This window comes from Lotus japonicus, chromosome 2, assembly GCF_012489685.1.
Source record: "Lotus japonicus ecotype B-129 chromosome 2, LjGifu_v1.2".
Classification (NCBI taxonomy): Eukaryota; Viridiplantae; Streptophyta; class Magnoliopsida; order Fabales; family Fabaceae; genus Lotus; species Lotus japonicus.
In genome coordinates this window covers 54,535,141-54,607,229 of record NC_080042.1, presented here as the reverse complement: position 1 = coordinate 54,607,229, position 72,089 = coordinate 54,535,141, and the positions used below count along the sequence as shown (strand labels likewise).

The 72,089-nt window shown below is 38.6% G+C and overlaps 3 protein-coding genes across 3 annotated transcripts; all 3 read right to left on the bottom strand.

The window, feature by feature from the left end:
• Window positions 1-15,454: 15,454 nt before the first annotated feature.
• Window positions 15,455-17,596, bottom strand: LOC130736655 (protein FAR1-RELATED SEQUENCE 5-like). The gene is made up of 4 exons (XM_057588457.1): window positions 17,198-17,596; window positions 16,449-17,095; window positions 15,709-15,931; window positions 15,455-15,532 (listed from the first exon to the last, which is right to left on the bottom strand). Exons 1-4 carry the CDS (start codon window positions 17,594-17,596, stop codon window positions 15,455-15,457), a joined length of 1,347 nt encoding a protein of 448 aa, XP_057444440.1.
• A 24,684-nt stretch (window positions 17,597-42,280) lies between these two features.
• Window positions 42,281-46,800, bottom strand: LOC130738366 (uncharacterized). Its single transcript, XM_057590337.1, has 4 exons — window positions 46,217-46,800; window positions 46,046-46,128; window positions 44,777-45,892; window positions 42,281-43,469 (listed from the first exon to the last, which is right to left on the bottom strand). The coding sequence occupies exons 1-4, from the start codon at window positions 46,437-46,439 to the stop codon at window positions 42,771-42,773; spliced, it is 2,121 nt and encodes a 706-aa protein (XP_057446320.1). The 5' UTR covers window positions 46,440-46,800; the 3' UTR covers window positions 42,281-42,770.
• A 7,707-nt stretch (window positions 46,801-54,507) lies between these two features.
• On the bottom strand, window positions 54,508-54,822 carry LOC130736654 (secreted RxLR effector protein 161-like). Its single transcript, XM_057588455.1, has one exon. It carries the CDS (start codon window positions 54,820-54,822, stop codon window positions 54,508-54,510), a length of 315 nt encoding a protein of 104 aa, XP_057444438.1.
• Between the last annotated feature and the right edge of the window lie 17,267 nt (window positions 54,823-72,089).

Here is a 72,089-nt window from a genome sequence, read left to right as displayed (position 1 = left end):
TCTTCAGAGAGATTGACAATAAACTCCTTCACAAGCTTGTCATAGCATTTTCCTATGTTCATCACAGTCTTCCTCAACCCTGCTTTTGCAATCAAGGCAATGATCTCTTTGCAGGCTAACACATCAGAATCAATCTCCCTCTCTTTGGCAACACGTCTTTGATAGACATATTTCCATTTGAAGGCATTTTCTGGAGCATGAATAGACACATTATCTAGAGGAACATTAGGAACATCTGAGGGAATACGCTTACCAGAGAACATTTTCTTCTCAGAGGCAGTGATGTCCCGGACATCGCCTTCAACATCTGATTCAGTCTCCAAATCAATTCTGGAAACTTTCTGCTTTTTCCCAGTAGTCTTCTTGGCTTTCTTCCCAGACGATTCCACAGCTTTCTGCTTGCCTTTCCTTGACACCTCGGTTGCCCTTGATTTTGAAGACCCAGTAGCGATCTTGGTTTTCTTCTTCTGAACAACAGGGGTTTCTTCAACAGATGCTCTTCTTCGTTTAAGCATTCTGGCAGCAACACTCGCCAGAGGCACATCCTCTGAATCTTCATCATCAGAGTCATCCTGAACAATGGGAGGGGTCTACATCGACTCCACTGACAAAACATCCGTTGAGTTTGCAGCCTTGGAATCATAACTCTTGGATGAAGAGGAAGAATCCTTTGAGAGTGAAACTTCCTTGGCAGGCTTATCAGACAATGTCGCGACATCGTCTTCATCATTTGCAGAGACAGAAGTGTTGGAAACATCCTCAGGCACAGGGGCTTCAGGGTTTTGCATTGGGGTTGCACGAGACTTGTAGTGCTTCTTGGAAGGAGTTCTTGAGTTCTTCTTGGATTGAGTGGAAGAACTTGTGTGCAAACCCATAACCCTAGCACCACCAGCAGTTCTCTCTATCTTTCCTTTCACAGACTCTTTCTTGCTTGAAGACATGATGAACTGGTAAAGCAGAAGGACAAATACAAGAAATTGAGAAAAATGTAAGTGATGAGAAACAGAGATTGTTAGAGCAAGATTGGCAACGTGTTGTGAGATTGTGATGAAGCCATTGGTGATGATTATATAGCAGTTGAGTGAGAAGGAAGCAATGATGTCACAACGGCAGTTAATGGTAGTTACGAGGAAACTAGTCGTTAGACAAAAAAAGGGCTTTAATTGCTATGCTCCTTCGAAGAGGCAAATCCCAAGATTTCCTCTTAATTTATCAAATGTAGCAGCATCTAAGGGCTTGGTAAAAATGTCAGCCAATTGTCTCTCTGTGGGGACATGTTCCAAAGTAACAATTTTATCCTCCACTAATTCCCTGATGAAGTGATGTCTGATATCTATGTGTTTGGTTCTGCTATATTGAATAGGGTTCTTGGCAATATTGATAGCACTCAAATTGTCACAATACAATGTCATGACATCTTGCTCAACTTCATATTCCTTGAGCATCTGCTTCATCCAAATAAGTTGAGTACAACTGCTTCCAGCAGCTATATATTCAGCTTCAGCTGTGGATAAAGACACGCAGTTTTGCTTCTTGCTAAACCAAGAGATTAAGTTGTTTCCAAAGAAGAAACATCCTCCAGATGTACTCTTTCTATCATCAGCACTTCCTGCCCAATCTGCATCACAATACCCTACAAGAGAAGAGTTAGTATCATTGGTATAAAGAATCCCATAGTCACAAGTACCATTTATGTACTTAATGATTCTTTTCACTTGTAAGAGATGACTGGTCTTTGGAGCAGCTTGATATCTTGCACAAGCACCAACAGCAAAGGAAATGTCAGGTCTGCTAGCAGTGAGGTACAACAGACTTCCAATCATGCTTCTATATAAGCTTTGTTCAACATCCTCTCCCTGATTGTCTTTAGACAGTTTGATATGTGTAGCAGCAGGAGTCCTTTTATGTCCAGATTTTTCAAGTCCAAATTTCTTGACAATGCCCCTAGCATACTTACTCTGGGAAATAAACATGGAATCTTCCATTTGCTTGATCTGAAGTCCCAGAAAGTAGTTCAATTCACCAACTAAGCTCATCTCAAACTCTGACTTCATTTGTTGGACAAAATGTTCCACCATCGCGTTCGACATCCCACCAAATACAATATCATCAACATATATCTGTGCAATCATGAGTTTTCCTTTTTCATTTTTCACAAATAATGTCTTGTCTATTCCTCCCTTGCAATAGCCATTGCTCACCAGAAACTCTGTAAGACGTTCATACCAAGCTCTAGGAGTCTGTTTTAATCCATACAAGGCTTTCTTGAGTTTGTAGACATGATTAGAATGATGTGGATCTGTGAATCCCTTTGGCTATTCAACATAAACTTCCTCATTCAGATAGCCATTTAGAAAGGCACTTTTGACATCCATTTGGAATAATCTGAACTTCAACAAACAGGCAACACCAAGCAAAAGTCTTATGGATTCCAACCTAGCCACTGGAGCAAAGGTTTCATCAAAGTCTACTCCTTCAATCTGAGTGTATCCTTGAGCCACCAGTCTTGCTTTGTTTCTAGTTACTACACCATTCTCATCTGACCTGTTCTTGAAAATCCACTTGGTTCCTATGATGTTCACTCCCTCAGGCCTAGGAATGAGATCCCATACTTCATTTCTTCTGAATTGATCAAGTTCTTCTTGCATAGCATTTATCCAGTATTCATCTGTCAGAGCCTCCTTGACATTCTTGGGTTCTAACTTGGATATAAAACATTCATGAGCAATATAGCTTCTAGCCCTGGTAGTCACTCCTTCTTTGAGGTCACCAATAATATTCTCTTGAGGATGATTCTTTTGAATTCTGATCGATGGAGCTTTATTTGCACAGGTCATCTTGTGATCTTGCTCATCAGAACTGGTTTCTGATTCAATGTCGAGGTCAATAGTTGGGACATCGGCTGTGACATGTGGACCATCATCATCTTCAGTCGCATCAGTGTCTTCCCTTTCTTTTGGTTGATCATCAATAGAGACATTTACAGATTCCATCATAACCTTTGTTCGAGAATTGTACACTCTGTAAGCTTTGCTGTTTGTAGAGTATCCCATGAAAATTTCTTCATCACTCTTAGGATCTAGCTTTCTTCTTTGTTCACGATCAGCCAGAATATAACATTTGCTCCCAAAGATATGAAAATGTTTCACAGTTGGCTTCCTTCCTTTCCAGAGTTCATATAGAGTGACTGTGGTTCCAGCTCTAATGGTTACTCTATTGTGAATGTAACAGGCTGTGTTCATGGCTTCTGCCCAGAACTTGTTGGAAATTTTTCTTGCATGAAGCATAACCCTGGTGGATTCTTGGAGAGTCCTATTTTTCCTTTCAACAATTCCATTTTGCTGAGGTGTAATTGGAGCTGAGAATTCATGGCTTATTCCTTCTGAATCACAGAAGTCAGAGAATTTGGAGTTCTCAAACTCTCTTCCATGATCACTTCTGATTCTTACTATAGAGCAATTCTTCTCAGTTTGAAGTTTCAGGCATAGCTTTTTGAATATGTCAAAGGTTTCTGATTTTTCCTTCATGAAGTCAATCCAAGTGAACTTGGAATAATCATCAACACAAACATAAACATATTTCTTACCTCCTATACTTTCTACCTGCATGGGTCCCATCAAGTCCATGTGAAGAAGTTCAAGGACTTTTGTTGTAGTTGGATGCTGAAGCTTTGCATGAGATGTTTTGGTCAGTTTTCCAATCTTGCATTCTCCACATATCTTTTCTTCATCTATTTTCAGTTTTGGTAGCCCTCGAACAGCATCTTTAGAGATAACTTTCTGCATACTCTTGAGATTGATGTGACCTAGACGTTGGTGCCATAGATTCAACTCATCCACCTTTGATATCAAACATCTAGACACTTGGGCTTTCTCTTGTGGAATCCACATGTAGCAATTGTCTTTGGACCTGACACCTCTCATCACAATCTCTTGATCACTAGTGGTAACCATGCATTCAGTCTTGCTAAACATCACATTCAGCTCTTGATCACACAACTGACTTATACTGATTAGATTTGCTGCCACTCCCTTGACAAGAAGAACATTGTTCAGATTAGGAGATCCAGAGTTTACCAATTTCCCAATGCCTTTGATTTTTCCTTTAGCACCATCTCCAAAGGTGACTGATTTACTGGAGTATTCCTTGAGATTTTCCAGATACTCCTTATTCCCAGTCATGTGTTTTGAGCAGCCACTATCAAAATACCAGTCTTCACTTGATGAGACTCTAAAAGATGTGTGTGCAATAAGGCATGAAACTTCTCCTTTGGGTACCCAAGCTTTCTTAGATGTTTTGAGAATCTACTGTATCTGAGGATATCCGTATAGCTTGAAGCAGTAGGGCTTAATGTGACCAAACCTACCACAATAATGACATCTTCATGGAGTTTGAGCAGCAGCCTTCTGAGTAGTAAGATGTTGAGGCATATGTTGTGACATCGGGCTTGACATCCGATAGTTCTCTGGTTTTTCAAACTCAGAGTTTTCCTTAGCTCTTACAAACTTCCTTGATGCTTTCTGATTTCCTCTATTCTCAGACTTGTACCTGAAACCAATCCCTTTAACACTCTTTCCTTGCTTGCTTGTTTCTTCCAGAATCTCTTCAAGCATATTAGATCCACTGTTCAGCATACGCACTGACTTGTAGGTATTTTCCAGTTTGGCTGTCAGTGTAGCTACTTTCTCTTGAAGATCAGCTATAGTTAACAGAAGCTTGGCTTTTTCAACAGTTTCAAGATCCTTTAATTTTGAGTTCCATTTATCCAAGTCATTTTGCAGTTTATCAATGGTCTCCCTCAGGTTTTCATTTTCAGTCTTAACTTGTTCCATCTCATCTTCTTGCTCCTTCAGATGTTTGCAAGTTTCCTTCCATTTAACATGTAAGAGTTTGTAAGTCTCTTCCAAATCCTCAAATGTCATTTCATCACCACTGGAATCTGAGTCATTGACAGCCCCTGAGAAGGCATTAACCTTGTTGGCAGATAACTCTTCCTCATCCTCAGTATCTTCATCTGACCATGTCACTACCATGCCTTTCTTTTGTTTCTTCAAGTAGGTTGCACACTCAGATCTAATGTGACCATAACCCTCCCATTCATGACACTGAACACCCTTGTTTTGGCCTGATTTGTCCTCTTCTTTGACCTTTCGCTGGAAATTGTAGGATTTAAAGTTGTCTGACTTAATGTCCTGGACATTTGGCCTAGTCCTTCTGTCTATCTTCCTTAGAGCTCTGTTGAATTTTCTAGCAAGAAGTGCCAGAGCTTCAGATAGATTCTCACTTTCATTATCAGCATCATCTCCTTCAGTGGTGTTGGATACAAAAGCAATGCTTTTGGTCTTCTTTTCAGGTTTTTCACCCAACTTTAACTCATAAGTCTGCAGAGAACCAATCAGCTCATCCACTTTCAAACTGCTGATATCTTGAGCTTCTTCAATAGCAGTGACCTTCATTGCAAACTTGCTGGTTACAGACCTCAAGATTTTCCTCACAAGCTTTTCATCTGACATAGGTTCTCCCAGAGCAAATGAAGCATTTGATAGATCACGCACACGCATGTGATATTCAGAAATTGTCTCATCTTCTGTCATTGTCAAGTTCTCAAAACGAGTAGTAAGCATCTGGAGTCTAGACATCCTCACCCTGGTTGTACCTTCATGTGCTGTTTTCAAAATCTCCCAAGCATCTTTGGCTACAGTGTAGGTATTAATCAATCTAAACATGTTTTTGTCCACAGCATTGAAGATAACATTCATTGCTTTTGAGTTTGCCAGAGAAGCTTCTTCTTCAGCACTTGTCCATTCATCTTCAGGTTTTTCTTCAGGAGTAGATGTACTTCCTTCTGCTTGAGCTTTGACAGGATGCTTCCAGCCTTTGACAACAGCCTTCCAAGTTTTGATATCAATAGACTTGAGAAAGGCTATCATTCGAACCTTCCAGTAGTCATAATTGGAGCCATCCAGGATTGCTGGCCTGTTGATCGATCCTCCCTCCTTATTGTCCATGAGATCAAGAAAATATCTCCCTGGAGCTCACCCACACAGAACAGGGGTGCCTGCTCTGATGCCAATTGGAATTCTAGATCCCTTAGAACAAATGTCCTGCACGATGCTGGGACAATCGATTAGAACATCATGTGACAGAAAAGCATGAACACAAAAACAACTGAAAGAAACAAGACACAGAAAGTTGTTAACTCAGTTCGGTGAAACTACACCTACGTCTGGTTAGCTTTCGCCCAATGAAAAGGAATTTCACTATCTCAAGATCTAGGTATTACAGACACACATGAACACATCAAGTTCATTGTTCTTAACCTAATCTACCCAGTGGTCTTCTACTTAGAACCACAGCCTAAGTATGAGAGCCCCTCTCACTTTTCCTCAATCACTGCCACAGTGATTGGTAATAACAATAACACAAGGTTTGTTTGACACTCAAACACAACACAGAACTCAGTCTCACCTTATAGAATCAGTGAGCAAGACTAGTTCACAACTAACAAAGACAAAGAACAACTTACACTCTTAAGAATACTTGATCTTCAAGGTAATTCTCTCGATCACGTCAAGCTTCAGGTCTTCGTCTATATATACTTCAGCAGAGACGACTAGGGTTTGTTTGGGCTGAAGAACACTTTGATCCAACTCATATCAGTAAAGAATCTTCCAAAATCTGATATGAGTTCTCAACAAATAAAATAGAAACAAATCTTTTAATCACAGATTTGTTCCAACAATAAACAACCCGCAATTGGCTCCCAACAATCAGTTACTTGACCTTCAAGTAAGCACAAACCGTACCATAAAACATAACCATAAGGGACCCACTTGCATGCCAGCAGGGGCGGATGTCCTGGCCTTCACCAAGGCAGATGTCACGACATCGGCTAGGACATCAGGTTGTTTTTAACAAAATTGATGACAACAAAGGAACAACACATCTGCTGCTGGCATTAAGTCTAAACGCACTGCAACTGCTGCTGTTAAAAACAAAAGGATGAAGACAAGGGCTGCAACTGAGATCCTGGAAAATGACATATTGAACATTGATTTTGATGGTGCTCATTTGGAGACCGATGAAGGTGCATCTGCTGCTGTCCAAACCCAAGAGAGTGATGTTGCCACTACTGCTGAAAATCTTTGCACTCCAGAAACTTCGAAGAACCCACCTTTTCTTACACCTTGGTTGCAAAAAAGCTTTAGAAGTGCTACATCCGTGGAGGTAATTTAAATTGTTTGTCAAGTTTAAATTTTTTCTTTCTAATTGACTTTCTAAGTTTTTGTGTTTGATCCTGATTTTGCACTGTGGTAGGGACTTATTGGGGCCTTTGTGAGGAAAGATGTTGAAGAAACAAAGCAGAAGTTTTTTCGTTCCCCACGTTCCGCCAAAAAGGCTCCTAGCAGTTTTCTAACTACTCTCCCTGCCTCTAAAGCCATTAACCCAGTGACGAAAGCAAGACTATACATTCGTCCCTTACCTGCTCCTATTTTCCCAAGGTAATTGCAACAAGATTAATTTATTTTTCTGGAAATAATGTGCTGAAATAACTGCATTCTTTGACATTAAATTCTGTGAAATATTAATAACTGACTTCATTTTTTATGATGGCAGAATGTCAATTTAAAGTTTAACCTCCATTCGGAGTTTGACTGGGTCATTTTGATGCTCAAGTTGTTGTTTACCTATTCCAAAAGGACCAAGACCCAGAGTAAGTTGATGTGTATCATTTCTAACCTGTTACAACCCTGTTTATATACTTAATGTTTTGTGTTGCTGTGTAACAGGGAGGTTGTACTAACAATGGATTCTTATGAAGCAAAGAGAAAGGATTTTGATTGCCTTGTGACTGGTCAACAAATTACTGATAAGGTGGTTTACTGTTTAAAATGACCATGCTTGCATTTAAGGTTGTTATTATAGAAGAATGTTCTTTCATTTGTCTTTTGGTTGGTTTCTTTCAGATTTTCAATTTGATTGCTGTCAAGATAGCGCGTGAACAGAGCTATCTTCTGGATGATACTATATGGTGCATTCCTCCATCATTTGTGGTAGGTGTTCAACAATTTCATATCCACCATTTTAAATTGTATGAAAAAGTGCAATGGAAATATTGTATTGAAGTCGTTGCTGTTTTTGCTTCTAATAGGAGGATGTTTACAAGGGTCTTTCCATTGAAAAGTTGGTTAGAGCTTACTTCAACCCCTTCATGACTCCATGGAACACATTAAGCTTTGTAAGTATACATAGTTATTTAATTCTAATTTGTTCATTTATATTTGGTTGCAAAATGTCTGTGGTCACCATTTAATATACTTGATTGTTGTGTAGATTTATGTTCCTATGAAGAGTGAGTCTGGGCACTGGTATTTGATGGTCATATCTATTGTGGATTATGCCATCTATTACTTTGATTCTCATCTCAATGTGGAGGACATACCCATTGAAGGTATGAAAAACGATAGAAAGGGGAGGGGGGTTGAATAGCGTTTTCAACTAAAAACTTTTCCCTCTTGAGATTTAGACAAATCTCTCGAACAATCAACACAAGGTGCAAAGATAAGAGATGAAGAGAAGCACACAAGTATTTTATCCTGGTTCACTTGATAATTGCTCAAGCTAGTCCAGTCCACCCGTTAAGGTGATTTCTTCGTTCTTAGAATGAAGGCAATCCACTATTCCATGTTTGTTACAACTGCACTAGCAACCTGCTCAGTGACTAACAATACAATGAACTGACAAACACTAAGATTCACTCTCTTAGTCTTCTCAAGGAGCTGACCAAACTTGGTCCCTTAAGAAAATCAAACTAACTGTTTGAGGGTTTTGGGTTTACAATGAATGCTTCTAAGAAAGCTAAGGTAAACACAATAAGAACTATTGAAGAAAGATTGCTAAGAGAATATTGAATGGTTGCTTGAGCTTGCACAAAGTTTTTTAGCGTCTTCTTCCAACTCCAGCCTCTATTTATACTCCAATGATTAGGGTTGTATTCGTTGTTTGAAATGCTACCGTTGGAGGGAAAATCCGGAACTTCCAGATTCTGCTGTGGCTGAACATCTTAGGTAAGGTCGTCAGAATAGTACAATTGCTTTTGTACTTGGATAGCGACGTGAGCCTTATCCTAGTTGACTTCTGATCAGACGACGCTTCATGTTGGAACTTGTGAAGCTTGGTGATCAGAGTCAGAGGGAAGCTTGGATCCTCTGACCTTCGTATCTTCTGCTTCTGAACATCAGAGTTGGAAGTACTTGGTCTTCAGAGCCAGCTTACTCTTGGACTTCAGAGTCTTCACTTAGCTTCTGGACCTTCAGAGCTTCTGGACCTTCAGAGCCTATGTACCTTCAGAGCTTCTAGTCTTCAGAACTTTAAATGATCTGAATCCACATCAGAGCTTATCATCTTCAGAACTTCTGAAGCATATACTACTGTTCAATCAGAACATAGTGAGTGCGAAAGCGTTGCGTTGGTTACTCTTTGGGATAAATGCTTCTGATAATTGTGAGTATTGACCAGAGTCAGAGCCTGTCATTTAAACTCTCAGAAAACAATGTTAGAGTACCATAATTGTTCATACACAATAGTTAACATGTAATCATCAAAACCTAGAGTTGTACTACATGACCAAATCTTGGTCTTACACCAATAAGATGTGCAAGCATGCGAACAATGGTAACTTGCTGCGCCTCTCACTTGAATGTGTTAATTACATTATTTATTGTTTAGCATCTAATGTTTCTCTCGCGTGGCAGTGTGATACACTTATGCAAATGATGAGTTCATCAGAGACATATGTTGAAAGAGATTTCTTCAGAAAAATGGCATAGTTCCATTCATGGAAGCTGAAGGAAGCAAGAGGAATCCCCAACAAAGGAAGCAGGTTTGTGTTTGATTTCTCAATGGATTATATAATGTAGCAACTTTTTTTTTTTTTACTTTTTACTAATTATTTCCTCCAATGTTGACTGCAGTCATGATTCAGCGGTTTGGGTGCTGAGTTTGCTTGAGATGGGGGTTGGGTTTAGCCCCAATCATAGTGGATATGTAAGTTTTCTCAAGTGGATAAGTATAGTAGATACATGTCTTCATTGCAATTTGTTTTCATTTTCATGTCTTTTGAACTTTAATTCATTGTGTGATGCTGTCTTTATTTCTATTTACTAACTTACTAACTTACATTATGTTATTTATGTTGTAGCCGAATGATAGTGTTGTGCGTACCAAAACAGCCACTAGTCTGCTATCTGGGGAGCATAACGACACGAGGAGAATGTTTGAAGAGAAGGCTTGCTTGCTCTGGACCGACCTTCATGTCGCTGGTATAGAATGAAGCTGGACCGTGAAGCATGTTTTTTGTTCGCTGATAGATCAGCGGGATGTGGCTGTGGATGAGGCTTGCGGGAGTTGGAAAATGCCCTTCAATTCATTTTTTGTTCATATATATGTTTTTCCTCCTTTGATCATTTGATCTATCTGATTGATCTGTAATTATGCCTCTTCTTTTGTTGACTGTTGACAAAATTACTTGACAATTATGCCACATGGTTTATTTGTGGTAATACAATGCATTGAAATTCCTATGATTGGCAATGCATAGTATTACCACTTGGTAGTATTATTTCAACTTTAATCAATCCACCATGGTCCTGGTTTCTTGTATCCGTGGTGTATTTTGGTGGAGGTCCACTTAAGTAGTATCCATTATCCCTTAGTGCTTGTGACCCAATAGGTTGACTTTTTGTTTAGAAAACATGCATTTTAAATATGAGATGTAACCAAATGGGTCCACTTAATGGTGTATTTACGGTTTTTCAACAGGTCAAATGGGGGCATTAATAGCTTTGATTTCTGTTTTAATTTCTGCAACCATCAAATGCATAGGAAATGTAACCTTCTTTCTCTTTATTAATTCTCTTTAATACCTTTCATTTCTGATCTGACTACATTTAATCCTCTTCTCCTACTCACCCTAATTACCCACCAATCCCATTAAATACTCTCCCTCACATCCCTTTCATGCCCACATACAAACTCTCCTATAAATACCCTCCCTCACCCTCACGTCCCTTTCATGCTCAAACACCCTTAAGTTCTGCCTTCCTTCCTTCCTTCCATTCCTCACTTTGTTTTTTACCAAGTTAGATCAAATGGCCAGCACTAGCTTCAAGGTCAAGGAGGAGCCGATTGAGATATCATCAGGTGATTCAGAACCTGAGGATCACGAAGAGGTGGAGGCAGAGGTTGAGCTTCCTCTTGGACGTGAAGTGAGGCCTGGGCGTTTTCCTTTCAATCCGGGTTTCAACATTGATATCACATCTTCCCAATCTTCAGCTAGGCAAACCTTGGTAATTAGTCTGAATTTGTTCACAATAGCTCAGGTTCAATGCATGCATGCGCATATGCTCACCCCATGACTTTTTTTTAATGACATGTTATATTATATTCACCCCATGACTTTGTTTTTAATTGTTTTTAATTTTAACATGAAGAACGTACCCGCTTGGTTTGTAAGGAAATGGATGTCAAGGAAGTATTCGAACGCTGATTTACAAACCGAGGATGGGAAACGTTACAACGTGAAGCTATGTTGGAATGTTACACGCCGCTTCACTTGTGCATATGGCGGGGAGTGGTATGATTTGGTGGAGGACCAAAATTTGGATGAGGGAAACAACATATGTGTGCATGCAACTAAGTACTGTGACACTTATAAGGTCACTGTTAGCTGCCGTCGCCGTCATTAGATTTATTTCACTTTTGTCATCATGTATCACTTTGAACATTGTGTGTTCATCACCAATCCCGTTTGTGATGTATGGTTTGATTGTTTGTCATTAACGAACCTTTGAAGTTTAGTGTTCTGGTTTATTCGGTTTATTTTCAATTAATGGAATGAAGTGTTTTGTTCCTTTGTATTATTTTCAATTATCACGAAGTGGAAGCTTTGGGCCACAAATTTTTTAAAGAAAAAACTGATTGTGTGAAAGCATTGAAGTGGCCATTGAAGTCTACAATTTCTGAACGCATTTTCACTAGTGGGCCGAATACATTGGCCCTCTTTTTTTTTTGGTATCAGAAATGGGCTACAGAATTTTGGGGCCCAATAAATGTTTGAAGCTAAACTGGCAATTCCATGGCTCCACAAAAACCAAAAACACGCCCATGTTCATAAAATAAATTAAACCTTTGTAAACAGAATAAAAATTAAACCCATTCAAGCTAAACTGGTAATACTGCATTCAACACTCTTCAATTAGATAGTTTGCCATTTCTCATTCCGTAAACAACAGTTCAGCTAAAACATACATCACATATCAAACTAGCACTAAACAAACACACAGCCCATATCCATATTCAAACTAAACAAACAGATCCCAACTCATGACATGAATATATATTAGTCTACACATGTTCAGTTCATCAAACACAATTGAAATCAAATACATGAAAAGGTACAAACACACACACACAACAGCCCTTATCAAACCAGCCACTTCTGTAACGCCCCGATTTTTCGAGTGTCACACAGTAACCAATCACATGTATTTTTGTAAAGAGTTTTCGTCGATTCACATATTAGTCTTGCATTAATGACAAAGGTTCAATTATTGTGAAACTCTTGAAAACTTTACGATATAAATTTTGCGAAATAAATAAAACATAAGTTTCTGAATAAAACAACTCTGTAAATGAAGGCAACCATAATTCAAAGTACATAAACTGTAACCTTGGGCTAAAGCCCTACATCAAAAGTACATCAAAAATCCCTGAAAATAAAACTTATAAATAATAGTTCAGAACTACGAGTCACTCGACCCCCAATAAGAGAAACATCAATCACTCCTCGAGCCACCCACAAAGTCTCTGACGCTTCTTCACTGGAGCAGTGGCATCCGGATCTGGAAGTGACTCTAGAGGCGGGACTGGAAAGTCACCAATACGCCCCCACCAGGTTGGGGCCTCATGCGCTCGTGAAGTATCCTCCTCTACATCAGCCAACTATGGAGAGTTCGAGCTAGAACCCTCATCACCTGGGTGAAGGAAGCGGCATGGTGCAAAGGACATCTTGACCTTGCCCCATTCCATCTTCTGAGTCTCAATGATGTTCCCATGTCGGTCTCGTCCGGTGATCGTAGCACTGCCGACGTACAAGCGACGTACCTGGCTAGAGTCGGTCTGCCAGGCGTTGTCCTTTCCCTAATCAGGGAGATCGATTGTCCAGGAGGTCACAACACTCTTGGTCTTCACCATCTGGGCCCCCCCCCCAGAATAACACATAACAAACATTGCAAGGGTCAGATCTCATGTTCACATATAGGAAGATCATATATCACATAGATAATAAGATTTAAATGGAAAATCTTTAAGTCTCATCTCAGTTAGTCACCTAAGTTCAGTTAGACTAACATCCTCACCATTCACACAACCACCTCAACACCATGGCCAAATCACGATCATCCGCAGATGAACAATCACAAGGGGACACTCAGTACAACCCAAGTCACATGGGGACACACAGTACAACCCATAATCTCGAGGAGACCGCAGTCAACCTCATCACGTGAGGACACACAGTACAACCCACAAACACCCTCAGGTGCAAGTAACCGTTTGTCTCTAACGGTACCATCGTTCTCATGGTCCATAGTCATCACTAGACCTATGTTCCAATAACGTCACATTTTACTTGCAAGCGATTAAGTTCTCATTTCTCTTGTTCAAGGCTATACTATGTCAACCTAGAGTCTTAACAATTATAACTTCGAATAATGAAACATAAACGACAGAAATAATCACAGCACCAAAAGGAATTACAGCTGGATGAGCGACCTTTTGGCAATATCCAAATCAGGCAACGTATAAGCTATACCAAAACACATAGACATATTGTCATGCATACCAATACTTAAATCATGGCAACCTCATCAACCAAGCTATCACATAAACTTGTGCATGAATCGGAAGAAAGAAAACTCGCCGACAACCACAAAAGTGGCTCGGCCGAACCCTAAAGGGCTCAAGGGTTTTCAAAACTCTTCCTTTCTTCCACTCCAACTTCACAAGCCAATGTCCAGCCAACATTATCAAGCATATTCTCACAAAATTCCAGAACTGATCATACATCATCTTTCATGCTAAGTCATGTGAAAATCTAGTCAAAATCTAGTGAAAAATCATGGAATTCATACCTATGACATGGGGTCATTTGATAAGCATTAACATATTGATCATGTCATCATACAAGCATCACAAATTTGGTACAAATTCCAGTAGCAATCAGACATAATCAATAGCATCAAAAACTAAAGAAAAATCCACCAAAACCCTTGTTTTGGGTGTAGCCGAGAGCACCATATGCTCTAGGCTTCTCTCTTTTTCTTTTAAAACGTTTTGGCCATTCTATAGGACAACATAGAGCAGCAACCACATCATGCTAATCATCATCATATTCAGCCCTAGACATACAATACAATACAGAATGTGTTCTAGGCAAAAACATGATAAAATAGTCAAGTTTGGCAACTAAGGCAAGTAAGCATGGCATCAAACTTTGATCATGTTTGTGGCTGCACATACCAAACTCCTAAAGCATGTGTTCTACCCTCATCCATCATACATCATCAACCAAACCAAACTCATATCATAGGCATGCTAATCAAGAAAACCTTCATCATATAGAAACCTAGACTCTACCCACTAGATCCACCCTTACCTTAGTTGTTGGGTTTGAAAAGATGAAATATTGGTGATGGAAGAGCCGAATGGAAGAGCCTTCTCCTTGCTGCACCTTCATCCTTGACTTGATCTCCTCCTTTCTCTCTTGACCTCTCTTGCTCTTTCTTCTTCTTCTTCTTCTTCTTCTTCTTCTTCTTCTTCTTCTTCTTCTTTCTTTCTCTCTAGCCGCCACCTCTCTCTCACTCTTTCACTCTTGTTTTCTTTTTTTCTCTTCTGAATGTGTGTGGGAAAATGAAAGTATGGGATAAGGTTTCTAACTAAGCCTTATTTGGTCTCTCAAAAGCTGCATAATTCTCCCCCTTTTGCCCTCACACTCGCAGCCCAAGCAAGCCCAACTAGGGTTTTGCACACTTCACAAATTTGAATTGAGACATAGCATTAATGGCTCTTCATTTGCCTATAACTCCCTTGTCCCAAAACTGATCAGCACTTAACTAAGAGACATAGCTCCCAAATTTCCCCTTGATTCATGCAATCCTAGTCAAAAACAAATCTCCTCTCCCTTCCTATTCACCTACTCGAGTATGGCCCACATCCTTGGCCTCCAAGCAACCCAAAATCACTTATCTTGGAGTCCTTGACCTTATAAATAATTATTTCCTAGCCCTCGAGTATTATCACTTCAATATTAATAATACTACACACTCAAAGCATCAAGGAAAATTCACAATACATAAGCAAATCACATCTATCATTTATTCTATAATAAATAATTTTATTCATCAAAGTAGGGTCTTACAACTTCAGCCCGTATCCAAGTAGGCACTTCAACTTCATAAATGGTCCAACACAGCTGTTAGAACAATAGTAAAAAATGATTCAAATGTAAATTTTAAGTATTATTTATAGATTAAAGACAACACAAGTAAAATACTCACCTCATTGTGTTTGTCTTAGGCAAGTTTTGCGATTATGACCCGCATCACCGCAAAGACCGCAATGGGAAATACGTCTCCCCGCTCCACTCACTCCAGGTGCACCATCCATGTGTTTTTTAATGTGTTTGAGCGGGTCACGCAAGTATCTATCAGGATCATTAGCCATGATTGGTTCAGGTTGTTTCACTCCATCACCACCCTTTTTCATCTTTCTTGCTTGCTTCAAAACAATCTCATTTGTTTCCCGAAATGTCTTCGGTGCTCTACAAGCTGATTTACACATCCGCCTGCAATTTTCCTTCAAAACGTGATATCTGCAAACATCCATTGGGTCCCATGAAGCCAATTGTTCACCACGCAACTCAAGACCCTCTTTTGCTGCTTTGGTTCATCTCCCAAGAACTAAGGATGATAGAATTTCAGGAAGGTCTATAAATCTGCATCAGCTAGAATGTGATCGCATGGAATGCCATGCGATTCCATCCTCATACAAGAGCATTTAAAAACAACAATTGTTTGGCACAATGAAACAACCCATTTCCTACTAGACAATGAGAAATTTGAGACATAGTAAATGATGGAAGTTGAAGTCTCCTTGTATAGATTAACCTTGAGCATCATTGCCCGATGAAGAGCCTTAGAGACAAGCTTAAAAATGCTATCTGTGTAATGGTTGGAAGCTGACCTCTCAAGTCTCTTTAGTTGGGTTTGAGGAACATGTCTCCTTGCATAGATGCAAAATCAGCCTCACGCTCCCTTTGTCGCTGATAGCTCAGATATCAGTTGAAATTGTGCATGAAATCCGTTAAGTTGTTCCATGAATCCACAAACCTGCCAACTTGGGCATGTAATCCCTCAACCCGAGAGGTTGTACGAGAGCCCGCAAAGAATTCACCCCGCATATGTGCAGTAGCCCACATCTTCTTCTGCGCATACAAGTCTTGAACCCACACATTGTCTTGACATCCACATTCAATAACCATTTCAGCAAATTTTTTCTCAAACTTTGCAACTTCAAGATCACAAAGCATGCATCTAGTGAACATTTGAATGAATTTTGGTTCAACAACATTGCTTACTGCATTGCGGAGAAGATGCCAAGCACATAACCTGTGATGAGCATTTGGTAAAACCTTTCTTATCGCCTTTTTAATTGCTGGATCTCCATCTGTGATCACTGACACTGGAAACTTCTCGTGCATTGCATCTAACAAATTCTGAAGCAACCAAACATATGTATCCTCTTGCTCATTGGAAACTAGAGCAGCAGCGAATATAATTGTCTGGTTGTGAGGATAAACCCCGGAGAATATCATAAGAGGCCGCTTGTACTTGTTCTTCTTGTAAGTTGCATCAAATGCCAACACATCACCAAACAATGAATAGTTGTCACGGCTGCAACCATCGCTCCAAAATAACTTGTCTAGCCTTCGATCCTCATCATAAGTGTGTTTCCAAATCAGGTCAGCATCTTTCTCCTTCAACTTACGTAAAAAACCAATAACACCCCTTGAATCACATACCTTGTCCTCCTTCTTTTTAAATCATTCATTCCACATTTGTCTAGGACCAAAAGGAACATTTTGGTATCCACCCATCTGGTTGGCAAACACACCATAAGCTTTTGGAGTGCTGATTCCTGACATCCTATAGCAATTCAACTGAGTAATGTCAGCCTCGTCCATTCTCCGATGGGCAGGTGCCAATCCAATCAAATCATCTCCAACAAGTACATGATTTTGCTCATCACAAACAGATTTAACATGCCAACGGTTGTCCACCTTCAGAACATGAAGCATGCAATGAGCCTTACACTCACATCTTGTGTCTTTTTTCGGAAACTGCTTTCTCTTTTCACCAGCATGGCCAGCATAGTCTTTCCTTTTACCCTCTCTAAAGCAGACTAGTGTTTGTTGAATAACATCCCCAACTTTATTTTTAATTGTCCTGCTCTTTATCTTGCACTTGAACATCTCCATCACCTTCAACAACTACTCTAACCACATCTAGTGCATCCTGGCAGGCAATCAAATCAACCAACAAGAACTTAATTTGAGGCATAAATGGAATTTTCAGAAATTAATGGAGATGTTCAGAACTTCATTTTCCACACAACCCATAACACAATATGGAATTTTCAGAACTTCATTTTCCATACAAACCACAACACAGGTATGGAATTTCCACAATCCTTGGAAAACGCAACTTCCTATTCCTAACCCAGCTATGTAATTTTCAGAGCACCAGAAATAATGAAGAAACAGAGAGAACTAAGTACTTAAGAGTTACCTGAACTGGGGACTGGAGTGGGGGGTTCATCGTTGTGATAGTTGGACCGAGACTCCTGGGTATGAGAAGACATGATCAACGCCAGCAACCAAACCAAAAGCCCAGAAAGCAAACTCAGTTATGCCTGCGAGGTCGCGAGGTCAGCGATGAAACCAGAAACCCTGAAATCAGAATACACGATGTCAGCGATTTATGGGCCTAATCGAAGCAACGGCGGAGGAAATGGATGAGGTTTACCAAATCGTGTCTCAAAAGGAGAAGATGGACGCCGGGGTTCAGCAAATCGCGGCTCGTACAGATGAAATGGAGGCTGCTCGCACAGATGAGATGGAGGAGGCGATAGAGGAGAATCGGGTTATGGGATTTGCAAGGACGCGAATCTGGTTACGGGATTGCAAGGAGGAGAAACCCTAACTGGAGGAGTTCATCATGTTGAACAAGATAGAGAGATGAATGAGTGATGATGGAGTGATGGAGTGATCAGGTTTGAGATGAATTCATTAAGTGATTTGGGTTTGTTACTGAATGAGTGATGGGTTTGTTACTGAAGGTGAAAGGGATGAATTCATTATTTTGTTAATGATTAATGTTTTACTTAAAAAATTATTAAACTTTTTTTTACTGGACCAGTAACTCAAGAAGTTACCACACTCACTTAACTATAATCATTAATAACTATTTCCCTAATTATATCATAATATATTAAATTTAAAAAATAATATATAAATTACCTGTTAAACTTCCTATTGCAGGTCAAAAAGCAGACGTGCAACCATGCACAAGTTTTTAGAGGACCATAATAAATCGACCCCTGATAACTAGTGTTATGATATGCCAATCTTTTTCGTTTCCTCTATGTCAGTGTTATAAAACTCGGCTCGAACCGGCCAGTTTGACCGGTTGAACCGGGAACCGGACCCTAGACCGGTTTGAGCCGAGCATCGAACCGACCATGTAAGCCGCCCGGTGTGAACCGGTCAACTCGGCCGGTTTTTATGGTTAAACCGGAACTCGGCCGATCTCGGTTGAACCGGTCATTTTTTTTTCCAGCATTTTTTTTTGAACAAAGCACTTTTTTTTCCTTAGCATTTATTAGTTGTGAAAAAATTTAGAAAAGTGTCTAGCTTGGATTCAAACTCATTCCCTCAAGATGCAATGCTGTGAACCTTACCACTAGGCTAGACAAGTGTTTTGAGATAATGGTTACATTTAATTATATATATAAACAAAAATAATACTATAAAAATCTTTGACAAGTAAACATTAGTTTTTTTTGAACGAAAGTAAACATTAGTGTTATTACACAAAATAACTAAAACACAACCCAACCATTATAATAATTACTTTTATATATATATATATATATATATATATATATATTTAACAATAACTATTTTTTAACGTTATTTAACAATTGTTTCAAAAACGTTATTTAACAATAAGTTAAAATAATTATTTGTGTGTTTTTATTATGAAGTTATTAATTAATGTTAGTTAGTATTATTAATTCTTTTAATTTTTTAATATAGAATGAGTCAAGTTGTTCTGTATATAATTTCTTTGCAAAGTCTTCTTATCGTTTCTTTGAGGACAAATTAAAGAATATGAATACCAAGTTTTGGTGTTGTAAAAAATTGTAAAATTGATAATTTTTTAGTTAGCCTGAATCAGAAACTGGATTATATACAAGTTGTTTCATGTGTATATATCATTTGTTAGCTTATGATGTACAAAATCTTAGTTGTTGAATTCTGTTTTAAACTTGTTTATACGTTTTTTGTTGTGATTAAAGCGTAAAATCGATGTTGTTTGATGATATTTAAAACTTATTTCAGTTATTTGTGAGTTGTGACATTTTGTTGTGGTAAAAAATTCCTTATTGTTTTTGTGTGTATGGTATTTGGTGACATTTTATTATGGTATTATGAAATTTTTTAATTTTTTTTAGTATCGACCGAGTCAAACGGTTCAACAAGTGATCCAGTGGTTGAACTATTGACTCATTGACCCAGTGCCTCGACCGAGTCGATCACCGGTCCGAGTCTGATAACACTGCTCTATATGCCATTTCAATTTTGCTTTTAGAAACGGAAAGATACTTCCCTTTGGAAGGAGTGCTAAAGTTTTGAGTATTGACAAAGCGCTAAACAAAAAAGTTTGAACAATGCACTTCCTATTCTTTTACCCTTTTTACGTCAAAAGGGACGTCTCGCCTTCTCCAATGCATGTCTTTTCTCCCAATCAATGACTCATTATTGTTGAATGATTCAATCATCATAGGAAAACTTCAGTTCCTACTTCCTATTCTAAAAACAGCTGATAACACGGTACAGAAGAAATTACAAGCCCTATAATTAAAGAAACAAACACACCTACAATCGCATGCAACTAACACAGTAATTATTTTGATATACACCGATGCACATTTTTCATTACAAAAAATTTATGCTATATATGTTTTAATATGTTAAAATATGAACACCATTTATTTCAACAGATTCTCTTTTTCTACCAAAGAAAAACTCTCTTTTTCTATAAGTGAAATTTGAAAAGTTTTTTAAAAATTGCATATGAATTATGAGTTTATGATTATAATGTGCAAATATATAGATACAATTAGAAATTTAGAATCCGATCATATACACACATGATAACATCAAATGAAATATTTTCTCAATATTTCTCTATAAATATTTAAAAAGTCTCATCAGTTTAATACATTATCAAGTAAAATAAAAATGAAAAATTTCATTAAAACAATTGAGAATGTAAGGGAAGTTTCCACAAGATAAGATCATGTTGGCTTTTCTCTAGCGTGCACCACAAGTACACAGCTTGTATATTTAAGATTCTAATCATGTAAAATAACATTTGCAACTTGAAAAAAATGACAGAAAATAATTGCCTGAAAATTATCTAGCAATTTGCAACGAATTTACAATTCTAATATCTAATTCATAACAATGACTCCATCCGTTCCTATTTAACTGCTTAACTTTAAGTGGAGGCACACATATTAAAGGTGTGATTAATTTTGTTAATTTTTAGAAAAAAGTGAGGATTATTTTTTCTATTTTACGCTTTAAAGTATGTGTTATCTCTCCTCCTTTATTGTACTGATAGGGGCATTTGATGTAAAAACATCATTTAATGATCTTGAAATGCAAATTGACAGTTAAATAGGAACAAAAAAAATTCTTCAATATTAACAGTTAAATAGGAACGGAGGAAGGGAATAATTAGTAACAATGTTTACTTATAAGTCCCACATGAACAATGCATACCGCGCTAACAGCTAAACATCATTAAGATGGAGAGTGCCACAGAGATCTCCAGTCTCAATCTCTTTCCCTGATTACATCATTTATGAAGAGACATACTTAGTTAAACCCACATGCCACATATTAATTACTTAAGCTTTTATTGTAGTGTTTGAATCTCCCGCCCATTTCCTATGAAGTAGTAGTTGTAAAACTTTTTCTGCTTCAGCTGCCATATGATGTTATGATGTGAAATTAATGTCCATGATAATATTAAAAGAACCAGCGAAATTTATGAAGACAAAGCTCTGGATCTCTCTCTCAATTTCATTCATTTTCTTTCTCTATACTTTATCAACATGTCTATATAATATATTTAGCCAAAAGAAAGTATACATCACAGTACTAGAATTGGTTTGTATATAAAAGTAGGAATCTTTGTATATATATGACTCTAGCTTTTGGATCGAAGTAGTTTAACATTTGATACTTGGACGAGAGCATTCATGTGATTTTTCTTTTTCGTTAGTTGAGTTTCACGACAAAAAATAATAAAAAGTATATAAAAAGTCGTTGCCTTTAATTTGGTTTCCTTTCAACACTCACTTTTGTCGTACAAGAAGATAAAGCAAAAGGCTAGCTACATTTAATGTTCATGTCTCATGAAATACAACCACCTTTTAAATTGAATAACTAATGTAAGAACCTTACGATCTCAAACTTCTATGATGTAAGAACCAAAGAGGATATGATTCTCAACATATTACACCGTTTTTATCGTAGTTCAAAAAGCCAATTCTACATTTTCTAATAAAGAAATATTGATTATGTTCTTTCAGGTGTATAGAATACTTATGATCAAGTTACTCTTTCTTCCAATGCTAGTATTTGGGAAGAGAATAAACACAAAAATTAAGAATGCAATTAATTTTGTTAATTTACTGTTTTATTCGTTTAAATTTTATTCATTAAAACTATTGTACTACAATTAATTATGTAGTACTCCCTCCGTTCTAAAACTATTGTAGTTTAAGGTTTTTGCACTTAAGAGTTCATTAATTGATATTATGATTTGACTGAAACACCCTTATTTAATATGAGTTATATGAAAGAGAGAGAATTGAAATCATTGGTCAACTAATTTGTGTGAATTATGATTGGTAGAAATAAGAGATGGTACTTGGGAAATATATTAAATGAGGACAATAAAGGAAGAGAATGAGATAAAGTGTCTTGGATATGTAAAACAACAATGATTTTGAAACAAAATAAAAAAGTTAAAACTACAATAGTTTTGAAACGGAGGGAGTAGTATTTAATTTTTATGGGAAGTGAGAATATCACAAGTTATTATTATCTTGAAATTGTGAGAGGACAACTAAGTATGAACAACTTTTTCGTCAAAGTTACAGTTAAATAGGAATAAAGAGGGAGTATATATTGTTAGAATATGTGGTTCTCATTCCACATCTAATTCTCATGTAGCTTGTAGCCTGACACTGTCCAAGAATTTTACTCCTTGGATTTTCACACATTATAGCTCAAGCTTTCAACACTTTCACACTTGGTCATTGTTCACACTTGGCATTCACACTTGGTCATTGTTCACACTTGGTCATTGTTTTCACATTGGCCCTTTCACATTTATGGTGCTTTCCCATTGATCCATTCACACTATGAATTTTTTCTATAAATACATGGTAGCCAAGTGAATGGAACAACAACACAACATAGAGAGAAAAACATTGAGGCACTTCTCACAATTCCATTTGTTTCTTTGAGTGGTTTATTTTGGTGAGAATTCTTGTTCCATTTTGTGAGAGTAGTTTTAGTGCAAAATATTGCTTTGTCCTCATTTCTATAAGAGGACTTATTGTACTCTCCCTTTTTCATAGTGGAACTTTGCTCTTGATCGCCCGTGGTTTTTACCTCTCACATTGAGAGGGTTTTCCACGTAAATCTTGTGTGTTCATTTTCTTGCTATCCTATTTACTTCTCTTAAATTCTCAATTATCACGATCCTGTGCTTCCGCATTGCGCTGATACCCCAACAGTTTTTGCACTTAAGAGTTCATTAATTGATATTATGATTTGACTGAAACACCCTTATTTAATATGAGTTATATGAAAGAGAGAGAATTGAAATCATTGGTCAACTAATTTGTGTGAATTATGATTGGTAGAAATAAGAGATGGTACTTGGGAAATATATTAAATGAGGGCAATAAAGGAAGAGAATGAGATAAAGTGTCTTGGATATGTAAAACAACAATGATTTTGAAACAAAATAAAAAAGTTAAAACTACAATAGTTTTGAAACGGAGGGAGTAGTATTTAATTTTTATGGGAAGTGAGAATATCACAAGTTATTATTATCTTGAAATTGTGAGAGGACAACTAAGTATGAACAACTTTTTCGTCAAAGTTACAGTTAAATAGGAATAAAGAGGGAGTATATATTATTTTTTTTGTTGATAATTTGGAGGGTCTGACACCCAAAAAAACAAACCTAAGACAGTCTAAGGGAGTATATATTATAGTATTATACAATTGATATGATTTCATAACTATTTTCACGACACTATCTTTTAAATTTATAATAGGTAAATTCTGTGCTACCCTGAATTTCTTTAGGGTACGGTACCCCGACTATATGAAATTGTGAAATTGAAGGGTAGAGAAAGAGAGAAGATTAGACCTTTTAACTTTTGTTGGAATCTTAGATGTCATGTCGGTTGTTGCATCTTTTTTTAAGTCAAAATCTAGTGGTGGAAGTGGAAATGTATGCAATGTAAGAACAAGAGAGTCATTGACCACAATAAGGGTGAGATATGAAAATTGGTGTCTGGCGAACGACAAGATAATGAGATGATCTACTAAAATGCTCATGAATGATGGTGCTAGAGGCTTTTAGAAGTTAAAAAATTTGGAGATAAAGAGATTTTACATCATTTAAGGTACCGTACCCTCATTTAAATTAAGGTACCACAGCAAGCACCTTTATAATAATATCACTACAAGAAATTATTCGTTATCCAACCGATGACCAAAAGACCATAAGATAAGAATGGCAAAAACCTGTTTGTAATCACACGTGTTTTACAAGTTACTAATGGTCACATTACACTTGGTCACTACAAGAAATCACTTTATTATCGGCGGAGAATTATCAAGATTTAATTTGAATATCGTCGTAAAATCTCACTATTAACAACGATCTAGCCGTTTATAACAAAGATTTTCTTTAGAAAAATGTATTACAGATGATAAGTTCGCCGGTACATGTTTGCCCTTTTTGGTGGGAACACTTACCGACGTCTATGGCCATCAGTACAATCAAAGGCCTTTCATATTACCAGCGGACGTAATTATCAGTAACTCTAACAATTGTCTAATTGATAACACTGTCTAATCGTATCTATATAGATTCAAAGGTTCCTTTTGAGCCAATTACTGTCTTATGTCCTCAAAATCGTCCGAATTGGAACTTAATTGGTGAAATCTAAAGGTTGTCCTCTCTTAATTCGAGTGTTTCTTTCAACCACATTTATAGAGAAGCTAGCTCTTATGCCGATGCCATTGCTGAGTTTAGTCACAACACTCATAATTTAGTTTTTGATAGTGAATCTATTCCTTCTTTTTTAATTCCCTTGTTGAGGAATGATGTAACTGCGGTGGTTGTCCCTAGATTCTAAAACCAAACCAATTTTGGAGCAGTTTTTTGATAATGAAACCATCCAGCGAAAACCATTAAGGCTGCAAAGACCAACGCACCAATTGCAATACAATAGAGTTATGTTGTAATTCACTAGTTATTCCAGAGGCTCGTCAAATCTGAAAAAAACCTGAGGTTATTTGTACTCCTCGGAAATCCTTGCGCTCATCACCATTTAATATTTCTTGGCCCACTATTGGCCAAACCTCCTTAGCACAGGGTCTAATGTTAGTAGGATCGCTTAGCCATGCTTCATAATTGGAAAAACGAGCACCCGTGGAGACGAAGTGGGGTCTGTAGCTCAGAGGATTAGAGCACGGGGCTACGAACCACGGTGTCTGGGATTCGAACCCCTCCTCACCCACAACCGGCCAAAAAGAGAAGGACCTTTCCCTCTGGGGTGGTAAAATAATGATCGGACTAGTTTTAAGTAAAAAAAGATTTTTTTTTTCGTCGTAAATATCCATAATTTACAAATAAATATATATATTTACACTCTTTGAATGGACATATTTCTTCTGTTTTACTCCTCATAATTCTTCCTCAGCCAGGCTTGGGCAGAATAGCAGAGCAAGTAAAAAAATATTAAAGGAGTATATCGAACCTACACCGAGATATTGAGGACGACAGTCAAATATCGTAAAATAGAAAGAGATACGATGAGATAGAATGCAGTAGAAAATTAAAGATAGGGGGAACAGGTTACGTACTCTTAACGGTCAAAGAGAACCCTTTCATTTTGAATTCTTTTATTTGGAATGAATCAAATCTCTCCAAGTAGGATTCGAACCTAAGACCAATCAGTTAACAACTGACCGCTCTACCACTGAGCTACTAAGGAACAATGGAAAATTCTATCTCATAGAGTTTTTTTGAGAAACTTTTTGTTTTTTTTTGTTTTTTGATAAGCCAAATTTGTATTAAAACTTGGAGTACAATGGGTACTCCACCCCATAATACATAACAACCAGTTCAAATAAAAAACCAACAGAAAGATAAAAAGAGGGGAGATTACAAGCAAAAACATAAGAAAAATGGTCAGGGGCAATCGCTATAGCTTAGAGCAAGAATCATCAATAATTTAAACCATTATTAAATCTGGGCTCAAGCTATCTTCTAAAAATATAGTAAGCAGAAATGAATTGAGCACACAAGCTGCCAAGCTCACGCCTCCAAACAACAGTTCAATCTGATTTCAAAGACGGCATCAAGCTCTCTCCAAGCTTCCTTAGTTTTGTCTTAAAAGTTCCATTCGGAAAAGCACCAGAGTTGACCCCAAGATAGCTGCAACACAGTGTTCTCTTCTGTGAGTTTCACTTCCTTGAGCTGAACCTCAAAGAACATTGCAACTTTTTCCAAAAAAACATGCATAGCATTTTTTAATAACATGAAACATTGAGGTCTTGGCATGTATTGAAGTTCAATTTACATTCTTAACCCATGACCAATATGAGTTTGAAGTTTACTTCATAACTTGTCGAACTTCTTCGCAGTGGCTCCCTTCCATGCCTTATTTCATAGCGAACCCCAAAGTGGCGAAGGGTCGTTGTCGCTTTTGCCTAATCGAGCAGAATGCCACTCGGCGATCATCCAACAACAGGTCTCGCCTATAGTTATAGTGTCGAACACACACAAGTATAGGCTTTGTTGTCCTTACGACGGTTGTCAAAGACCGGATCTTTGCACTTCACGACCCTATCCGAGTATGGACTTAGTGCAACGCCTTATAGAACAATGAAGTAATGTAATTTCATTATATTTCATCCATATACTAATTCCATTCATTAAAAAATTTCTCAACCTTTGGTGTCATTGAGATAAAAGAGAAGATGTTTCTAGTAATCCAAAAATTGCAATAGAAAAGAAAAAACGTGGTTTGCGATGATTTTTCAATCTTTTACATTGGATAACCTGGAACAGAGAGCTTTTCCCCCTTCCGCCCGACTCTTTGGTCTTAAGAATGCTGGTTTTAAGAATGTGTGATTGCCCTTCTCCGACCCTTACTGTCAAACGTGAGAGCGGATAGCTAATGCGTTCAACTTTTTGAACACGGTTTTATGGTCGGTGGGTTTCTTTACCAGGTGTTCTACCTGTTTCTTCGGGAGGTATTCACGTTTGGCATATGCCTTCTATGACCGAAATATTTGTTGTTTCGGTATTCCTGATTAGTACACTAGGTCAGACTAGTTGGTTCTGTAACACCCCGATTTCGGTAGCGTCACTTTAGTAACCAAAAAGAAACTTAAAGCGGAAAAACGTGAATATTTTTTTTGATAATAAAATCAAAGATTGAAAGAAATAAACTCAACAACAAAAGATAACAGAACTAATATACAATAATATTTACCAGTGTTCTGAAAACCGGACCGGACAGGCCGGTCGGACCGGTTCGACCGGGAACCGGGCACAGTACCGGTCCGAAACACCTCTAAAATCGGCTGTAGAGAGAACCGTAATCAAACCGGGAAAACCGAACTTGAACCGGACGAACCGGTAAAAATCGCGGCTTGGCCGGTTTTTTCCGGTTTAGTTAAAGCAAGCCAAAACGCCGTCGTTTAGATTATGAGTTTTGAAAAAAAAACAAGAAATAGAAAATAGAAAGGCAGAAACACCGCAACGTGAAACCCTTCTCCAATCTCCAGTTCTCCTTGAGCGACTACAAGCTCCCTCCCTGCGACGACAGTTTCCGACGACGGTGGTGGTCTCTGCGGCGGCTGCAGGCGGTTCGAACAGTGGAAGAGAGCAAGCGTGAGGCGTGAGCAGCACGGCGCGGTGTCACTTCCGTTGGTCGCCGACGTAGAGGTGCAAGACCGCCGGCCAGACGCAATAAGGAAGTTGCAGAGAGTAAAACTAAAGAAAAGAAGCACTGAGAGCTAAGAGGAAGAACGTTGTGGTGTTTGAGGAGCCTTAGTGGTAAATAGGAGTGACCCATTTAAGAAACAAGTTGGTTTGATCAAAACATTTTCTAGTTCTTAGCCTTCAATGGAGTTTTGTGGTTGTGAGACTGAAAATATAATTGGCTGCCGCTGCTGGTAGATAAAAAATTAAAAGAAGAAGAAGATGGTGTGATGGGTTCTTGCTGTTTGAGTGTCCCTATGTGATATTATTTATTTTAACTTTATCTTACAGAAAGTGGAAAGTGAATTTTCTTCACCAAGACACATACCAACTACCAAGGTAGTACCTAGCTTACATTTCCAAGGACATTAGCTATCCTCGTCTAGTCTGACGCTACATCATGTGGTTCTTGATTTGAATTTTTTAGAGTACGTAAGAAATTATATATAGTGACAAAATATTCATTTTTTTTTAGTATAATACACACAATTATTAAAAAATTATTATTTAATTATTACCGGTTGAACCTTGGCTGAACCCCGGTTGAACCTTTAAACCTTAAACCAGTGACTTGACCGGTTTGATGACCGGTCCGGTTTTCTGAACATTGATATTTACAGCCCCCGCTGTAAGTAACAAACCACGTCACGAGTATCCTCCAGTGACGGGAAGTAGTAAAAAGTAGCGCCCGTAGGCAATATGTACAGTCCAAAGGAAAAGTTAAGTGTCCGCAACACCATCCCTAAAAAATGAGAATAAGTTAGCCCAAACGGCCTAAAACAAGACCCCCTAGTCCAACCAACTCTCTGTGATTTCCGTAGAGAAACCACACAAAAAGCTATCGGCAAGAAACTACCCTGTCCCCAACTAGAAACATGACGGTCAGAGCTAAGACTCTACTCCTACACTAATCCTATCTCGAGGAGCTCACACCAGCACTCAATCCTACATGCTAGCGTGATCGTCGTCCGAATCTGAATCCAGAACGACCAAGTCTATGTACACCATCCTACCTCCTCTCGCTACCCCGATGCGCTCCGGTGCTGGCCTCACAGGCTTAGGGCCCGAACCAAAATCATCGATGACAGCGATGGTGCGTGAGCTAGACTCCGCAGAAGTCCCTCCCACCGGCTCCTCCTCTGAGGGGTCCTCATCATCAGAAGATGACGGTGGTGGTGGTGCTCCCACTCCTGGTCCGCAGTGCACGCCAGGTAGCAAGTTGAAGCTCACAGTGTACCTCCTCAGCACTCCCTCCGTCAGGTGTCCCAGTCGGTCGACACGGTCCTCCATAATCCTCCCCGAAAAGGTCGCACGGTGGCCAGCGGGGTCGACCACCCATGAACCGGGGTCATCCTGGTCCAGAATCTCAAACCGGGTCCCCCCCGAAGGGTGGACCATCGTAAACCAGTCCGCCATAGACATCTGACAATGGGCGTAGTCCGCCAAAGCACACACAGAAGACGCGAGGGTCAACTCCAAAGAATTATGTAAGTAATAAATCCAATAGGTAAAGATAAGGAGTAGCCACTTAGGCTTATAAGTTAGAGATAGCATCCTAGGGTTGTACAGTTCACAATGAATATAAAAGACGATAATAACAATTAGCATGAATCAAATAGGTTTAACAAGTATCAATCACACTCAACGACTAAGTTAGTATGCGTGTTGCATGAAATGCAATGTTGGTTGACAAGATGCATTCCGGAAGGATGGGCATCAACGAGTCAGCCCTAACACCAGCCACGGTGGGACCATTTCTGCTCGCGTGTCTCTTATACCACACAAAGCGTAGTCAGATCAGTAGTGAACCCGAAGGTCTGCCATTTCCGTCTGCTACTAAGAATCACCGCATTGTTCTTATATGGAAATCCGGGTCTTATGACCATTTTGGAATCCACCGAGGTCCGGTATCCCGCCGTTTATTAACCTCAAAATGAGTGCATGAATGCAAAGTGATTAGCCAAACAACGTCTCCGACCTCACTCGACACGTCGCCACGTGTTCTAGCTAACTTATTGTCTCTAAAAAGAATACCCTAAGGTGAATGTCGATTCTGCGACAAAAATACAATTAATCATAAAAAGAGTGCAATCACTCACGATAACTCTTCGAGTCTTCAATGCTTTCACGAAGTCTCACGCTCCAGTGAAGTTTTATGCTTTCACGAGGTCTCACGCCTCAGTGAATTTACACACTTGCACGAAGTCTCACGCTTCAATGAAGTTTCATGCTGTTCACGAGGTCTCACGCCTTAGTGAAGATCCATGCTTTTCACGAGGTCTCACGCCTCAGTGAAGCTTCTCGGCTCATCCCTTGGATGGCTAAACAAACTGCTCAAAGAGCGAAGGAGTATCAACATACTCAGAACTTACAAATTCTCTAAAACTTGGATTCGACGACACTTCTCATTTTCCAAAACTAATATTTCAGTTTTAGGCTTGCATCCGAGATTGTTATCATTATTTAAAGGTTTAGAGGTTGTTTAATATCTTATGAATTTTCCTTGTAAAAATAGTTTCCTTTTAGTCTTATCGTATTTCCTATGAGTTTCAAAGATCCCATAATCCCAAGTAATTCCCAGAGAATGTCTCGATCCACTAAAAACATAACAAGGCCCGAACTCCGTTCGTCCCGTCAAACTTTCTTAAAATCTCATAAAAATTTGGCATGACCTGCCCGCTATCCTCACTCTCCAGTACCACAGACATATGTGTAATAGCATAGTTAAATTAGCACAATCCAACAATCATAACTCATGTATCAACACATCCTAAATTAACCACGTAACACTTAGCATATAGAGAAGATATCACACATCCTAGATTAACCATATAACACATAGCATGTGATTCAAACTCAAAAACAGTCAATAGATGAATAATCATCATTGTCAGCCGAAGCCTCAGAAAACATTTTTCCAGTCAAACACAAACAAGTGCATAAACAGTAAATTAAGTCGAATGCGTCGACACCTAAAGCATTAGCTAATAGTTGAGTGAGTAGCCCTCACCTGTAGCTCCTCCAGGGTTCTCCTCAAACGCTCCTTCACAATCCACGCCTTGTTCTTCGGGAATTTCCTCAAAAGAACCTTAAGGCAAAAACCACAGAATTCCATCATAATCAGTCAGAAACTCAGCAATCAATACTCACTAAGGTTAAACGAAGTAGCATATACTCCGAGGTACGATAATCTAACGAAATCGGACAAGGTTTCGAAAAAGAAATTTTCCTCCTCCCCTAAGGTAGCTCACGGCCACACACAACAATTGTGTGCGCCGACTTTTCTTCGATCAAACTTGGTTCCTAGGTTATTATTTGTCGTAACTAAGGTGAATCTAAAATCGGAAAAATTATCGGATCGAAAACTGTCGTAGGGGTATTTTGGTCAATATTTTTAGCTCAGAATTTCAAAATTGAAATTTCGAAAAACAAATTGGATGGGGACGTCAACAACGACGTTTATGACGACTAATCCTACTAGCACTAAGCTAAGTCGATAGTTTTCAGTCCAAAGGTTGAAACTTTGCCTAAAAATGGGTATTTGGAGCAGAATTGAAACTCGGCGGCAATTCGGCGAGAATCGGCGAAATGTAATCCGCTAAACATGCTCTTGGGCACGTAGGGAAGATGTTTAGATAGAAAGATGAAGTTATTTGGACAGTTTTGCAAAAACCTCAAAACTTAGAGCACAGAAAGACATAGAGAAAAACTACGGAATTGACGATCAGAGGCAAGGATTACCTCGATACCTTCAAGCAGCAATTGTCAGAGCAACGATCAAGCAAGAAATGGCGAAAATCTTCTCCTCCTTCCTCCTCCTTGAACTCGCGGGTTTTGGGTATGAAATGGGTAAGTTTTTGCAAATTTTCTCATTTTCTTGCTATTTATAGGTTTTGGAAAATGCGGAAAAATGAAAATTTCGCGATTCCGATTTTTCCTGCGCGTTCCTCCGTGAATTCTAAGATAGGTTTTGGCGACAGAATTCCAAAACTCAAAAGAGGTTTCTTGGAATTAAGGTAAACGATTCAAAGTCGGTGTAAATCTATTTTACCCGAAAAACTACTTTTTGCAGTGAATGTCGGAAGAGAAAACTTCCTTCTGAAGAAAGATTGGAAACATCAAGAGAAATGGGTGTACTCGTGTGGAATCTTCATTTGAAGCTCCGAATAGAAAAAATCTTCATCGTCGGATGATTTTAGTTTTCTTGAACTATCAGGGTTTTAGTTTCGGTAAATTTCCGAGTATTGGAATTTGACGTTCGTACATTCCAGGGTTTCGTATCGAAACGCTTGTTTATAGACGATCAAGAGAAGTTCTAACATTTCTCTGAAGATTTTTGGAATTAGTTTCCATCGTGTCTTAAAGTGTAAATTAGCTATTTACTTGCGTTCTTGACCTAGGTTTAAGCGAATATTAGTCGTGCTATAACTTTTATCGATTTTGATACAATCCTTAGACTTTTCCTGAACTTTCTCCTTCATGAATTTATTCCATCCAATAAACTCTTGTTCAGGTTTCCCTTCACGATACATCAAACCTAATCGTGAATAGGAATTTTATTCACTTATCCTAAACTTAAAAACTTAGGTCTTACATTACTACCCTCTAAAAAGAAAGTTTCGACCTCGAAACTTAGGGTTCAGTAAAAAGTTCTGGATACTGTTCCTTGATCTTTCCTTTCAGCTCCCATGTCGCATCACCGGTGTCTTTGTTCCAAATGACCTTCACTAACTCGATCTCTTTTACTCTCAACTGTTTTATCCTTGTGTCACCAATGCTAATTTGCGGTGTCTCGAAAGACAGATCATCCTTCAAATCAATGTCATCCAGCTCGATAACATGTGTCGGATCAGCAATATACTTCCTCAGTTGTGACACATGGAATACAACGTGAATGTTTGATAGAAATGGTGGTAGTGCAATCTGATAAGCTACCGGTCCTACACGACGAGTAATCTGATAAGGTCCAATGAACTTTGGCGTAAGCTTTTCTTGACTTGATTGCTCGACCAACTCCTGTAGTCTGGGTAACTCGCAGAAATACATGGTCTCCTTCTTCGAATTTTAGAGTTCTGCGCCTTTGATCTGCATAACTCTTCTGTCTACTTTGAGAAGTCTTCATTTTCTCTCTAATCTGCTTGATCTTCTCGGTTGTCTGTTGCAGAAGTTCTGGTCCTACTAATAGATTCTCACCATTTTGGTACCAACCTAAAGGTGTTCTACACTTGCGGCCATATAAAGCCTCATACGGTGCCATACCTATGCTCGTATGAAAACTGTTGTTGTATGTGAACTCAATCAATGGCAATAGGTTATCCCAACTGCCCTTGTTGTCTAACACGCAAGCTCGTAGAAAATCCTCCAATGATTGGATAGTTCTCTCAATCTGTCCATCAGTCTGTGGATGATAAGCAGAACTTAATCTCAGCCTCGTTCCCAAAGCCTCCTGAAGAGTTCCCAAAAATGTGAAGTAAACTTTGGGTCTCGATCGGAAACAATACTTGTTGGCACTCCATGAAGTCGTACAATCTCAGCTATATATATCTCTGATAGTTTCTCCACGTTGTACGTAGTTCTCACAGGTATGAAATGAGCCGACTTAGTCAATCGATCCACTATTACCCAAATCGAATCATATCCCTTATGAGTTCTTGGCAAAGCCACGACGAAATCATCGATATGCTATCCCATTTCCATTCTGGTACATCCAAGCTTTGTAGCATACCTGAAGATTTCTGATGTTCCACCTTCGCTTTCTGACAGGTTAAACATGCAGCTACATACTCAGCCACTTGTCTTTTCATTCCTGGCCACCAAAAATTCACCTTCAAGTCCTGGTACATCTTTTTCATTCCAGGATGAATGCTCAACTTGCACTTGTGACCTTCGTCCATAATCAACCTCCTCAAGTCAGGGTTGTTAGGTACGCAAACTCTATCCTTACACCGTAGGATATTGTCACTCCCTACCTTGAATTCCGGGTTCTTACCCTGAATTACCAAGTTCCTTTTCCCGAGTAGAAATTCATCTAGTAACTGTTGGTCTCGGATTTCTTCCATTAATCCATTGGCGATTCTGATCATTCTGAACTTCAGTTCTCCCTCGGATAATCTCACATCTAAGCTCAAATCTCGAAATTGTTCCAGCAGTTGCAGCTCTTTAACCATCATTGACGAGATATGCATCTTCCTGCTCAAGGCATGAGCAACAACATTAGCCTTTCCGGGATGATATTGTAGGGTAAACTCGTAATTCTTGAGAAATTCCATCCAGCGTCGTTGTCTCATGTTCAGCTCCTTCTGCTCGAACAAGTACTTCAAGCTCTTGTGATCACTGAATATGGTAAAATTGCATCCATATAAGTGATGTCTCCAGATTTTCAGCGAAAATACGATGGCAGCGAGTTCCAAGTCATGAGTCGGATAGTTCTTCTCATGAACCTTCAGTTGTCGTGAAGCATAAGCCACCACTTTCCGATGTTGCATCAGCACACATCCCAAACCTTGATGCGAAGCATCACAATACACTTCATACGGTTCCTCTGGTTGCGGTAGGACGAGTACAGGTGACGTCGTCAAACGTTCCTTCATCGTCTGAAAACTAGTTTCGCACGCTTCGGTCCATGCAAAAGGTTGATCCTTCCTCGTAAGTTGAGTCAAAGGTCCAACAATCTTGGCAAAATTCTCGATGAAACGACGATAATATCCCGCCAAACCGACAAAACTCCTGATCTCAGTCACAGTCCTTGGCCGTTCCCATGACAATACGGTCTCTACCTTTGCTGGGTCCACAACTATACCCTCCTTAGAGATCACATGGCCTAAGAATTTTACTTCTTCGAGCCAAAATTCGCACTTAGAAGGGTTGGCGTACAATTCCTTCTCCCTCAGCACTTGTAAAACCTGACGCAAGTGCCCCTCATGATCCTCAGCATTCTTTGAGTAGATCAGAATGTCGTCGATAAACACCACGACGAATCGATCTAAGAATGTATGGAAAGTCCTGTTCATGTAATCCATGAAAATGGCAGGTGCATTTGTCACCCCAAATGGCATCACTAAATACTCATAGTGTCCATAACGAGTTCTGAATGCGGTCTTCTGGATATCCTCGGTCTTTACTCTGATCTGATGGTATCCCGACTTCAGGTCTATCTTTGAGAATATCGCAGCTCCTCGCAGTTGATCCAACAAATCATCAATTCTAGGTAACGGATACCTATTCTTGACGGTTACTTTGTTCAGTTGTCGGTAGTCGACACACAATCTAGATTTCCCGTCCTTCTTCTTCACCAATAAGACAGGCGCTCCCCAAGGTGAAACTCTTGGTCGGATAAATCCCTTCGACAGAAGATCCTCTAGTTGAGACTTCAATTCTACTAACTCCGCAGGTGCCATACGATATGGTGCAATCGAAATCGGCCCTGTTCCCGGTACGATGTCAATAGCAAACTCAATGTCGCGTACAGGTGGCAGTCCAGGTACATCGCCAGGAAAAACATCCGTGAAGTCTCTCACAACTGGGATATTGTTAACTTCCGGATTCCCTTTACTCTCCAAGCTTAGCAATACGGAATACTCTTGAGATCCTTCATTCAAAGAGACGCTAATATGATTGGCGGATAGATACTCGGAAAGATCCGAGTCAGGAAATACCACTCTCTTTCGGTTGCAGTCCAAAAGACAATGATAGTGGGACAACCAGTCCATTCCTAGGATAACATCTAGGTTCTTGAGAGTTAGGCACACTAGGTTAGCATGGTAGACTCTATCTCTATATGTTACTGGACAATACATACATGCCGTATTAGCAAGTAGAGTTTTGGCAGGGGTGGTAACTATAAGATCGAAGCTCAAAGCAGTAATATGAAGTTTTAATCTGGTCACACATTCCCTAGAGATAAAAGAGTGCGTTGCACCGGAATCGAAAAGTACAGTTAGGAGATTACCGTCAATCTCGCAGTTTCCCCTGATCAGACCGCCAACTCCTTCAGTATCCTCACCATCCATGGTGTAGACTCTTGCTTTAGCAGCAGGACGCTTTCCACGAGCAGTGTTGACAGTTGGTTCCGTCTTGGGTGCTCTGCACTGACCGGCAGTATGCCCCAATTTGTTACAATTAAAGCATTTGGGCCTCGTGTCGGGACAAACATTAGCATAGTGCCCCGGCTTCCCACATCTGAAACAGGTCGTCTCCTTGTTCAAAGTCTGACCTCCAGAACCACCAGCAGTACCCACCATGGGTCTGTAAGATCCTGAAGCAAATCCTCTACCAGACGGACGTTGATACGGCCTCCTGCTCTGAAATTTCCCTCTGCCTTGAAAGTTTTGAGAGCCCGACCTCATCGGCCCTCCTGTTCCAGCACGATTCAGCCTCTTGTTCTTCATCAATTCCACTTCTGTGGCTTTCTCAACCAAAGACTGGAAGCGCATGATTCCCAATGGCCTCACTGAGTCCTCGATGTCAGGCCTCAGTCCATTAACAAAACGCTTACACATGTAGCGCTCATCAACATGATCGTTGAAAAATTGGAAATGCTTCGCCAGAGATTCCAACTTGGAAGCAAATTCTGGTACAGACATACCTCCTTGACGAAGGTTCAGAAACTGTGCCTCCCGCTCATCCCGAGCACTTGTTGGAAAATACTTTTTCAAGAACACGGTTCGAAAGGAGTTCCAGTTGATCTCCTCATGATTGGCTTCCATAATCCCCCTGGTGCCTCTCCACCAGTACTCAGCATCACCAAGCAGCAGATAAGTTGCCATGCCCACCTTGGCACCCTCACCAGTTCGCAATACACCAAATATCTTCTAGATTTCCTGGATCCAGAGATCCGCTTTGTCCGGGTCAGTACCACCCGAGAACTTTGGTGGATCTTGCCTCCTGAAGTCATTCAGGCCTTTGTTCTGGTCCAGTGTCACTTCTCTCTAACGTTGATGCTGATCACGTGACTCCTCGGCAGCACGCCTCATAACATTATCGTTTGCCTGTGCAGTCACAGCTTGGGCCATAGTGGCCATCATCTCAGCTAATTGGTTAGCGTTCACCATGTTCTGTTAAGTTAAACAAACAGTTAGTACTCATCATAAGATAGCATCTAACATAACTATACGATATGATTAAGCAATAACTTCAATCAATTCTAAGCGAAGAATCGCTTGCAGACAATCAATTTTCACTCTTTGCAGAGTCACACAACCTAACACAGAAGACCTATTCCCCAAAGACTCCCGAAAGACTCGACATCTCTGATACCACAATGTAACACCCCGATTTCGGTAGCGTCACTTTAGTAACAAAAAAGAAACTTAAAGCGGAAAAACGTGAATATTTTTTTTTTTGATAATGAAATCAAAGACTTAAAGAAATAAACTCAACAACAAAAGATAACAGAACTAATATACAATAATATTTACAGCCCCCGCTGTAAGTAACAAACCACGTCACGAGTATCCTCCAGTGACGGGAAGTAGTAAAACGTAGCGCCCGTAGGCAATATGTACAGTCCAAAGGAAAAGTTAAGTGTCCGCAACACCATCCCTCAAAAATGAGAATAAGTTAGCCCAAACGGCCTAAAACAAGACCCCATAGTCCAACCAACTCTCTGTGATTTCCGTAGAGAAACCACACAAAAAGCTATCGGCAGGAAACTACCCTGTCTCCAACTAGAAACATGACGGTCAGAGCTAAGACTCTACTCCTACACTAATCCTATCTCGAGGAGCTCACACCAGCACTCAATCCTACATGCTAGCGTGATCGTCGTCCGAATCTGAATCCAGAACGACCAAGTCTATGTACACCATCCTACCTCCTCTCGCTACCCCGAAGCGCTCCGGTGCTGGCCTCACGGGCTTAGGGCCCGAACCAAAATCATCGATGACAGCGATGGTGGGTGAGCTAGACTCCGCAGAAGTCCCTCCCACCGGCTCCTTCTCTGAGGGGTCCTCATCATCAGAAGATGACGGTGGTGGTGGTGCTCCCTCTCCTGGTCCGCAGTGCACGCCAGGTGGCAAGTTGAAGCTCACAGTGTACCTCCTCAGCACTCCCTCCGTCAGGTGTCCCAGTCGGTCGACGCGGTCCTCCATAATCCTCCCTGAATAGGTCGTACGGTGGCCAGCGGGGTCGACCACCCATGAACCGGGGTCATCTTGGTCCAGCATCTCAAACCGGGTCCCCCCGAAGGGTGGACCATCGTAAACCAGTCCGCCATAGACATCTGACAATGGGCGTAGTCCGCCAAAGCACACACAGAAGACGCGAGGGTCAACTCCAAAGAATTATGTAAGTAATAAATACAATAGGTAAAGATAAGGAGTAGCCATTTCGGCTTATAAGTTAGAGATAGCATCCTAGGGTTGTACAGTTCACAATGAATATAAAAGACGATAATAACAATTAGCATGCATCAAATAGGTTTAACAAATATCAATCACACTCAGCGACTAAGTTAGTATGCGTGTTGCATGAAATGCAATGCTGATTGACAAGATGCATTCCGGAAGGATGGGCATCAACGAGTCAGCCCTAACACCAGCCACGGTGGGACCATTTCTGCTCGCGTGTCTCTTATACCAAACAAAGCGTAGTCAGATCAGCAGTGAACCCGAAGGTCTGCCATTTCCGTCTGCTACTAAGAATCACCGCAGTGTTCTTATATGGAAATCCGGGTCATATGACCATTTTGGAATCCACCGAGGTCCGGTATCCCGCCGTGTATTAACCTCAAAATGAGTGCATGAATGCAAAGTGATTAGCCAAACAACGTCTCCGACCTCACTCGACACGTCGCCACGTGTTCTAGCTAACTTATTGTCTCTAAATAGAATACCCTAAGGTGAATGTCGATTCTGCGACAAAATACAATTAATCATAAAAAGAGTGCAATCACTCACGATAACTCTTCGAGTCATCAATGCTTTCACGAAGTCTCATGCTTTAGTGAAGTCTTATACAATCACGAAGTCTCACGCTCCAGTGAAGTTTTATGCTTTCACGAGGTCTCACGCCTCAGTGAATTTACACACTTGCACGAAGTCTCACGCTTCAGTGAAGTTTCATGCTGTTCACGATGTCTCACGCCTCAGTGAAGATCCATGCTTTTCACGAGGTCTCACGCCTCAGTGAAGCTTCTCGGCTCATCCCTTGGATGGCTAAACAAACTGCTCAAAGAGCGAAGGAGTATCAACATACTCAGAAATTACAAATTCCCTAAAACTTGGATTCGACGACACTTCTCATTTTCCAAAACTAATATTTCAGTTTTAGGCTTGCATCCGAGATTGTTATCATTATTTAAAGGTTTAGAGGTTGTTTAATATCTTATGAATTTTCCTTGTAAAAATAGTTTCCTTTTAGTCTTATCGTATTTCCTATGAGTTTCAAAGATCCCATAATCCCAAGTAATTCCCAGAGAATGTCTCGATCCACTAAAACCATAACAAGGCCCAAACTCCGTTCGTCCCGTCAAACTTTCTCAAAATCTCATAAAAATTTGGCATGACCTGCCCGCTATCCTCACTCTCCAGTACCACAGACATATCTGTAATAGCATAGTTAAATTAGCACAATCCAACAATCATAACTCATGTATCAACACATCCTAAATTAACAACGTAGCACTTAGCATATAGAGCAGATATCACACATCCTAGATTAACCATTTAACACATAGCATGTGATTCAAACTCAAAAACAGTCAATAGATGAATAATCATCATTGTCAGCCGAAGCCTCAGAAAACATTTTCCCAGTCAAACACAAACAAGTGCATAAACAGTAAATCAAGTCGAATGCGTGGACACCTAAAGCATTAGCTAATAGTTCAGTGAGTAGCCCTCACCTGTAGCTCCTCCAGGGTTCTCCTCAAACGCTCCTTCACACTCCACGCCTTGTTCTTCGGGAATTTCCTCAAAAGAACCTTAAGGCAAAAACCACAGAATTCCATCATAATCAGTCAGAAACTCAGCAATCAATACTCACTAAGGTTACACGAAGTAGCATATACTCCGAGGTACGATAATCTAACGAAATCGGACAAGGTTTCGAAAAAGAAATTTTCCTCCTCCCCTAAGGTAGCTCACGGCCACACACAACAATTGTATGCGCCGACTTTTCTTCGATCAAACTTGGTTCCTTGGTTATTATTCGTCGTAACTAAGGTGAATCTAAACTCGGAAAAATTATCGGATCGAAAACTGTCGCAGGGGTATTTTGGTCAATATTTTTAGCTCAGAATTTCAAAATTGAAATTTCGAAAAACAAATTTGATAGGGACGTCAACAACAACGTTTATGACGACTAATCCTACTAACACTAAGCTAAGTCGATAGTTTTCAGTCCAAAGGTTGAAACTTTGCCTAAAAATGGGTATTTGGAGCAGAATTGAAACTCGGCGGCAATTTGGCGAGAATCGGCGAAATGTAATCCGCTAAACATGCTCTTGGGCACGTAGGGAAGATGTTTAGATAGAAAGATGAAGTTATTTGGACAGTTTTGCAAAAACCTCAAAACTTAGAGCACAGAAAGACATAGAGAAAAACTACGGAATTGACGATCAGAGGCAAGGATTAGCAACTATACCTCGATACCTTCAAGCAGCAATTGTCAGAGCAACGATCAAGCAAGAAATGGCGAAAATCTTCTCCTCCTTCCTCCTCCTTGAGCTCGCGGGTTTTGGGTATGAAATGGGTAAGTTTTTGCAAATTTTCTCATTTTCTTGCTATTTATAGGTTTTGGAAAATGCAGAAAAATGAAAATTTCGCGATTCCGATTTTTCCTGCGCGTTCCTCCGTGAATTCTAAGATAGGTTTTGGCGACAGAATTCCAAAACTCAAAAGAGGTTTCTTGGAATTAAGGTAAACGATTCAAAGTCGGTGTAAATCTATTTTACCCGAAAAACTACTTTTTGCAGTGAATGTCGGAAGAGAAAACTTCCTTCTGAAGAAAGATTGGAAACATCAAGAGAAATGGGTGTAAGCGTGTGTTTTAGTTTTCTTGAAGCTCCGAATAGAAAAAGTCTTCATCGTCGGTTGGTTTTAGTTTTCTTGAACTATCAGGGTTTTAGTTTCGGCAAACTTCCGAGTATTGGAATTTGACGTTCGTATATTCCAGGGTTTCTTATCGAAACGCTTGTTTATAGACGATCAAGAGAAGTTCTAACATTTCTCTGAAGATTTTTAGAATTAGTTTCCATCGTGTCTTAAAGTGTAAATTAGTTATTTACTAGCGTTCTTGACCTAGGTTTAAACGAATATTAGTCGTGCTATAACTTGTATCAATTTTGATACAATCCTTAGACTTTTCCTAAACTTTCTCCTTCATGAATTTATTCCATCCAATAAACTCTTGTTCAGGTTTCCCTTCACGATACATCAAACCTAATCGTGAATAGGAATTTTATTCACTTATCCTAAACTTAAAAACTTGGGTCTTACAAGTTCTTTACACCTAGTTTTGGTGTACCAGCTATATTTCAATTTATCCTCTTTCCTAAAGTTTTTGAGAAGCGGTGTAGTATCAGATCTCAAAGATAGTAAGTCTTTTCTTATGAGTAAAAAGTCTTTCTCAAGGATTCTATAGAAATAGATATATCATACATAAAAGTATATGATGTATGAAATTGAGATAGTTACCTTTCGAAAAATTATAATGAGAATATGTTGTTTTGGGTTGATGCCCTCAATCTATAAAAAAAAAATCAAATAAGAATTTCATGTTTAGAATTTTTATGGTTCTTATTTCTTAGTTAAAAAATTTAGATTAGATCTCTAATTATTAAAAAAATATTTTGGTTTCTCACTAAAACACGTAGCAGGCCACGTCAGACCACAATATATTTGACAAGGTCATTAGAGTCGATTTTTTATGGCGAGGACAAAAACTGAAGTATTTCCCAAACATTAGAGATTACATTCAAACTTCACTCCGATGATAGATGAACTATCAAAAGCTTAGTTAACCTTTATATATAATACTAGGTCTTTTATTCTCCCACGTTGAATTTTTTTACGTCACCCATATTTTTCTCACCTATCAAAAAAATCGATATAGAAAAAAAAAATCATAATTTGAGTTCTCTAATTAGAGAAAGTTGAGTAATGATTCTTTTACACTCCACTCTCTCATTCATCTCAATTTCAAATATTTTTCTTTCTATCTCTTTATACATTTTATAACACATCATCAATTATATCACTCATTTTTCTCTCATTTTCTTCTTATTTCATCAAGGTGGAAGTGAAAAAGGTATGCATACAAAGTATTAAGAAAGTGTGAAGACGTGCATAAAATATCTTGTGTGAACATTTTCTAGTTATGTATGCATTAATAGATTTATTCTTTGTACGATTAAGTCTTACTTTCGTCTAACCTTAAATATCGATCGAGCCCATTTTAAACCTGAACTTGTCCTTAGACATGAAAAAAACTCAATGAGGTGCGGGCCATACAAAAAGACAAGTATAGGCTGGCCCGAAAGACAAGTTGAATGACAATTTTAAATCTCATAAAACAATTATAAACACTACTTCTCATTAAGAAAAACACTTATTTCCAATCTTTCAATTAATGATAAAAAAGCGCATATAATAAATTGTTTGTACTAAATACTGCAAGGTACAATGTTTAATGTTTAAATCCGACTATACAATAAAATGCATTTTTAATAAAAATGTTTATGACACGAGAGTTATGTTTGTCTTTCACACAATCTTTAAACTCGAACACGTTCACAAACTCAAAAAGTTGAATGAGTTGTGTTGAATGAAGTTGGACCGGGAAGACAGGTGAATGGAGAAGCTCGCCTCTTTACACCCCTTGGCCCTTGTCATTCAACATGCATGAATTGAATAGTGAGAGATAAGGAAGGACTGAAAGTGGGGCGTGGATTCCCCTGACGAATATTGTCTTTTAATAACCAATCAGCTGCACAGTCTTGTTCCTGTCGAGGAGGGGTCAAATTCCCCTCTCTTATGACCCTACCCTACAATCGAAGGACGTTCAAACCCACAACCCTATGTCATAGTGGTCCCCACCAACCACCACCACCCGTCACAAAACGACGCCGTCACGGTGTTGAACCCCACCACTTTCCATCATCATAACCGTTTCATGCACCAACGTGTCCCATATGTTCCCTTCGATTTCTGTCACCATCCTTTCTCCTTCTTCTTCACCTTCCATCTTCACTTTCTCCATGTCCTTTGCTTCTATCAACGCATCAATGTCTTCTAAAACCTCACACCTCGCACGTGGGAAGTCCTCAACCCTCTTCCACACTCTCTCTGTCAACTCTCCCACACTCTTGCTTCTGTAGAATAACCAGAGCTTTTTTGCACACCCTTTAGGCATCAGAATCTCCTCCAGAACTTCATCTACCAGATCGAACAGTAATCTTCGGTTCCAACGATGACCCAGTTGGTTTTTTGGGGTAATGTTGCGATGTTTATTGTCACACTGGCTTTCCAGGTGGTGGAAGATTGATGGGTCAAGTGGCACTAGTTTTGTGGTGTTGGTGGTAGCTTCTGTATTTATTGTACGGTTTAGGATTTGTGTGATGTACTGAAATTCTGGGTTTTGATATTCTTGAGCTGCGGTGGTGGTGGAAGCACAGTTGGGTTTGTCTTCATTGTTGGTGGTTGTTTCTCTGGTGGCGGTAGACTCTGTATTTATTGTTCCTTCTTGTTTGTACCTCTGGCGCGCACAACTAGATAATTGTGAGCTGTGTTTGGACTCTTTGGCATCAGATACCTGAGATTGTGACGGTGTAATTTGTTAGTAATACTTTTGGCAATTACAGTAGTAAAATAAGACTCCCTCCCCTCCGTTCCTAATTATAAGAACTAGTTTCAAAATTTTCATGTTCCTAAATATAAGACCTCTTACAATAATCTAGCAAAAGGTTTTGTGCTCTTCCATATTTACCCGTCACATTAATTGTATGTTTTCAATTCCAAAATATCATCTACCATTAATTACTACTAATCCAACTAACTATGACTTTTGGTATAAATGCAAAGATTTTTTGTGAGAGAAAAGAACAAAGGATAAATAAGGAATAATGCATGCATTTTTAGAAAACCAATACTCTAATTATACACATTAAGTGCTTTCTTAATAAGCGCAATTTTTTAGAATAGGTCTTATATTTAGGAAGAGAGGGGAGTATGGTTAAAGACAGAAAAACTGACTGTTTAAATTACTATAGTGGTGAAAAGCTTGGTGAAGATAAATAAATGATAAAATATATAGTAAAATACTTTTCACTTGTTTGGTATGCATTAGAAAAGAAAAGGAAAATGTTGGAGGGAAGTTGTAACGTGATATGAAGAGAAACAGAGAAAAATGAGATGTATCATGTAACTATTTGTTTTTTTGTTTATAAAATCGGAAGAAGTTTTGTTTGTCATAATCGATTTTCAAAAATTGTTTTCAATAAAAAAATTGTGTTTAGTTTTTTTCTTACAAAAACTATTTTAAGTTTTTTTTTAATTTAAAAAAGTAAAACAAAAATCAAACAATCCCAATGCTTAAATTTAAAAAGTGCTGATCCACATAAAATGTGGTTATTAAACACAATATAGAGAATAAGTTAGTAAACAATAGATTAAAAGTATATATGGGCATGTTTGTTTGTGGTTTTAAAAATCTATTTTCTGTTTTTTTTCAAATGAAATACTATTATAAAACTTGGTTTTTATACCTATTTTTCTAAGAAAAAATGTTTTTACAATTAGTTCTTATTCACGTTTGAAACTAAATTTCAAAACATATCATGATTTCTTTTTCTATTTTTAGTTTTTAAACTACTTCATAAAGAATCTCATTCCATAAGGGTAAATATCAGAAAATTTGTTTTGAGTGATAATTGTCCTAAAACCAAAAACTCTACTTAAAGGTAGACAAAAACCATGATATAGTAATGTCCATTTTTAATAAGTTTTCTTAATTACTTAACTATTTTAGGACCCAAGAGAAAACATTTTATTAAGATCCTAATAATATATGCATTTATAAAATTCAAATAGTTGAAAAATGAAAGTTCAATGGGAGGGTACCTGTTTTTGAGCAATTTTAGTTGCTGGAGGAGAAGGCTCTGTCTTGACAGAGAGAACATTTGGAACAGTGTTGATGATGTTATTAAGGAGATTACTTGACAATGGATGAGTTTTCTTGCTTTTGGTATTTTTGATGTCATTTGCTCTGATAGGTGATGTTGGACTAAACTTGAATGGCTCTTCGTGCTTGTTTCTGATTATGTCTGTTGTCTGTGGAGGCCTTTTGAACCTGGAGCTGAACTTTTCACTAGTCACCTTCTTACATTTTGGAACAGAAACTTTCTGGTTGTGCAACTCTTGTTGCTCTGGAAATGCTTGATGCTTTGGCTTTGTCAAAACTCTTGGAAGCTCTGGTGGTAGTTTCAGCACTGGTTGGTTTGTGTTTTGATCTTTTGTGGTGTGTGGTGATGGTGTTGTTGTTGTGCTTGGCTTGTGCTTGGTGTCCATGAATCTGAGCCTTGGGGAATGTGATGAGTTTGATTGTTTTCCTGGGCTTGATTCATCAAGTGTTTTCAATGATGGTGACTTTGAAGACTTCTTGATTCTCAATTGGGTTACCAATTCTTGATCTCTAGTTTTGAGAGTGTTGGTAATGTCTTGCCCAACTTTTCTGCTCAAACTGTCCTTAACCTGTTTGACAATTTGCCGAGCAGACTGGCTTGGACTTCTGCTATTGTTCTCATCACGTTTCTTCTTCGTTAACGAAAGCCGAGGCAACTCCAAATCCTCACCAAGGCTCATCATGCTTTTCTCCTTGATTATTTGGAGAGAGAGTCTGTGATGGTCAACATCTGATCTTCTGGCAGAGGAGATTCTTGGTGTCTCAGGCAAGGAGCGAGATGCTGCAATGTGATGATCACCACTGTATTCTGTGCTGTTTCTTGGTTTGGTTTGGATGTGTTTGTGAAGTTTCAGGTGATGCATATGAGGAACATTGCCCTGTGAGTTTGGAGTGGAAAGGCATGAAGAAGAAGTGGGTGAGTTTAAACCAGGTAGAAGTTCCAAACCCATTAATCTTGCAACCAAAGTTGGTGTCTTTGCCCCTGGAGAGGATAAATCATTCAAATTTCCAGCATTTGCTACTGTGCTGCCCCTTGTTTTGATTTGTATATTCTTCTGGATATTCAAAATATTTAAGTGGTCAGAAAACAGAATCATTATTTCTATAGTACACTATTATCATTACTCACTTTACAGCATAAACAAACCCAACCAGAAGTGGGTCAAGCTCATTAAAACTTTTGGGAAGTGTGGCAGGTTAGTACTTACTGGGATTTTAAAATTTTCTTCTTTTGAGGGAGAGGAAACTGTTCCATCCACTGATTCTAAGCTATTTCTAGGTGCTTCAGCTCCTGAATTGCACAAAACCATGAACAAAGCTGTGAGAAAGAGAAAGAGGGAAACAGAAGGTAGATTAATAGAAAGAAAGAAAAAACATACCTTTGGGGATAGTTATACTGTCTTGTGGGATGCAAGAGGGTGATTTGAAAGAGGTTTGTTGATGTTGTTGTTGTTGCTGGTTTAAGGTGGGGAAGTGAAATGGACGGAAATCAAAGAACTGAAAGACAGCACACATGCAACCAGAAGGTGTTGTTTCTGCAGCTTCAGCTTCTACTCCATTTCTCTTAGAAGATTTCCCAGCCCAATGCCACTCCTTGCCCATAATTGGTAAGATTATGGATTTGCTGAAGAAAGATGATATGGAAAAAGGGTTGTCACTTGTCTGACCAGTGATGAAATCAGAGTGAAAATGATTCTATATGCAGAAAAGCTCAGGGGGTGTTTGTGAGGTGCAAAGAGTCAGAGGTTTTGACAAGAAAAGATAGAAGAACTTTGTGGGATGATAAACAGGTGAAGAAGCGAGAAAAGAGGAACAGTGTAAGGAATTAAGTACGCTGAGAAATGGGAACGCTATCTTATATATATTTGAATAACAATTCATTCACATTTCTGTTTCTTTCTTAACTCATTTTACATATTTTTCTTTCTAGGTAAGGTAGAGTTACGTGGAAAATAAATGTCAATAAAACATTATCCTTTTAACTTTTTGATCTGGGAGAAAAGGAAAAAGTATTTCAAAATTACTTGTTTTAAATAAAAAAAAATTCTTTACCTTTTTACCTTTATTGCACTCACTTCCAAGCTCTTACCAGACCAAGACCAGAACCATTTCAACCCTGCTCTGATATTGGGAACTGAGATGGGTTAAAGGATTAAGAATTAAGGGAGATGACGATATGACCACGCACCTCCTTTCCTAGGTTCTATGATTCTCTTCTTTGTTTGAGAGAAACGGATATTCTATTGTCACATGGGGGTACACTTTCAACTAAAATAGTTTTTAGGGTTAACTATCAATAGTTTTTAGGGTTAACTATCAGATTAGTTTATATCTTTGTCTCGTCGTCTGAACTAGATCTCTTGCCGGAATTTTTTTAGTAAAAAGTCTTCTATTTTGTAAAACGTTTGGAACAAGTCCTCACCGGAGCCCGAAGCTCCGACGAGTGATGATATGGCCTATTGACTAGACTAATGAGGCTTACGTGGAATTTAAAAAAAAAACTTTTACACATAGGAAAATAAAATAATTAAAAAACTAATTTCCTAAATAATTTTTACCTAATTCACCTTTCTCTCAAACATCACCCTTTTCTTCCAAAAAAATCCTAAAAATCGCCTAAGATGGGAAAGAAACAGAGCAAGAAAACCCAGATCAGGAAGGGAAAGTGCGAGAGAGAGAGGGAGAACAAAGTTCGCGTGGCAGAGCTTCAGTGGCGTGGTGGCTGGAGGTTGAACAACTCGTGGCGGAGGTGACAAGCCCAGATGAAGGAGTTGAGGTTCGTGATTCGCACCTGGGTTTGATCGATCTCTTCCTCTTATGCAGGTTAGGGTTGAAGGTGGGTGGATGAAAATGAGATTTCAGGTTAGGGTTTCGATTGGGGTGAGTTGGGGTTAAGGGTGGCGGTGGGGTTGAGGTGGTTGTCGAAAGGTGGAGGTGGGTTAGGTCGCACTCAAATGTTTTTTCTGTCTCTGCTTCTTTGCTTGGATTGTTATTGTGAATCTGATTCAATTTTCCCCATTTTTGTTTCGTTTCTCACTGGTTGTTTAGGTTATGGGAGAGAAGTGTGTTAGCACCCGTTTGGGAATTGGGAGAGAATCTGTCTTCTTGTTGTTTCTTCTTGGCCCATACTCTTCATCTTCATACAGATTCCAGAAACAGAGCATTGGAGGGTTGGGTTGTTAAAAGAGGATGATGAAGATGTTTTGAAATTAGATTTGGGTTTGGTTTGTTTCTTAAGTGGGAAGAAGATGAAGCAGATGTGCCCACTTGCTTAAATGAATTGAAGACAGAAACAACAATTTTAAAGAAAATCAGCACAATTGCGGCATGAATGACATGTGATGAAGAAGCCTAACATAGTATTGTAAAATATATAATGACCCCAAATTAGTGTGGAAGCATGAGTCCCACTGGCTCTGCTAGGGTTTCATCCCACTTTCAGAGGAAAATGAGTGATGGAGATGTACGCCATAGTGAAGGAATCAGACTCTTCATTGACGGACTTGAGAAGAGCATGGATCATAATCAGTTAAGAAAAATCTTTGAGAATTATGGCACAGTGGCAAGTGTTTTTGTACCAAGATATCTTAAGCGTGGCAGAAGGGCCAAGTTTGGCTTTGCCTTTTTCAACCGAAGGAAGGATGGCCTAGATGCTATGAAGGCGCTGCATGGTAAAAAATTGTCTAATACATATATCTTAGTGAACCCAGCCAGATATGTTGACAACAGATCCAGAAGAAGATCATCAAATGCAACGTACAGTGGTAGAAAAAGAAGTCCCAAAATGAAGCAGGTGTGGAGAAAAAAGGAGAAAACTAAACTGGAGAGGAAGATAGGACCTCACCAAGTCTGGAGAGTTAAGGAAAAGCCCAAGCAAAATGATGTGAAGACGCCTACAGATAATGTACAGATGATCCCAGAGGTGGTTGGACTGAACAAAAATTTATCCAGGCTGGTATTAGCGACTACACAAGAGGTGCTTTGTTGCGACGATATTAAGCATTGGCTCACTGAGAAGGGATTCCCAGACCTCTTGGTCAAGCCTTTTGGTGCCAAGGAAAAAGTTTTAGACTTTGCTTCAGTGGAGGATCGTCAGGCGTTTATGGAAAGCTTAGAAGGCGAGGAGAGTCTCTTTGATTCGCTGAATCCGATGGAGGTAGCTCAACAACCTAAAGACTACTTGATCTGGTTATAGATCTGGAAAATCCCTATTGGTTTATGGTTAGTAGATTTCATTTCGAGAATAGCCACAAAGCTGGGCTCGGTAGTTTGTGTTGATGAGGCGACATCAAATGGTTCAAGATATGATGTGGCTAGAGTCCTAGTTGTGGCTCCTGATCCCATTCTAGAAAACCAGATCATCCCAATCACAATTGAATCGGTGGAGAGTAATGTGCTTGTGGAAATAGACTACATTTATGATGAGAACATTGGTCAAGTTGATAAGAAAATTGATGAAGAAGATTTTATCCCTGATCACGGTGGGGAGGAGGGCATGGAGACCCCAGTGGTGGAAGATACAAAGGATTACTATGTGCAGGAATTCTCTTCTCCGGTAAGGGATTCCGGCGATGTCAGTGAGGCTGGTGGAATACGAAACGATGTTGATGCTTTGAGACTGAACAATGACAATGATGAGAAGGTTTTCGATATTAGTGAGGTGGCCGACAATGATCTTAAATTGATGAGATGTGATAGGCCCAACCATCCTTTTTGGACGGTTAATAATAATTATCAGGGACCATTTAATGTGGAGATTAATGGGTGGAGTGATTTAGTATTCAATAATCAATTGAGAATTAATATTCCAACTGAGGCCCTCAATATTCTGGTGTTTGCTTGTAGTTTCCCAATTTGCCCCTTGGAAGTGATGGACCTACGTCCAAAGTGGATTGGGTTGGGAGAGTGGAAAGCAATCCAATATTGGGCATCAAACAGAGTTCAAAACGGGGTCGTTTTGATAGAAATTGGAAATACATCTACTGCAAGTAGCGTGTGCAAATCTAACTGCTTTGTTAATAAACCCATTCTCCTTGAAGGTAACGAACAAAAGGATAAATGTCCATCTCATGGTGATGAAGAAGCGTTGTTGAAGAAGGCAAAGCAGGGTGTAAGCAGGACATCTAAGCTCAAATCTCTCGAAAGTTTGGAACTAGACTGTGCAAGACCAGGTCAAACTAAATCAAAGAGGGGCAGGAAACCTAAATCAATTGTTGGTCCATCAATCCTTCGAGAAATTACGGAGGGCTCAGGAGGAGTTGATCCTAATCTCACTAAATTACAATAATCTGCAGCAAGAAGTGGAGCAGATGTCTATCTCACAAGGGCAACGAAGGTTTGGATGTTAGGGAAATCAGTGGGTTTGGTTTATCCTGGAAGCGACGAGGAGGCCATCATAGGTCTTGCAGAAGAATTAGAAGAGGACCATCCCACTCCTCCTGCTACCTAATTCCATGGGTAGAACCAGGCGGTGGAGCTCGTGGAATGTCCGAGGGCTTGGCAGTGCGGAGAAACGGCGTGAAGTTTAGGAAGTTTTAAAAGGCTAGACTGGAGGCATTTTTTATTCAAGAAACCAAGTTGAGCATTAGCAGATACATAACTAGTGAACTCTTTGCCAAGTCCCTCAATTTAAATTATGCAGAAGTTGCAGCAGTTGGGTCAGCAGGTAGTCTACTGTCTTGTTGGGATCCAAACTCTATATCTGTGTTAGATATTATATATGACAAGAGGTTTATTCTTTGGGTAGCAAAGATGTATTCTTTGTCTGATACCATGGTGATAGGAAATGTATATTGCCCCAATTCGGATTCTCAGAGAAGAGATATCCAAAAATAAGGGGGAAGGTTTTGCTTTTGAACCTGAGGTCAGGGCAATTCATGAAATGCTCCTTCTTTGTGTATCAAGGCAGATTAATTTCCTATTCATTGAAAGTGACTCATCCCTAGCTGTTGGTTGGGTTAATAACAGGAATTACATGCCGTGGCAATTGATGAATGTCCTAAATCAAATTGATTTATGGATAGAGGACGTTAGATGCTTAAAGGTGAAACATATTTACAGGGAAGCAAATTCAGAAGCTGATAGATTGGCTAAGTGGGGAGCAGATTTTGCAAAGGACCTTGTATATTTTAAAGATACTATTTAAGTTTGCTGTAGGTAGTGGAGGCCCCTTTGTACTTATTCATTCTGGCTGGTTGTGTTTTTTCCATTCCGTGTAGGGCGTGGCAGAGGGTTTTGGGACCTATGGTTAGTGTTTGTTCGTAAATAAGTACTCTTTTTCCTTTCTTGGGTTTTTCCCGTTGGGTTTTTCCATGAGAGGTTTTAACGAGGCTTGTTTATGAACTTGATAAAACACTTTTGTTTGAATCCCTCTTGCCTCTTTTACCTACTATGAGAGGGTTGTTCTCATAGACTTTTCCTTTTCAATTATACAAAGCTTTTTGTTCTCAAAAAAAAAAGAAGATGAAGCAGATGCTGAATTTGTTTTCATATTATGGAGATGTTTCTGGAATTGATTTTGAGGTGAGATGTTTCTGGAATTGATTTTGGAGTGAGAGTTTTTTTAGTTAATTTGATAATTATAATAGGGAAATTAATTTTGTTTAATTAAGTTGGGATTTTAATTAGGAATAGGTTAATTAAGTTTAATAATCTGAGTTGTAATTTTTTTTTAATATTTTTTTATTCCACATCATCTTCATTAAACCTAGTCAGCATGCCATTTAAGCACTCGCCGGAGCTCCGCCCTCCGGTGAGGATCCGCTCCAAACGTGTTTCAAACACGAGGACTAAAGATAATAAATTTTCCGGGGAGAGACTTATCTTAGACGACGAGACAAAGACAGGGATCAATCTGATAGTTAACCCTAGTTTTTATAAAATTATATTTGTAATCTACTTTACTATGTGATTGAAATGGAGAATGATTTGTACATATGCACATATTAAACACATTTATATTTCTAAAGGATAATTCAAGTGGTAAAAGTTAGAGAAATATGAGTCGAGAAGAAAAAAGGTTCAGAGATCAATTCTTAAAGGAGAGTGTAATTTATCTTTTCGATGTAAAGAAAATACTACAGACATTCACCAAACACTCAAAGTGAGAAAGAAAGAAAGAAAATTCAGAATAAGTGTCCACTTAGAGAAGACGCACACATATTAAAAATTGCAATAAATATTGTTAACTTTTAAATTATATTATTTATTTTCCTAGTTTGCCCCTTAAGGTGTATTTCTATCTCTCCTCATTTATTGTTTTCAAAGGGGTATTATATGGAAAAATATCAATTAATGCAACCTTGGAATTCTATGTGGGTTGTTATTATGAAACAAATATTTTTTTTATCTAAGTGGACACTTATATTGAAACGTAGGGAGTATAAATTATAAATGTGATATATGAAAAAATAGATAGAGAGAAAAATAAGGTGTTTGTTGAAAGTCTCAATATTTTTTTGTGATACATCGGAAAATTGATGTCTCAAGATTTATATATCTAAGTATCATTTCTGAATCGAAATAGACACTACTAACAATGTGTTTGTCTGGTAGTAACCAAACTAGATCTCTCTTAGATTGATGAAGACACATGTTTCAACTATCGTAGTTTCTCAAACAAGTTGACATTTGTTAAAAGAAGAAAACTGCTACTACAATTTATGACTTTCTAATACTTTCGATTTTCTTGGTCAAAATACATATGAATCTCATGTTGAATTCACTCTACTATTACATTGCTTGTCTGATGATTATGCAACCTTGTCGTCAAAGGCCAAGAAGGATGAGAGAGAGAGAGAGAGAGAGAGAGAGAGAGAGAGAGAGAGAGAGAGAGAGAGAGAGAGAGAGAGAGAGAGAGAGAGAGAGAGAGAGAGAGAGAGAGAGAGAGAGAGAGAGAGAGAGAGAGAGAGAGAGAGAGAGAGAGAGAGAGAGAGAGAGAGAGAGAGAGAGAGAGAGAGAGAGAGAGAGAGAGAGAGAGAGAGAGAGAGAGAGAGAGAGAGAGAGAGAGAGAGAGAGAGAGAGAGAGAGAGAGAGAGAGAGAGAGAGAGAGAGAGAGAGAGAGAGAGAGAGAGAGAGAGAGAGAGAACTGTTATAAAATGAATAAGCTTGATCGTGATGAAATCACTTTCCTTAAAGTATTTCAAGCACTCTCTGAATTCGTCTTAGAGTTTGGATGCAAGAATACCCAGGATAATCAGCCTTGCTTCGAGTTTGCACAAGACTAATGAAAACTCGAAATGCAGCGAATTGTTTTCTGGAAAAAACAGAGGATATGATTGTGTGTTATGAATTCTAAACATACACTCTATTTATAGGCAAAAAACAGAACAATATATAAGGTTGCGACCCTTCATATATTGTGTCTGTTACCAACAGATATGTCAGTTCCCAACAGTCGCAAAGTTCAAATTCAAAACGAGCAAAAAACAAACGGACGTTACGGCAACCGCGTTGCCTTCGCCGTCGATGTGTCGTGCTAAAGTGCCTCAAGTGTCGTGCCGTCTACAAGCCGCCACTAGCGCCTCTACGCCCACGCCCATGCCGGTGTCGCCGGTGGCGACACCGGCGAGGGGTGGTGTGAATGGAACATGTGACATAAAATCTTGGGACCACCAAACCATGCACATGTGGCACTATATCCTCTCTTTGTCTCTTTGTTGAATGATTGACATTTAATGATATATAAATGCTTTGAAAAGTTGCTCCACTTTCTATGTGGGACTTCATTCAAATCTATTCAATGCAACACATTTGTCATTTTGGAACACTATGTAATTATTACTCCTTGAGTAATTATTACAACAATCCCCAACTTGTTACATAAATGACAATGTCTATTCCAGAAATAGAAACACCTGAGTGTTAATACAGTTTAGTATCTTTCGATTGAACTAAACCTTAGTAAATATTGTGCAGAGTATAATCGGAATATTAGGTAGGTGTGCTTTGAACATATATTCCTAATGATCATACCGACATAAAAATACACACACTCGTTTGTGATCCTTCACCTACATTTTCCTCGCCTAGCACTTTTAATGGCCATGTGCTTTCCTGTTTTCGTGAATTTTTATGAGAGAAACTCCAACTCTCATTTGAGACGGCACCATCTCGAAATTCATATAGGTGAAGTTCATATTGTATGTGATTTTCGCAAAACCACATATTTCGATCATGAAGTTCATTAAGAGTATATTGATACTCAACCCTCAATATCTAATAATCAACATTGTTGCTTAATGTTGCATTGTCATCCAAATCAACGATTTGTTGTTACCCATTGATTCTTAGGTTAAGGTTTTCTTAACTTCAGATTGGGTTGCTACCGTTCTTGGAACTCTTACTCAAGGAGTTTTAATCCCATACCTCTTGAGGTATTCTTTACTAAGTCTCTGGCCAGTGGCTTAGTAAAAGGATCTGCTAGATTATAGCTTGTTCGTATATAAGTCAGTGAGATAATTCCATCTTTAATCATCTTTCTCACAAGAGAATGTCTCAGACCTATGTGTCTAGATTTCCCATTATATACTTCATTGTATGCTCTGGCTAGGGTGGCTTGGCTATCACAATGTATCAACACTTTTGAAACATTTTCTTTAGCCAATGGAATTTCCAATAGGAGATCTCTTAGCCATTCAGCTTCTTGTCCTGCAGAAGCTAGAGCCACGAATTATGATTCCATGGTGGAGAGGGTAATACACGTATGTTTCTTGCTCTTCCAAGAAATTGCTCCTCCAGCCAATGTGAAAATCCACCCAGTGGTGGATTTATGATCTCCAGCACTCGATATCCAACTAGCATCGATATATCCTTCTAGTATTGCTGGAAACCTATTATAATGAAGTCCAAGATCTTTGGTTTTTGAAAGATAACCAAATATCCTTGTAACTGCCTTCCAATGCTCACCATTTGGATTGCTAGTGTATCTACTCATCTTACCAACAAAGAATGCAATGTTGGGTCTGGTGCATTGCATTAGATACATTAGACATCCAATAGCCCTTGCATATTCCAACTGGGCCACTACCCTTCCTTTATTCTTTTCAAGTTTGACGCTAGGATCAAAGGGAGTATTTACTTCCTTAAATTGTAGGTGTTTGAACTTATCTAACTTTTTCTCAATGTAATGTGTTTGACTAAGTTCATAACCCCCACTATTTTTTTTTAACTTTAATCACTAAAATGGTATCAACTTGTCCAAGATCTTTCATCTTGAAAAAGGACTTTAGAAAATTCTTTGTTTCTAGAATTTCATCCATGGTATTGCTCATGATCAACATATCATCCACATAAAGACAAAGAAATATTGCAGTATCGTTCTGCACCTTTGTGTATAGACATTTGTCGCAAGAATTCGGAATGAATCCATTTGAAATTATGACCGAGTCAAATTTCTGATGCCACTGTTTTGGCGCCTGTTTTAGGCCATATAGAGATTTTACTAGTTTGCACACTTTCTGTTCATTTCCAGGAAGTATGTAACCCTCTGGTTGTTCCATGTAAATTTCCTCATCTAGATCTCCATTTAAAAATGCAGTTTTAACATCCATTTGATGTACTGCAAGATCATTTATTGAGGCTAATGCAAACAATACTCTAATTGTGGTTGTTCTTGCAACTGGTGCATATGTGTCAAAGTAATCAATACCTTCTTTTTGTCTAAATCCTTTTGCTACTAATCTAGCCTTATAGGTGTTTAATGTTCCATCAGTATGAAACTTTTTCCTAAACACCCATTTACATCCAATAGGTCTTGAACCTTTTGGAAGATCAACTAGATCCCAGGTTTGATTAGACAAGATTGAATCCATTTCATCTCGGATTGCATCTTTCCAAAAAGAGGAATCCCTTGAGGCCATGACTTCCTTATATGTTTGTGGATCATCCTCTAATTGTAGAATAATAGGAATTTTATGCACATCATTCTTAAAATTACCTTCAACAAGGTAAAAGGAAATGAGTTGAGAATCGATTTCATCTGAACCTAAGTTCTTAGTCTTTCGAACTCTCTTACTTTTTCTAGGTTCAGGTTGTATTTCTACAACTTCTTGAGAATCTATATCTCGAGATTCCTCATTAGTGTGCGTTTCATAGTCTTTATTCTTTGTTATAAGATTTTCAAAGAATTCCACATCTCTGGATTCGACTATGACATTAGACTCAAGATTTAGAAGTCTATATGCCTTACTGTTTGTGGCATATCCGATGAACGCACATCTAATTTCACGGGGACCCAATTTTGTTCTCTTTGGATCCATATTTTTGTAATATGCTACGCACCCCCACACTCTAAAATAACCAATATTGGGTGATCTACCCTTCCATATTTCATATGGAGATATTTCGGTCATTTTTAGGGGTATCTGGTTCATTATATGACATGCGGATAAAAGTGCCTCGCCCCATAAATTAAATGATAATTCAAAGTGCATTAGCATGCAGTTTATCATTTCTTGATAGGTTCGATTCTTTCTTTCAGCAAGACCATTTTGTTGTGGTGTACGCGGTGCAGAACATTCATGTATAATGCCATGTTCTTCACAAAAAGAATCGAATTCTGTAGAGAAATATTCTCCACCCCTATCACTTCTCAAAATTTTGATAGTTTTATTTAATTGATTTTCTACTTCTGCTTTGTATGATTTAAAGGCATTGAAAGCATCATCTTTATGCTTCAATAGGTAAACATGAGTGTACCTAGAACAATCGTCTATGAATGTTATGAAATATCTATTTCCCCCACGGGTTAGCATGTCATTAAATTCACATAAGTCAGAATGTACAAGATCAAGTAAATTAGACTTTCTTTCAACACTTTTGAAAGGTTTTTTGATCATTTTAGATTTCACACATATTTCGCATTTTTCAAATTCATGAATGTTACATGAGATGAATTTGGACTTAATTAGTCTATTCATAGTACTAATACCAATATGTGCTAATCTAGAATGCCATAAGGAAACATAATCAATCATATAAGCATAATTGGAAACTTTATTAATAATGTTATCAATAGTACATAATTTGATCATTCCCTCAGCGGAATATCCTTTTCCTACAAACACCCCATTACGAGTTAATATGAGTTTCCCAGATTCATACACAGATTTCATTTCCTGGTTTTCCCAACAAGTCCCCACTAACAAGGTTCCTACTCATCTCTGGAACATGCAGCACATTAACAAGAGTAACTTTCTTTCCGGAAGTGAAATTGAGTTCGACAGTTCCAGTTCCGACAACCTTTGATCGAACTTCATTTCCCATCTGCACTTCTTGATCATCAGTTGATTCAGAGTAAGTCTTAAACGATGCTTTGTCATATGATACATGAACAGAGGCACATGTATCATACCACCACCCTGGAACTTTACCTTTTACAGCCATAACTTCGCTCACAGTAGCGATTATTTCATCATCAACTTGGACAACATTCACTTCCATTTTATCCTTGTTTTGTCTGCAGTCTCTAGCAAAGTGGCCAGGCTTTCCGCAAACATAGCAGCCACCCTTTGGACCTTTTGTTCCATTGTTGTTTTTGAACTTATTATGTTCTTTCTTTGGTCCGAGATGTTGCTGTTTGCCATCATATTTTTTCTTGCCTTTTGCAATTACAGTATTTGCCTTAGAGAAACCAGAAGACTCAGCCTTGTCTCTGACCTTCGATTCCTCCTCGATTCGAAGGTGTTTCTGAATTTTCTCCAAAGAGAAGTCTTCAGAATTGTGCAGCAGTTTCTTCCTGTAACCATTCCAGGAAGGTGTCAATTTTGCAATGATTGCACCAACTTGAAAGGCTTCAGGAATATCTATTTTCACTGCCTTTATCTTATTTACGAGAACCTGTAACTCGTGCACTTGTTGCAGAATAGGTTTTGTATCTAACATTTTGAAATCGAAATATTTAGATATTAAGAACTTTTTGGTACCTTCTTCCTCAGCCTTGAATTTGAATTCCAATGTTTTCCATATTTCCACTGCTGACTGAGTGTTTGTGTACAGATCATAGAGGCGGTCGGAGAGAGTGTTCAGAATGTGTCCACGACACAGCAACTCATCCTCTTTGTGCTTCTTTCTTTCGGTCTTAGGTTCATCAGAATCATCATCTTTTGGTTCAGCAATTGGTGTTAGATCAGGGTCTAACACATAATATATCTTCAGTGCAGTCAGGAGAAAAATCATCTTGTCTTGCCAGCGAGTGAAATTCGTTCCATCGAAGCGATCAAGCTTGACAAGATCCTGGTTCATAACTTTGATACTGGAGACCGAAGCATCGGTAGCCATTTGAAATTACTTTAAGATTGTTATAAAATGAATAGGCTTGATCGTGATGAAATCACTTTCCTTAAAGTATTTCAAGCACTCTCTGAATTCGTCTTAGAGTTTGGATGCAAGAATACCCAGGATAATCAGCCTTGCTTTGAGTTTGCACAAGACTAATGAAAACTCGAAATGCAGCGAAGTGTTTTATGGAAAAAACAGAGGATATGATTGTGTGTTCTGAATTCTGAACATGCACTCTATTTATAGGCAAAAAACAGAACAATATATAAGGTTGCGACCCTTCATATATTGTGTCTGTTACCAACAGATATGTCTGTTCCCAACAGTCGCAAAAGTTCAAATTCAAAAAGAGCAAAAAACAAACGGACGTTACGGCAACCGCGTTGCCATCGCCGTCGATGCGTCGTGCTAAAGTGCCTCAAGTGTCGTGCCGTCTACGAGCCGCCACTAGAGCCTCTACGCCCACGCCCACGCCGGTGTCGCCGGTGGCGAAATCGGCGAGGGGTGGTGTGAATGGAACATGTGACATAAAAGCTTGGGACCACCAAACCATGCACATGTGGCACTATATCCTCTCTTTGTCTCTTTGTTGAATGGTTGACATTTAATGATATATAAATGCTTTGAAAAGTTGCTCCACTTTCTATGTGAGACTTCATTCAAATCCATTCAATGCAACCCATTTGTCATTTTGGAACACTATGTAATTATTACTCCTTGAGTAATTATTAGAACAAGAACTTCCTGAGGGTTTGGGTCATCGGTAAATGACCGACAATCTTGGCTGATGGGGTTTCTTTGGTGAGGCTTGGACCATGAAGAATAGTTTGTGGCAATAGTGTTTAGCTTGATGTGGGGTTCCTGGTTGAGAGGGGACGACAAGGTGGAGGGCAACCAAGTGGATGTGGAGGTTGACAAAAGGATTGTTGGATGTGAGGCTTGGTCTGTTCGATCCCTTCACTCATGAACCCTTTCCCTTGATTTTCAAAGGAATTTTAATTCTTTAGTTCATTGACTTTCATGGAGTGATCGCAGGTTAATTGCGTTAGCGTTGTTTAAATTTCTAATGCTTGCAAATTTTTGTTTTGGTAACCTCAAACGGAGAACCGGTATCAAGTTACCATATTGTAGTTAACAAATCACCCAATTGCCTGTGGTATCTGGTTGTCAGTTCACTAGTAACAGATTACTAAACTTTTTGTTGAAAAATCGAATCTTAGGTATTATCTTAGTGTTTATAATGATGAGGTGAGGCTCGACGATTAGGGAAAAGGAATACCAGAGTGGAAAAGATTGGCGAATAGTTAATGGTAGGATGAACAAGCTGGTGGAGGCCAAAGTGAAGAAGTTGATCAATAGATAGTTACGCTATGGCAGTTTTTTTGGTTACAAAAACATCACCACGAATATACACTACTACAATATATGTGAGTTAGTGGAGATTGCTTAGCGACGTTACTCAAAACCGACAGAAAGCATTTTAAGCCACCGCTAGAAATTAAATAGCAGCCATTCTCACGGAAATTGCTAAAAAACGACGTTATGTGGACCTGCGGTGCAAGAAACAGTGACACTTGCATAACCGACAGAAAGCAATTTTGCGGCCGTTTAAACCGCCACTATTCATGACCCTAATGTTAGATAGTGTATCCAGATATGGGTAAGCTAGTACCATCCTTGTTCTCTTTCTTTTTTACTCTTTGTAATTCAGTTTGAAGTACACCTTGTACTTCCTTATTATATATATTTTTGCTTATAAAAAAAAAGTGATAGTTACTTGAAGCTCTCTCTTTTTTATTCCAATTAGTACTTATTTTACCCTACTATTTCATTTTAGTTTTAGTAGTGATGATTGAAAATTTCACATCATATGCCGCATAAGGTGCCAATGTAAGCTGTTAGGTTAGCTTGCAAACACACTTGGCATTGCGACTTGGATTATTGTAGGCCACATAAGCAATTAATAGCGATAGGCATAGGCTAACGACGAGGATTAAATGTCAATATTTTTATATTGGAGTGACATAAGCATATACAAAAATATTGTATGGGCCAAAATTATTTAGCCATATATTACAGGACTAAACATATATTTAACTTTTTTGAAACTAAAAGTTCATTTAATTATATTTTAAGTTTATTTTTTGGACTTTGGGGAAAAAAAACTTTATGAACCAATTTGAGTAGCTCGAATGCAAATTTAAATTACGCACTGGTTAAACTAGTGTAGATAGAATCAATTGTAAAACTCAAAAGCCATATACTCATCACAAAATCTTCTTTACAAACATTTGATTTTCTTTTTACCTCCCATTACTTGTATTGGGTTGAAGTACTCTTTGTACTTCAATTTAATATATTTCATTTGCTTATCATAAAAAAAATAAAAGTAGTTTTCTTTTTTAAATTATTCATAGAAGAATTTCCAAACATGTATTTTAAATTACATTTCACACTACCTGTGGAATGGAGGATAGCCTACTTTTAAGTGAAAACTTGCACTTACAAATAGAAATCTATCTCTTAGATCCACATGTTTAAATTAAGACAAGTCGAGAACATGAAAATGGAGATGGACCTTGAGTGTCTTACATAGTCCAAACCATGTGAGGGTCAGAGAGGAATGGGATGAGTGACCACAAAGTGTGTATATGCGCGCAGGTCCTCTGACAGGTGAAAACTATACAGAGAAAATTACCCAGTAACATCAGTTTAGATTTAAGATGAATTAATCATGTGAAAGGGGACCACAACTAGAACAAGGCCATGCTTTCAAATGTTTCTATTCTCCATCTTTGATGGGACTTTAAGTTTCCCAAACAATCTCACATGTGTTAGTAATTAAACGAGGTGTGTCGTTTTCGAAAGCGAAGGGCCGGTAATGGAAGAAGTGGTCCCTGTGTAGCGTCAAAATTATGTAGCTCCAAGGAAGCTCATTAACCACTTCTGTATCTCTTGCTTCCAAAATTAAATGCTTGGATATATTTACTACACAATTTGAGTTTAGAAATCTTATGAACTTTCACATACACAAGTCACACAACACTCAAATCAATGCAATTCATTCTTTTGTTTTGGTATCAGACAATAGTCTCGTGCTCAGGTTGGATCTATTTAATATTTACTTGCTTTTATCTTATCACAACCCCAAGAAGATGGGTAGGACTCAAATGTACGATTTATTAGCTAGACTATTTGTATGTTTGAAAAGTTATTTGAAAATACTGGTGGAGCCAAAATATGTATGGTATATAAAAGCAATTTTTTAGAGTTGATTTTGGCAATATGGTATTGCTCCAATGTAGTTTTCAAATGATTTTCCAAACATGATATTGCTCCACTTATGGCAATATGGCATGACTAGCTTCTATATTTCATCATAATTAATTGTAGAACTTAAAAGGTATTAACTGATATTTTTTCATAGAGTTGATTTTGACTTCAAAACTAATTATGGAGGAGTTGCCAAACATGTATCAAGATAAATTTTTGCACACCCGGTTTTATTATTTACACACCCTTTTGATTTAAAATTTTAAAAGAATATGAAGGTGTTAGGGTGTGTAAAAAAAGTGATGTGTAAAAGTTAATCCCAAACATGCCCTGAAGTAATTCGGTAGTAAAATTGGTTTTTTTTATGGAAGTAAGTGTAAAGTGAAGTAATTTGTGTTGTCTACGGTGAACCATATAAAATAATGGTCAATTGGTGCTCCTCTAGCAAAACTACGATATCAATCCGATCCTCAACCTCGACCTCTTGCTCCTTCCCCACCTCACCCTCATCGAGATCGTAGAACCAACAACCCTCACAATGAAGCTACCAACTTCTGACCACAATTACCTCCATCGTCTCAAGCCAAGGTATGTGGCGGCTTCATCGACAATCCACTCACATGTCGTATTAACCCAACAACCGCCTCCAACACAAAATCAATCTTCTATAACATCCAACCGCCATTGCTTGACCTCAACCCAAACCATCATTGCAGCTATACCCCTAAAGACCCCTTTCACTCACCATACCCACCTATGAAATCCCAAATTGCCTTAGGATCTAGATAAAGCCGACCATTGACAATGATACCATAATTGACGATGTTTTTTTCCCTTGGGCTGAAAACTGTCGTAAAATCTCATTGTTACTGAAAAGACGTGTTTTCTAGTTAAAAAAAACTAAAATATATGTTACCGACATGGTAATTTGGTTGTAACCTCGATGGCGTTATAGGCTGGTTCTCACCAAGGTCAGTCCTATCACAGAATTTGAGTGGCGAGATCAGTTATTGCCAAGTTACCGATGGCTTTACCATCGAATTTTTTATTAATATATCACATGGCTTACAATTTTTTGGTGTTAGTTTTAAGAGTTTAATGTATACCTATACACTGTTAGTGTATAGGTATTTATCATTTGACCACGTAAGAAAGTAACTTTTTTTTTTAAAGACATGTAAGAAATTAATTAAAATGAATTACCTTGTTAAAATAGAAAATTAAAAATATCACAAAATATAGAGGAAAAAGAAGAGCAGAAAAATGTGAAGTGTCAAAAACATACAGAAAGGAACGACGATGTGAACAATTTATAACAATTGAATCAATGAGCATCTATTGTAATTTTGAAAGTGAGATTTGAGTATATATTTTAGTCAAATGTGTTTTTGATTTAATGAAATTAGGTCCATACGCTCCAAAGAGTGACCATCAATGTTTGCCACTACCAGATATATATTCCCGCTAGGGTTTCTAAATCGATCACCGCCGCAACTTTCAAATCTACAACCATTTTGGTGGAGTCCAGCCCGGTGGAGGCCGGAAATTGAAGAATCGAGAGTGCTGGTCATCATAAGTCATCAACCTTGGACATGAGTTAGAAGGTCCAATACCATGTTAAATAACTAATTATTTCAAAGTTTAAGTTAATGTGGAACTTCTAACCGAGTCAATTTTTCTAATATAGGAAGCTGATTTGAACATGTTATAAGCAGCTTCAACTTAAAACATAGAAGCGGATCTAACATGCTATGAGAAAACAAACAAAAAATAAATATAAGGAATTGAGAATAAACAAAGGAAACATACAAGAAATGTATACTGATCTGAAATCATATGGTAGCCACTCACACATACTGTTTCCAATCGGTAGCGATCAAGTTTGACAAGATCCTGGTTCATCACGATCAAGCCTATTCATTTTCTAACAATCTTAAAGTAATTTCAAATGGTACCGATGCTTCTATCTCCAGTATCAAAGTTATGAACCAGGATCTTGTCAAACTTGATCGCTTCGATGGAACGAATTTCACTCGCTTGCAAGACAAGATGATTTTTCTCCTGACTGCACTGAAGATATATTATGTGTTAGACCCTGATATAACACCAATTGCTGAACCAAAAGATGATGATTCTGATGAACTTAAGACCGAAAGAAAGAAGCGCAGAGAGGATGAGTTGCTGTGCTGTGGACACATTCTGAACACTCTCTCCGACCGCCTCTATGATCTGTACACAGACACTCAGTCCGCAGTGGAAATATCGAAAGCATTGGAATTCAAATTCAAGGCTGAGGAAGAAGGTACCAAAAAGTTCTTAATATCTAAATATTTCGATTTCAAAATGTTAGATACAAAAACTATTCTGCAACAAGTTCACGAGTTACGGGTTATCGTAAATAAGATAAAGGCAGTGAAAATAGATATCTCTGAAGCCTTTCAAGTTGGTGCAATCATTGCAAAATTGCCACATTCCTGGAATGGTTACAGGAAGAAACTGCTGCACAATTCTGAAGACTTTTCTTTGGAGAAAATTCAGAAACACCTTCGAATCGAGGAGGAATCGAAGGTCAGAGACAATGCTGAGTCTTCTAGTTTCTCTAAGGCAAATACTGTAATTGCAAAAGGAAAGAAAAAATATGATGGCAAACAGCAACATCTCGGACCAAAGAAAGAACATAATAAGTTCAAAAACAACAATGGAACAAAAGGTCCAAAGGGTGGCTGCTATGTTTGCGGAAAGCCTGGCCACTTTGCTAGAGACTGCAGACAAAACAAGGCTAAAAAGGAAGTGAATGATGTCCAAGTTGATGATGAAATAATCGCTACTGTGAGCGAAGTTAAGGCTGTAAAGGGTAAAGTTCCAGGGTGGTGGTATGATACATGTGCCTCTGTTCATGTATCATATGACAAAGCATTGTTCAAGACTTACTCTGAATCAACTGATGATCAAGAAGTGCAGATGGGAAATGAAGTTCGATCAAAAGTTGTCGGAACTGAAACTGTCGAACTAAATTTCACTTCCGGAAAGAAAGTTACTCTTGTTAATGTGCTGCATGTTCCAGAGATGAGTAGGAACCTTGTTAGTGGGGACTTGTTGGGAAAACCAGGAATCAAATCTGTGTATGAATCCGGGAAACTCATATTAACTCGTAATGGGGTGTTTGTAGGAAAAGGATATTCCGCTGAGGGAATGATCAAATTATGTACTATTGATAACATTATTAATAAAGTTTCCAATTCTGCTTATATGATTGATTTTGTTTCCTTATGGCATTCTAGATTAGCACATATTGGTATTAGTACTATGAATAGACTAGTTAAGTCCAAATTAATCTCATGTAACATTCATGAATTTGAAAAATGCGAAATATGTGTTAAATCTAAAATGATCAAAAAACCTTTCAAAAGTGTTGAAAGAAAGTCTAATTTACTTGATCTTGTACATTCTGACTTATGTGAATTTAATGGCATGCTAACCCGTGGGGGAAATAGATATTTCATAATATTCATAGACGATTGTTCTAGGTACACTCATGTTTACCTATTGAAGCATAAAGATGATGCTTTCAATGCCTTTAAATCATACAAAGCAGAAGTAGAAAATCAATTAAATAAAACTATCAAAGTTTTGAGAAGTGATAGGGGTCGAGAATATTTCTCTACAGAATTCAATTCTTTTTGCGAAGAACATGGCATTATACATGAATGTTCTGCACCGCGTACACCACAACAAAATGGTCTTGCTGAAAGAAAGAATCGAACCTATCAAGAAATGATAAACTGCATGCTAATGCACTCTGAATTATCATTTAATTTATGGGGCGAGACACTTTTATCCGCATGTCATATAATGAACCGGATACCCCTAAAAATGACCGGAATATCTCCATATGAAATATGGAAGGGTAGATCACCAAACATTGGTTATTTTAGAGTGTGGGGGTGCGTAGCATATTACAAAAATATGGATCCAAAGAGAACAAAATTGGGTCCCCGTGGAAATAGGTGTGCGTTCGTCGGATATGCCACAAACAGTAAGGCATATAGACTTCTAAATCTTGAGTCTAATGTCATAGTCGAATCCAGAGATGTGGAATTCTTTGAAAATTTTATAACAAAGAATAAAGACTATGAAACGCACACTAATGAGGAATCTCGAGATATAGATTCTCAAGAAGTTGTAGAAATACAACCTGAACCTAGGAAAAGTAAGAGAATTCAAAAGACTAAGAACTTAGGTTCAGATGAAATCGATTCTCAACTCATTTCCTTTTACCTTGTTGAAGGTAATTGTAAGAATGATGTGCATAAAATTCCTATTATTCTACAATTAGAGGATGATCCTAAAACATATAATGAAGCCATGGCTTCAAGGGATTCCTCTTTTTGGAAAGATGCAATGCAAGATGAAATGGATTCAATCTTGTCTAATCAAACCTGGGAACTAGTTGATCTTCCAAAAGGTTCAAGACCTATTGGATGTAAATGGGTGTTTAGGAAAAAGTTTCATACTGATGGAACATTAAACACCTATAAGGCCAGATTAGTAGCCAAAGGATTTAGACAAAAAGAAGGTATTGATTACTTTGACACATATGCACCAGTTGCAAGAACAACCACAATTAGAGTATTGTTTGCATTAGCCTCAAGAAATGATCTTGCAGTACATCAAATGGATGTTAAAACTGCATTCTTAAATGGAGATCTAGATGAGGAAATTTACATGGAACAACCAGAGGGTTACATACTTCCTGGAAATGAACAGAAAGTGTGCAAACTAGTAAAATCTCTATATGGCCTAAAACAGGCGCCAAAACAGTGGCATCAGAAATTTGACTCGGTCATAATTTCAAATGGATTCATTCCGAATTCTTGCAACGAATGTCTATACACAAAGGTGCAGAACGATACTGCAATATTTCTTTGTCTTTATGTGGATGATATGTTCATCATGAGCAATACCATGGATGGAATTCTAGAAACAAAGAATTTTCTAAAGTCCTCTTTCAAGATGAAAGATCTTGGACAAGTTGATACCATTTTAGGGATTAAAGTTAAAAGAAATAGTGGGGGTTATGAACTTAGTCAAACACATTACATTGAGAAAATGTTAGATAAGTTCAAACACCTAAGATTTAAGGAAGTAAATACTCCCTTTGATCCTAGCGTCAAACTTGAAAAGAATAAAGGAAGGGCAGTGGCCCAGTTGGAATATGCAAGCGTTATTGGATGTCTAATGTATCTAATGCAATGCACCAGACCCGACATTGCATTCTCTGTTGGTAAGATGAGTAGATACACTAGCAATCCAAATGGTGAGCATTGGAAGGCAGTTACAAGGATATTTGGTTATCTTTCAAAAACCAAAGATCTTGGACTTCATTATGATAGGTTTCCAGCAATACTAGAAGGATATACCGATGCTTGTTGGATATCGAGTGCTGGAGATCATAAATCCACCACTGGGTGGATATTCACATTGGCTGGAGGAGCAATTTCTTGGAAGAGCAAGAAACAAACGTGTATTACCCTCTCCACCATGGAATCAGAATTCGTGGCTCTAGCTTCTGCAGGACAAGAAGCTAAATGGCTAAGAGATCTCCTATTGGAAATTCCATTGGCTAAAGAAAATGTTTCAAAAGTGTTGATACATTGTGATAGCCAAGCCACCCTAGCCAGAGCATACAGTGAAGTATATAATGCTAAATCTAGACACATAGGTCTGAGACATTCTCTTGTGAGAAAGATGATTAAAGATGGATTATCTCACTGACTTATATACAAACAAGCTATAATCTAGCAGATTCTTTTACTAAGCCACTGGCGAGAGACTTAGTAAAGAATACCTTGAGAGGTATGGGATTAAAACTCCTTGAGTAAGAGTTCCAACAACGGTAGAAACCCAATCTGATGTTAAGAAAACCTTAACCTACGATTCAATGGGTAACAACAAGTCGTTGATTTGGATGACAATGCAACATTAAGAAACAATGTTGACTATTACATTTTGAGGGTTGAGTTTCAATATACTCTTAATGAACTTCATGATCAAAAATATGTAGTTTTGTGAAAATTACATACGATATGAACTTTACCTATATGAATTTCGAGATGGTGCCGTCTCAAATGAGAGTTGGAGTTCCTCTCATAAAAAGTTCACGAAAACAGGAAAGCACATGGCCATAAAAAGTGCTAGACGAAGAAAATGTAGGCGAATGACCACAAACGAGTGTGTATAATTTTATGTCGGTATGATCATTAGGAATATGGGTTCAAAGCACAGCTACCTAATATTTCGATTATACTTTGCACAATATTTACTAAGGTTTAGTTCAAATCGAAAGATACTAAACTGTATTAACACTCAGGTGTTTCTATTTCTGGAATTGGAATTGTCATTTATGTAACAAGTGAGGGATTGTTGTAATATTTACTCAAGGAGTAATAATTACATAGTGTTCCAAAATGACAAATGTGTTGCATTGAATGGATTTGAATGAAGTCCCACATAGAAAGTGGAGTAACTTTTCAAAGCATTTATATATCATTAAATGTCAACCATTCAACAAAGAGACAAAGAGAGGATATAATGTCACATATGCATGATTTGGTGGTCCCAAGCTTTTATGTCACATGTTCCATCCACACCACCCCTTGCCGGTGTCACCACCGACGTGGGCGTGGGCGTGGGCGTGGGCGTGGGCGTGGGCGTAGAGGCGCTAGTGGCGGCTTGTAGACGGCACGACACTTGAGGCACTTTAGCACGACGCATCGACGGCGTCGGCAACCCGGTTGACGTAACGTCCGTTTGTTATGCTCGTTTTAGAATTCGAATTTTGCACCTGTTCACGAAGGGTCGCAACTATTCACATATTTGTTGGTAACAGACATAATTTATGAATGGTCGCAACCTTATAAATTGTTCTGTTTTGCCTATAAATAGAGTGCATGTTCAGAATTCAGAACACATAATCATATCCTCTGTTTTTCCAGAAAACACTTCGCTGCATTTGGAGTTTTCATTGGTCTTGTGCAAACTCGAATCAAGGCTGATTATCCTTGATATTCCTGCATCCAAACTCTAAGATGAAATTCAGAGAGTGCTTGAAATACTTTAAGAAAAGTGATTTTATCACGATCAAACCTATTCATTTTCTAACACTGAGTACTAACATTTTTTTGGATTTTTCATGCCCACCCCACACTAAACAGTTAGGGCCACTTCAAATTTTTAATTAAGCAGCTATAGATGCATTCTCTCCCCCCACCAAATTAAACCCTTCTTCAGTTTATGATAGATAAACATAGAACATGGAGCAGTGTGTAAGAGGGTCAGGAATAATGTAAGGGGAATCTGCCAAGTTTTTCGCAAAAAAATGAATCTTGTTCAGTAGAGATGACCTCATGTGCTCATTCAAAATATTAATAAAACTATATTTTATCATTCATTTAATATTCATGAGTCATAATGTACGGTCTACCATGCAAATGTGTATAACGGATACCATGGATTCAAAATACAAACACTATTTTTTTATTGAGAAATATTAAGCCTGCTGCACTCTTGTGTTTTTAATTTATTTTAAATTAATTGTCTAAGTTAAGGTGGTAGGCTACGTTAAGACAGAGAGCAATATTTAAAACTCTGCTGCATTACTTATTTGTTTTTCCCATATCTTTCATTGATCATCTGCATGGAGATACATGCCCTCCAGATAGTTTAATAAATGCAACCTTATTACTTTGTATATAGCGGTAAAATATTTGTAAGTTGTGTGAGCACTTAAAAGAGAACAATCGATTGTATCTTTGACCAAAGTGTTATAACAATGTGTAGTTCCATAGTGAAATTGTCGCTATGACAGTTGGAAACCACGAGCCAACCTGGTTCAACTAGACTCATGACTAATGGTTTTTTTTAGGTAAGCCAAAGAATTGTATTCAACTAGCATAAGGGGTGCTTAACCCGAATACAAAAGAGAAGAAAAGAAGAATATTGGTAAAACTATAGACTAGTAAAAAAGGAAACCATCTAACCCCCCAACAAGCATGCCTATAACCCTCCCTGTTTCATATTACAAAGCCAACTAATCCAAAAATACCAAAACACTAACTGCCAGCAAACTCATCAAGTGTCCACACGACCAAGACCCTCACAATCACAGAATTAGAATCCAATGTAGCAGCAAAAATCGTAAGCCTTTCCAACCAATTAACTAACAGGTTTACAACAACCTCACGTTAGAGATCGCCCCAACATAAGATGGAGATGAATGGGCACCGGTCCTACAGAGAAGAAATGCACTCCAAAGGACAAGATTTCCACTCATAAAGAGAATAAGTAAACCTGCAGAATTTCGCTTTGAGCCTGTGCCAGGAACGAGATTGAATCAGATCAAGGAGGTAGCTATGATCCAAGGCATTGTTCCTGAAAATAATAGAATTCAATTGTAGCCAACGCGACCAAACAGTAGCTATCCAGATAGCTAGTTCCCCAAGACGCTGATTTTTATTCCTTGATGTGATTGTAAACTGCGCAAAATTGGCCAGAGTTGAAGCCGGTAAAACCACATATATCCCCAACCAGCGATGCAGTGCTTGCCACACGCCCATAGAGAATGCGCAAGTGAAGAAAAGATGAGCGCTACACTCCTCCACCGTATTGCAGAACGGACAAGTTAAATCATCCGGATTGAAAAGTACTTGCCGACATCTTAAATTGTCCCTTGTTTGAATCCGATTCAGCATCAACCGCCACACAAAAGCCCTCACGTTAGAAGGTGCAGGCGCTGACCAGATTTGTTTAAAGTCACACGCCGGAGCCGCCAAATGATTTACCTGCAAAAAAGAGTAAGCTGTGTTAACAGAATAAGTCCCTCCATCTCCTGGCTCCAACACCCACTTATCACCCCTCTCCTCTATCACCGCCTCCCACAATTTATGACTAACTCCAGGTCCTGCAGCCAAGATAATTCCCGTCCTCTCAAAAAGCGGCGCCACTCAAACCTCCACTTCCAGACACCACCCTCCCAAAACCCAAGCTCCTTTTTGCCGCTGTATTTATTTTTTTGACAAAATATACAGCCGACGAAACGTTGCTAATAATAACCCTAAACCAAGTCAATCCTCAGACCAGAACTTTGTCTGATCTCCCTCCCCAACCAGCTTTTTCAACCCCGAAGAGAACCAACCATCAGCATCTTCCGGACACAAAGACGTAATGTCATTCCAACAAGACGAACCACAAGAATAGTGTAACACCCCGATTTCGGTGGCGTCACTTTAGTAACCAAAAATAAACTTAATGCGGAAAAACGTGAATATTTTTTTTTTTGATAATAACTAAGACAAGACTGAAATAAATAAAACCCAACAGTAACGATAAACAGAACTAATATAAAATATATAAAACAGCCCCCGCTGTAAGTATCTAGCCACGTCACGAGTAAACCTCCAGTGACGGAAAGTAGTAGAAAGTAGCGCCCGTAGGCAAAAGGTACAAACCAAAAGAAAAGGTTAAGTGTCCGCAACACCATCCCTCAAAACTGAGAATAAGCTGACCCAATGGCCTGAAAATAAGACCTCCTAAGTCCAACCAACTCTCTGTGATTCCCGTAAAGAAACCACACAAAAAGCTATCGGTGGGAAACTACCCTGTCCCAAAGGAAACAAATGACAGTCAGAGCTAAGACTCTACTCCTACACTAATCCTAACTCGAGGAGCTCACACCAGCACTAAACCTACGTGCTAGCATGATCGTCGTCCGAATTCGAAATCCAGAACGACCTAGTCTATGTACACCATCCGTCCTCCTCTCGCGAACGCGATGCGCTCTTGTTCCAGCATCTCAGCCCTAGTTCCCCCCGAAGGGTGAACCGTCGTGAACCAGCCCGCCAAAGACATCTGACAATGGGCGTTTGTCCGCCAAAGCACACACAGAAGACGCGAGGGTCAACTCCAAATAATTATGTAAATAATAGCACTAATAGATACAGATAATAGAATAGCCACTTAGGCTTATAGCTAGGGATAACATCCTAGGGTTGCATATTCCATAATGAATGTAACGACAACAATAACAATTTAGCATGCTCCAAGTAAGAGTAACAAGTAACAATCACACTCAACAACTAAGTTAGAATGCATGTTGCATGAAATGATATGGCGGTTAACCCAGTTAACCAAATGTATTCCGGAAAACGGATGGACATCAAACGGATCAGCCCTAACACCAGCCACGGTGGGACCATTTCGGCCCGCGTGCCTCTTACACCACACAAAGGTAGTCAGATCAGCAGTAAACCCGAAGGTCTGCCATTTCGGTCTGCTACAAGAGTCGTCTACAAACGCTCTTACACGGCATTCCGGGTCTTATGACCATTTTGGAAACCGACGAGGTCCAGAGTACGTCCTGTGTTAATACCTCATTAATGTTGCATGAATGCAGGATGATTAGTCAAACAACGTCTCCGAATCTCACTCGACACGTCGCCACGTGTTCTAGCTACATTAAAGTCTCTAAAAGCTTACCCTAAGGTAACAGTCGATTCTGCGACAAAAGACACATCTTCACAACAACACATAACTCATGATGATCTCCAAATCATCCGACACATCTCCATCCGATGGTCACAACTGCTCAACGAGCAAAGAGTATCACATACTCGGAAACTATCAATTTCCCGGACTTATCCCCAG

Excerpts from the sequence above, each read along its gene's own strand:
- LOC130736655 (XM_057588457.1), bottom strand. The coding sequence starts at position 17,596 with ATGGAGATGTTCAAGTGCAAGATAAAGAGCAGGACAATTAAAAATAAA. Across the intron at positions 15,932-16,448 it reads TTACATGCCCAAGTTGGCAG|ATATCACGTTTTGAAGGAAA; the intron begins GTTTGTGGATTC and ends GGATGTTTGCAG. Across the intron at positions 15,533-15,708 it reads ACATGGATGGTGCACCTGGA|CTGTGTTGGACCATTTATGA; the intron begins GTGAGTGGAGCG and ends TTGTTCTAACAG.
- LOC130738366 (XM_057590337.1), bottom strand. The coding sequence starts at position 46,439 with ATGGGCAAGGAGTGGCATTGGGCTGGGAAATCTTCTAAGAGAAATGGA. Across the intron at positions 46,129-46,216 it reads CAGTATAACTATCCCCAAAG|GAGCTGAAGCACCTAGAAAT; the intron begins GTATGTTTTTTC and ends TGTGCAATTCAG. Across the intron at positions 43,470-44,776 it reads CTAAAATTGCTCAAAAACAG|GTATCTGATGCCAAAGAGTC; the intron begins GTACCCTCCCAT and ends TCACAATCTCAG.
- LOC130736654 (XM_057588455.1), bottom strand. The coding sequence starts at position 54,822 with ATGTATCTAATGCAATGCACCAGACCCAACATTGCATTCTTTGTTGGT.